The following is a 72,089-nucleotide window of genomic DNA, read 5'->3' on the forward strand; positions in this document are numbered from 1 at the left end:
TTTAGGTTTGGGAAGAAGACTCATGTCACATTCTTTTACTTCTTTTCCTTTTTGTGGCCCACTTATATGTCGCATCAGAATTACTAGAATTCCCTTCTTGTCCAAAGACCATAATCCCAGCCACATGTTTGTTCCGCATAAAATTCTTAATATTGACCTGCCTTCCATCCAACTGTTGGCACTTTTTACTATCCAAAACAACTTATGGTAATAGTTGTTAAACCAGTTACTGTCGAGACCACATGTGCACAATAGTAGGCCAAGGCATGGAATTAGAACACCAATATGGCTTAAAAAGTAATGTGATCATGGTTGATTGTGTCATAAAATGAGCACAAACACCTGGTGGGTTGAGGGATAGAATTAGTCAATTGTAGAGAAATCTCAATACAAATGATTGGTGGCAATAGAGACCGACCAGGGACCGGGTGGTGCATGGGACATTATGGTGATTGCGGACCATTCTTGAGTTTTTTGGTGTTCCTTCAAATTATTTTAGTATTTTCAGAAGAGTTTGATCTTGACCGAAACTCTTGATCTTGCTTTAAAGACCAATATTTAGAAATATTTTAATATATTATTTGGTGTGAAGACCTAGTGGTAGCTGGACCATTTGTTTTGTAAACCATATGGTCCACAAATCAAGATTTGATAAGATATGGAAAATCAAGGAGTTTGCTTTAAAGACGAAATCCTTGATAAAGGAAGGAATAACAAAATAATTAAAAAAAAGGTAGGGACCGGCCACAACGGCATGGACTGCCGGCCGGTGGGCCCGGTCATGCACGTCCTCTTTTTATTTGTTATTGTTATTATTTTTTTGTTTTCTCTCTCCTATTTTGATTAGTATTTCATATCCTCTTTAATCCATATCTTGGAATGCTCTTTGAAGTATTATTGTTAAGTACACTCACGCCATTTTCTCATGGCTAATCAATGGTGGCCCGTATACCCGAAAGACGAATATCCATTACTAATACATAGAATTCAGCTGACAAAAATCTATAAATTAAAGTAATAAAATATTTTTGGGAAAGTGAAATATTTCTAGGAATTCAGTGGATGAATATAACACTAAAATTTATGTATAAGTCGCTTTACATTATTAGACAATCCATCTAGGATCATTGTGTTGGTACGAGATGGCACAAGCGTCATACTCATTTTGAATATGGATTATGTAAGGTCGGGGAACATCTGGAGAGAGGTTACCATCCGCACCAGCTACATCTTGAAGACATTATTGCTCTATCATAGTGGTCAATCCATCTAGGAGTTATCCAATCGTGTTAGATTCAATACAAAAGTGAATGCTGAGTCATACAATATGAATGATGAAATATGTAGAATATTGAATGCTCATCCAGAGGCTATGATATCGTTGTTACACATTTATGCTTTGAAGAGGTTACATGATCAGTAGGAGACCATTGCAGCAAGAGTTTTGTTTCTAAAATATAAAATATGAATTTCATATACTGCAGTTATCGGTTCAGAGATATACAAAACTATAATGTTATAATGTTATTCTTCGTCAAAAATACACCACCAATATTAAGTCCCTTGCTTAGTGTGGGGCAATAATGTTCCGCAGTAAGCATTGGATGGTGATTTTATTAGCATAAGCAAAATAAATAATCTTAACATAGTCGTTAGATTTTTTACTAGAGATTACGATTCGCGCTCATGCCGAGTAGTCTTATGAGGAGCAGTAATTGGAGTGGTAGTCTTGGAAAGATGATGGAGCATCATCTAGAGAGCATGGATTAGTGCACGGCTGACCAGCATGGTAGAATGACCAATTTTGTATGGTTAGGGAAATTCCAATTCCTCTTAGGACCAAAAATCAATCAGTAAGAAACAAAGTTTCCTTTTTTTTTTTGCGTATGTGTTGATTTGAGAAAAAATTTCTCTTGCAATCATTGTCTTCTTAGGTATTTCAGGCATCCTTCTTCTAGCAATAGGTAGTTATTCGGAGGAATTATTTGACGATGTAAATATCATGATTGCTTGTGATGATCTTAGAAAAAATACCCATATTTGTTGTTGTTGATGTTTCTAGGAAGAACTTTCACATAATAAGAAAGGTAATGACGACACTCAATCATCTTCGGAATATGAAGGAGGAAGTCATATGATTTCGAACAGAATGCAAAGAATGATGATTCTAATGGGAATGGTGGAAATTCTAACTCTCTAAATGGTTTGGATACCACCCAAGTAAGTTATCATCTTTCATCATTTTCATAGTGGTATGAATTTGTCACTTGATGGTTGAATGAACAAAAACCCATATGGATGAATGCGGATTTTGATGTAACTTCATCGTCAAAAAATTCAGAAATAAGGCCTTTACCGAAAATGATGTAGGATCTTTATCCAATACTCATTTTCGATGATCCACCCTAACTTTTTGATGCCAAGGAGAATAATTATCTTCTATCAGGAATAATGTAAGTTTTGATATCGTTTAGGACACCAAATCAACAAAAACAGAAAAGTTCTAGGAGAATTCTAGAAGCTTTGGTCCACATCTCTTAGCTCGTTTGTCCAATTGATGTGAATTTTTGATATGTTATAGAGCGCATCCATACAAATAGATTGGTATATGACCATTCCTAATATATTCACCAATTGATCTCAGCTTGCAGTTTTTATAGGGATGTGTAAAATCCCTCCTGACGAGCTTTTTGCAAAAACGCCTTTTTTGATCTTTGCACCATTTGTTTGATGAAGGACTTTAGTTATATTAGTGAACTTATAATTTATAATTGGTGCTTCAATTTCATGCTTTGAGCATAATCTTTGTTTCTGAGAGAGTCGTAGAAGCATTACTTTTGAAACCTATCCTGGTCTTCGAATCATCGTAATGGGGTATCCTAGTAGTAGCATGTCCTTGGTAATGAATGATCAGCACCGTTGAGATGATGAAAAGGTCACGTGCTTCTGGGCCATGACATAAATTTTCATGGTCAGCGAGCTAGTCCCCAGTATGGTCGATTCTTCTCGTCATGCTTGTGCCGACCTCGATTCCGTTGAAATTTAGGGTTTCGGTAGGATGGCCTAGGTAGAGGACTTAATTGAATGAATAATATATAACTAGGTAGAGATACCAAGGTAAAGAGCTTGGTAGAAATACCTAGGTGGACGTCCATCAAAATATGAAATCTTTGAAACCCGTGTAAGCTTTTCACGTTATTCTCTCTGAAAGCTGTGAAACTTTCATAAGATGTCGGAATTTGGTGCTTGAACCAAACTTTTGAAGCTAGGAAAATAAGCTATCATATGCAACAATAATCAATCAAGTTAGAGTCATCTAGATCAGTCAACCATGCATGCAGATTTATAATTTGTAGTCTCGTGCAGATTTTCAAACTTCATAAACTTGAGTATATGAGCCGTATCTCTTAGGTTGCATGTCCAATCGATGCACCCTTTTGGTATGTTTAGAGATGTACAGGAATCAGACAGGAGCCGTGAAACTGGATCGGAACAGGGATCAACGGTCCTAATAACGGGATCAAGAATAGGAACCGATTGCTTAGAGGGTACAAGTTCTTCTCATATTCCCGACCGGACCGATCCAAAGAGAACCAGTTCATTCCAACCATTGATTAATATGATATATCTAATCCTAGTCGTCTATGCTAGGTTTAGATTAACTCTCTATTTATTTCTCAGTCTCACAGTGAGACTTTCACTTCCCTTGTTCTTCTTCCACGTCGTTGCAGTCAGGAACGATACCACCACCACTCTCTAATTATCCATCACATCCACCACCACCAGCATCTCTAAAGCTTGACACCACCATCAATGAAATAGGAATCAAACAATCTCCGATCTCAATCATCTAATTATCTCTCTATGTTTAAGGTTTATTTTAAACTTTTTTTCCCTCTCTTCTTGTCGCTATCATCAAGCAAAGAGAAACAATCATGGGGTACGTATCAATATATAGGGAGATTAAATTCATTTATGCTTACAAATTCTGTTGGAACTGATCAAGTCAGCCTTGAAGAAATTCGGCATGCTTCTGTTTTTGGTTATCCCCATCGATTCATGTTTCTTTGCTTACTAATCCTAATTATGTTGGGTTTGTTTCTCATATTATTTTTTTTGTTTTCAAATTGGATACCCAGTTTATTGAATTTACGTATTTTTTTTTGCTACAATATATCCACGATGGTCAACTTTAAAAATAGGATATTAATAGCGGAGAGCCCACTAATCAAGTCTTCATCAAAACACGTTTGTTAGATCTATTGGATCAACTAACTCGTTCACTCAATGATTCATTTGATTGAATTGATTTGAAATCGAAGAAAAATAATTTAATGCATGAAATTAATTATTGAGTTTAGGGAAAAAATCAGAACCCCCGGAACCGGGCTGGTCATACAAGTACAGGTAAAGGTACAAGCACAAGTACAATTACAGGTACAATTATTCAAAACCAGAACCGGCCAATAGGAGGTACATATACTCGATTTTGAAGAAAACCGGACCGTGCCGACCTTTGTGCATCCCTAGGTATGTTGCAGTACAGACATAGACGAACGTCTTTCGAGGAAGCGTTGTCTCATTCCTCACCCATTTGTACATTTTTTTGAAAATAGCCTGAAGTATGTTGCATCCCATCTGTAGAGGTCGTAAGAACATCTTATAAAAGACTTTGACTTGTGCTCGTCTGTCGTGGAAGCTTTGGGATGAGTTCATATTAATATATTTTGGTTTTATACGTCTTGATATGAATTTTTTATATTTTGAGCAGTCTGATCCATCGAGTAACATTTCCAGGTTGAGGCTGTAGAGAATGGACAATTGATAAATCCAGTCATGAGGGTATTTCTCCTAAGATCGTTGTTGATGCTGAGACAACGACCAGAGTTTCTCCAGAGACCAAAAGAGCTGAAACTATGATGTCTACGCAGACTTTGATCCTCCATCCAATGATCCCTTTCCATAACGAACTATTTGGTGGGTTTATCATCCATGTTGGATATGTTTGATGTAGTTTTTACATTGGCAAGAAAGGGGTTCGATTCTCGGACTTGTTGAGATTGATTTTAGACTTCATACTAGAAAATATATACAAAATATTGTCACAATATCGAGAGGTACTGAGATTCAGGATTTCACCAATTCTCGTATTCATGTGGTTCAACTAATAATTCTAGACACTTATAGCTCAAATAATAACAATTTATTGACTTTAATTCATTGCTGAAAGTAGATTTTGAAAGTGATGACTGTAAATCTGAAGCATGGGACATCAAAACATTTAAGAAAGCATGACCCATCAATTGAAATAACAATCACTCAATAAAAATCATATATCAATTAAAAATCAATGCAATAAGTCATAAAAGAAATAATATAATTACCACACGAGTGAAGAATAGCTTCCTCCATCGTCAAAGTGTTGGGGTTTAGCTCATGATGTCAAACAATCGCTCAAAATAATAACTCATGGCTCAATAGGTGTTTTTATTGAGTAAATAATATAAACAGAGATTTGTAACGCTGTTTAGGCATCACAGAAGTCATTGTTACTAAAATTGGTGCAAACAGAAGATAATAGTTACTAGCGGACTGTTACAGGATTTTGAAATTTAAGACGCTAGGAAACGACTGTCCTGCACAACTTTATGTTCTTCAGATTTGTCTTCTTCCTGCTGCTGCTGCTGCAACTCCTCTTGCAGCTTGAATTTTAGCTCTGCAGCTGTGAATACCATTTATCTAGTATCACAACCAATTAATTGAATTGAAATAGCAGTAGATAAATTAGATGTAAACTAAATTATGAGCAAAAGATATAGTGCAGAAATGTAAAGAAACATGAACACAAATGGTTCAACGTGGTTCGGCTAGTGCCTACGTCCACGAGAGGAAGATCTGTAAATTCATTATATGTTTTCGTATGTACATTTGGTAAGAAGAACTCTCTTACAGAGTTCATGAAGCTCAGGAGAATAGAGAGAAAGAGAGGAAAAAGAGGTGTCCCAAAATTGTCGGTGGGGGAAGAGAAAAAAGAAAGGTCCCCTCTCCCAAACCTAATCATCTCCTATTTATGGGGGAAATATCTTCTTGGCATATTACACTTCTGTCCTTAGCTTAGTATTGAAGCTGTGTTCGGTCTGATACGATGCGCGCTGTTGTATCATTATGTCATGCTTTGGCTCGTAATCTGCCTCCACGTGTCAAGTTCTTTTATTGTGTATACAATTTGCCCCTTTTTTGAGGGTTGTGGGTAAACGATCCTTGAGAAAAATCTCTTTCTCCTTGTTCTTCCATGCCTTGATCAGTGCTTCTTTCATGTAGCTTTTGGTTCGTAGTGGAGGAATTTCGATGGAGAATATAATACTAAAAGTATTAATACTTGCTCCTATTCTTCATCCAAATGCTGAAACTTCCCTGCAAATCAAGAGTTCAGATGTTTTTAACCTTTTCTACTTGGTTCAAAAGTTCTTTGTCGTTTGCGCCAATGACAGCGGCAGGTATGTCGGATGCAGTTATTCGAAATAATTGTCTCTTGCCCCATTCTCGTAGAAGCTTCACCGCTAATAAGAAGTACCGGAAATAAGAAGTATCATTTTTTGAAGTATAAAAAGTATGAGGCATGACCAATTAGAAGTACGAAGCAATGAGAAATACCACTCTTCACCGCTAATAAGAATTACCGCCCCTTGTTGAATGGCTTGGGCTCTTTGTAGAAGAATTTCGGTAAATAATATGCTCAAGCCTTCGATTTGTGCGTATAATAGAAGTTGTATGAGATCATTGAGCCCATTTGTGGATCATCGATGGTAGTTGGAACTTCGAAAACGTGGTCGTCTTTTCTTGGTCCATCGATATGCACTAGCTTTAGTGGATCCGTTTTCTATTGGGAGCTTTAACTTCTGGTTGCTGGATGTATTCCTTGTCCGCAGGTACATGGCAGGCAGGAACCTTTGGCATTAGTGGTGCTCGGAGCGGCAAGATCATCGGTTTTACTTTGTTAAGTGCGCCTTAAACCCATCGTGCAACAACATATGCGAGCAGCTTTCCGGCTTTAACGTATGTATCTGCATGGAAAGCGAATGGGGAATCTACTTTGAGATAGCAACATGTAGCATACTGAAGACGAGCTCCTTATTGTAGCATCAGATGAGCAGCTACGACAGTAAGTATGCGATGACCGGTGGGATTAGTGGTGTGCGGAGCAGCGGAAAATTCAACTGACCGAAGCAGCTTTAAGCGTGCAGCAACTCCTCAGCTTCATGTATGTACTCGCAGGGCTTCAGTTAGTTGTTCCATTATCAACTCAGCTGCAAGTTTCACATCCTTCTGTATCAGCGTCTCCGGTTTTGCGAAATGGTTGCTCGAAATTGCCTCAGTTGTAGTTTTGAACATTCATGTGTTGGCTTGCACTCCGCAGCCGCTTTGTATCTTGTCTTCCTTGGACCGAATTTTCGATTGATACGTGAAATGGTAGCCTTTCTCGTCGTGATATGGTTTCTTGTGCTTGGTTGTGTGCTTGCTGTCGTGTCTGCTCCGAGTTGGAAAAACTTCATATCGTCAGTTGAGCAGCAGCAAGGTACAACATTTGGGTTTTAATAGTGGCGTCATCAGCGTTTGAAACTCCTCGAACGCGATCGTCATTTCATGGTCCATTGATCTACCTGCATTCGTTATGGTTGTCGGGTGTATTCCAACATCATGATGGCAGCATCGTCTCTACTACATGTCTCCATCATCAGGTTGTCGAGTGTATTCCAAGGATGCCAGCGTTGGTAAGTATGTTATCTCTGTGAGCTTCGAAATGCAGCTGTCGAATGTACTCCAAGTCTCCAGCATCAAAAGGATTTCAAGCCTTGAGCTGCTATAGGTCTCTTGTCCTTGTCGTGGTTGGTTGTCAGCTTGCCCCAGCGTCATATGCATTGCAGCGGAAACACCAACCTCACAGCATCTTGTGTTCCATAGCCTTGGCTCTTTTGATTCTTAGCATATTCTGCCCCAGCAGCTCTTTTGTATTTCGCCCAATCATGGCATTCCGCTCTGCTAACCGTAGGCTGGTTGCAATAGCGTCATAAGTGCATTGCAAGACTGCGAATTCTTCTGCTCCATTGATGCTTATCTGTCCATTGACATTACTGATTCCATTAATAGTATTGATCTCGTCCCATTGCTTAGATTTTGCACCTTCCTGTGTAATCTCAATAAAAATATAAATGATCATTATCTGTATGAAGAGTAAGGAAGTATTTCGCGTGTGTAATGTTTATTCTTTATTAAAATATGAGGTACTTATAAGTTAAATTCAACTTATTAGGTGTTCCTATGGGTGCAATTGCCCCTGCATTGTGCAGATTTATTAATTTATTATCGCCGAGCACGGTGAGTGTTTGAGACCATAGTGTCACGAAGGGGTTATCTTGTGCTATGTTTGGGACCTGTCATCCTGTTGGCCAATCCCGGACCAGAGGGATTACCGAACGGTGGGGTCTAAAGTTTAGACATGATGGATGTCTCTTTTTTCTGAATGCCTTCTCCCGGTCATACACTCATAGACACTTATGAGGAGTCCGGAGAAATTGCACGCAAGTGCTTTCCCCAGTATGATGATATGAGGTCGGTGGTGCTTGCCCCGGTTCTCCATTATATGCATTAGTATCCCAAAAAATGTATGTTTTGAATTTGCAAAATGTATGAAATGTTTTATAAAAATGTATGAAATGGTCTCATAGAACTGTATGCATACACATTTTAAAATGTATGAGTGTTGTTGGAATGTAAGGAGTGAGTATTTTCAAACTCTTTAGATGTGTGTATGCCCTCTTTTGGTTTCAAAAGATGATTGCCGAAGCTTGTGGAAGCAAAAGCAGTTGTTCTTGTAAAATTTGCCGGGACATTGAGTGATCTTTGCCGTATGCCGTTTGTAGTAGCATAAAATCGCACACTACATCCAAGGGTGAAACTACTAAACTAAACCAAAGTGAAGATGCATGAACAAACAAGAACACAAAGATATATGTGGTTCGGCATGATTACCTACGTCCACAGGGTGAAAAGAGTGATTAATATTACTTCAAGTTTGGTTACAAATGATGATCTCTCACAATAATGACTTCTTTTCTCTCTAAGTGTGAACTTTCTCTCCTTTACAACCTGCCTCTCACTCTCTAGATGCCCTTATATTTATAGGCCAAGGCAGGGATACGACGAAGTTACAATGTAAATCATGGTGCATCTATCTCGTTGTTCCTCCTCGAGCCTACCTTGATGTTCCTCCGATCTATCGACTGGGCCGATACAGTAGGGACTCCCGACAGTTTTGCATCCGAGGCCGATCCTTTAATGTTATTTAGTCCGAGGTTGCCTTCTCCCTTCTCGCCGCTTCGTCTTGACTTTCTTTCTTAGTTTGACCGAGTGTCTTCTGGTCTTCTGTCAGCTTTGTCAGGTGATGGGAGACTTGTCACATCCTACAGCTAAATGGTTGTCACGCTCGGCCCTCGTGATTTCTCTTTGTTTGTGCCCACTTGAGTTATTCAGTGCTTCTCTTCCTTCGTTTCTTGGTGCAACTTAGCCTGGGATCTCGCCACCTAGCCCTGTGGATTATTTATACCTACATTTATGCCCCTTCTTTCACTCGTGTGCTTGACACGAGGGGAAGAAAATTGCTCGACTTCCCACGTCCCTAGTCATGCCGCGAATTCCGCTATGCAGTTCCCCACTACTACTGCCTTTATGACCTGTAACTGCTGCTGCCGGTTACGATGCTTTTTGAGTATAAATTGTGCGGCTTCTGCTTCTAACCGTCATTTTTGTTTTCCTACAAAATCAAAAGTTTCTCTCTCCGTGCGATTCTACTCCTTCCTTGCTACCATTAATTCCGGTGGCCCTTCTCCATTTTCGCTTTCTTCTTTGGTTTTCTTCTTTGGCTGCCTTGGTTGGTTTTCTTCCTTCATTGCTCTTTCTTCTGTTTGTCTTCAGGTTTCGAGCTCTCCCTTTTGTTCTATAATGGCAACTTCTTCTCCACCCATGACTGAAAATAGGTGCGTGAGTGATACTTTTTCTGATAGTGATGACGTTTCCCTTAATTATTTGTTTTTGCTTGAAAGTCCTTCCCATCATGATTATCGTGCTATGAAATCCCTTTTCCCTGACAGCTCTTGTTCGTTTCCATGTAAGGCAGATAAGATAATTTCTAAGGAACTGTTTGATGATGAGTTAATTAATCAGTTGAAGGAAGAATTCGGCCTTCAGAATTATGAGGTGACTCTTATCTCGGGCCAAACGGGTGTGTTGAGGAAAGCCGATGTCGACAAGTTCGAACAGTCGTCCTAGGCGGTTATTATTACTAGGGGGAAGCTCGAGCTTGGTCTTCGTCTCCCGCTGTATGATCCTAAAATTCCCTTCTACTATGAAGTGTTGTCACAGCTTCGTCCTTCCCGAGGTTTGGCTCAGTGGAACGGAAACACTTATCGCCTGATGAACGAGTGGAAAAGGCGAGGCGATGGTCACTGCACTGAGGCACAGTGGTCGACCTATAAACCATCTGATGCCTCATCATACACTTATGCCAGTTTTGTTGCTAATTATCGGAGCGAGACTACTACCAACGGTGATCTTGCTGGATTCTCCGCTATCCCTCATCGTCAGAAGGTTCTCCCCAATGGTGTTGCTAGGCTAATGTTGGATGCCGATCCTATTGGTAAAGGTTCTAACAAGCGTGCTCGTCATACGAATGACTCTTACTGGGATCGGGTTCAACTCCTCATCCGTGGTCAAATTTTGCATGGTAGCTTTCCTCCTCCAGAGCTTCCCCTCGAGCCTTACCCTTTCTGGCTTATTAATGATGATAAGGTATGTTGCTTTTTCTTTTTTTCTTCGGCCCTTGCTGTACTGGTTTGGGTTATTGATTATCTTTTGGTTGCCGTAGGTTAAGTCTCAGAGCGAGCCTGTTAAGGAAGCTCTAATTTTTAAGAAGAGAAGTGCTAGCACAAGGGTCGAGGAGGATCAGGGGAAGGTAACAAACATACAGCCTTAGTCCTAAGTACATGTACTTGCCCCTGTTTTTTTCCTTCACATGGTCTGACGTAGGGCCTTGTGCACAAAATGCCTAGGTGCGAGGATGAGAGTGCTGAGGGGTATGAGGTTCAAGAGGGTGAGGATTTTGATGATCGACGTCCCATATCTCATTTTTTGAAGAGGTCGCTAAAAAATTGCTCTGTCGTCTCGTCTGCAGCTGTAGGTGGTGAGGTTCAGGTTGAGGAGCAGATCCCAAGGCACAATCCTCCTCCGGGTAGATCAGCAACGAAGGGTGAAACGCCGAAAGACTCGGATATTGTGATCAAGATTCCCGATCAGGATGATGAGGACGACATCTTCGGCGATGATGATGAGGATGAAGCTAAGAAAGATGATGATGTTGTTGTTGTGGTTTCTGGCTTGCAGCCTAGCGATTCCGGGTCGGCTGAGACTCATGTGTTGGATAAGGTGTCTACTGCTGAGACGGAGGCATTGCAGAGGTTTCTCCAGAATATCTCTGGGTCGTCATCAAGCGTCCAAACTTCGTTTACTATATCGGTCCCTGTGTGCAATTCTCTCGGTGCCTTAACTTCTGTGAACTTTGGTTCCTACACCGATGAGCAGATGGGGCACGGCGACATCTCGTATAACTTTGACACCATGGTGAGTATCTTACTTGCGCCCATCTCACTTTTGTTGGACCTTGCTGACACAATTTGTCTTGGACGGTGAATCCTTAGGATATGAATCGTGCGAGGTTGGAGGCTGCTCTTCGGCGAAGGGAGCATCAGCAATTTGAGGCTGTGAAACTTCAGCTGCAGCAGGAGAAGGAGCGATCACGCAATCTAGAGCTCGAGCTTGTTGCCGCCGAGGTATGTTGTCGAGATATCTGCAGTTTTTGATTGAGTTTCTTCGTGTCAATATCTTAAGTCTAGTGTTATCCTTTTAGCCAAGATAGATAGTATAGATCTAGACGCTGCTTCGGAATATCGCCTTATGAAGAGAAAATGGGATATTGAAAAGAATCATGTGAAAAATCTGCTGCAACGAATATCTAACAAAGATGGAAGAATAGATCGCCAGGAAGACGAGATTAGGCGGCTTCGAGAAGAACTGGAGCAATGTCGGAGATTCGAGTATGTGCCTGAAGAGATGGACAATCTTCGGGTTCATCTGGGTGAATTTTAAAGGCTCGCCGCCGATAAAACATTATTAGCCGATAACTTGGAAAGTAAGAATCACTCCCTAAGGCTTCAGAACCGAGATTTGCATGTGGATCGGCAGCGGCTCTTGAAGGAGAAGGTTGTAGCCAAACGGTTAAGTCGGGAACCATGTGAGAAGATTAAGGGTTTCGAAAAATTATCCCAAGACTTGGAATGGGCGCAGGCTCAGTTGCCGGCCCTTAAATTAGCCCATAACCTCCAAAGGACCGAGTGGGATGATCATAAGAACTATTGCGCCACCAATGAATTCAACGACCAGTCTTATAACGAACTAACCTCAAGACTTTCAAAGGCCGAAGATGAGCTGGCTAAATCTGTGGAGTCGCTAGAAATTGTGATACCAACCCTTTCAGGTCTCTTGAGAGCATGTCGGATTGATTCTGGGATTAGGACGATTTGTTGCCCTTTTGTTGTTCTATGATGTCTTAGTGCCCCGGGCTAACCGTGTTGTTTGTGGTGGTATCGCAGCTGAACAGGGACGATCCCGAGATCTGGAGCAGAAAGTCCTTGGCCTCGAGCGAGAGGTTGGGAAACTGCAGAAGAGTGAGGTCGATATGAAGGCGAAGGTTGTTACTACCGAGGCGGCTTCTCAACAGCTGAGCCAACAGATTGATAGCGAAAGGATCTCCCACAAGGCCGAGCTCTCCGAGAAGATTACTGCTGGTGTCAATCATTATATCGAGAAGAAACGTCACGAGGTCGCTCTGAAGAAAAGAGGATCCAAAGCTGCTCCAACACAAGAATGATTCTGTCTTTTGTGGTGCTGCGTCACTAATTTTCCCATGATCTCGGGTTGTAATTCGCTTGAACCTTTGACCCCCTTTTCTTTGATTGCATGTTTGATGGGGCGTTGCGTCGCCGTATTCATGGTTGTTTCCTTTCTTGACACATTTGTCCTTTTATTTCGAACTCCTTAAGTTGTTATTCAGTCACTCTGCGTTTCATATATGATATAAGTTAGTACTAAAAATCATTTCTGTCGAACACACTCGATAAGGAGGGTCATCAGGCTCGATGCCATGTCCCGACCGAGGTATCTCATCACTATCTCTTAGATTCAGTGGGAGGGAAATAGTCGTTCTAGATGCTAGGTTCGACGACCCCGAGTGGTTATCGACCAACCAACTCGAGCAAGTGGTCACGGCCATTTGCGATGGGGGTAACCTTTCAGATGTAAGTAGGTTACCTAGTTGAGAAGAATTTGTATCTTAACAACCTTTGGCATATGGTTTCCAACCACCAGTACCCTTAGGCTACCTCGGCACTTGCACCCTGCCACTGCCCCGAGTATCGAATAGCCAGTCGACTGTAAGTCACCTCGGCACTTGCGCACTGCCACTGCCCCGAGTACGAGTGACCATTCGAATGTAAGTCACCTTGGAACTTGCGCACTGTCATTGCCCCGAGTTCGAATAACCATGCGAGTGTAAGTCACGTCGTCACTTGCTCACTGCCATTGCCCCGAGTTCGAATGACCATTAGTCGCTCATGTCATGTTTCCTACCCCTCGTGGTTTTAAGGAAATAAATGACAAGATGTCGTACCTTTTTTGCGTGTACCCCTTCATGGGTGATAGAGTTTCAAGTGCTGGGCGTTCTAGGGCCTCGGTTCGGGTGTTCCGTCCGTATTCAGTATCTTATATGCACCTTCGCCTACTTTCGACACGACTGTGAAAGGTCCGCCCCATCTCGCCGCCAGTTTCCCACCCTTTTTGTCGCGTTCATAGATCGGTAATTCCTTTAGCACCAATTGCCCGGGTTGGAACTCTCTCGGTCGGACTCGTTTGTTATATTCTCTTTGTAACCTTCTTTGGTAGTTCTCCATATTTTGCAGCGCCATTTCTCGTGTTTCCTCCAGGTCATCAAGCTTGGCCAGGATTAGGTCCGCTGAGATGTTTCGTCTCCATGCCTCGGTTCTTGTAGTGGGTATCATCGCATCGGTTGGTAATATGGCTTCCGTTCCATAAGTGAGCATGAAAGGCGACAGTCCAGTTTCCTCCCTTCGAGTGGTCCTATAAGACCATATGACATTGTAAAGCTCTTCACACCACTCCCCATACTCTCCGTCCAACTTTTTCTTTAAGTTGTCGGCGATGATTTTGTTTGTATTCTCAGCCTATCCATTACTATGAGGATAAATGGTGGTAGCTTTGCTCTTCCGAATGTTATAAGTGTTAAATAGAAAGTCAATATTTTTCCCCTGTAGTTGCTTTCCGTTGTCCGAGACGATTGTTGCTGGTACACCAATATGGCATATGATATACTCCCAAATGAACCTGAAGACGTCCTTGTCCCGGATGTGCTTTAAAGGTGCAGCTTCTACCCACTTGGTAAAATAGTCTGTGGCCACAATTAAGTACTTTCTTTGCCCCGACGCGACATGAAATGGTCCTACAATATCGATCCCCCACTTGGCGAAGGTCCAGGGACTTATCACCGAGTTTAGGGACAATGCCGGCGAGCGTATTTTCTTTCCAAACCTTTGGCATTCCTCTCAAATTAGGGCCATCTGCTTCGCGTCATCATTCATATAAGGCCAAAAGTAACCCATTGTTTTTGCCCTAACCGGAAAACTCCGACCAGAGTTTTGATTCCCTACCGCACCATAGTGTAGTTCATTCAAGATCGACTGCCTCTCTTCTTTACTCAAGCACCTCAGAAGCTGCCCTAAATAGGATTTTCTGTATAGAATGTCATCCCTCAATTCATAGGTGGCCGATTTACTCTTGATTTTATTTATCTCGGGCCGGCCTTTGGGTAGCTCGCCTGTTTCTAAGTACAAATGAATCGTTTTATGACAGTCGCCTTCCTTGTATCTATCGGTTTTGTTGACTGCCACATAAGGTTGCCCTCTGTCACTTCTGAAATAGAGGGCGTAAGGATCCTCACTACATGAACGCCATCAACACTTGGATCTGTTAACATAGATGTATGACAAGGGGTCGACATGTCGATTATATTTTATGTATATATGTCGAAACTTGATGTTGGGTATTTGGGCGATGTAGAATTGGGCGAGTTCCCAATACCTTTGTAAAACCGGATCGTGAGTAGCATACAAGCCAGTTATTTGGCGAATCACCATTTCGAGTCGCTAGTTAGTCTGACATCTTGTATCCCCTTTTCTACGAGTAACTTAGGGAATGGATTACACCCTCGTATTCGGTAACATTATTCGTCTCCTTGAACTCCAATCTGGATGAGTGGACGATCTTCTTCCCCTTTGGTGTTGTAAAGAATAACCCCAGGCCCAATCCATCTTTATTAGATGCCCCATCGACAAATACCTCCCATCGTGTCGGGCTACTTGTGTCCAGAAGATCGACCGGATCTTCTCGGTTCTCCTCCATGCCCGGTATCTCCTCCACTTCGTCCTCATCGCTTAGTGGAAAGTCGGCCAAAAAATCTGCTAACACTTGAGCCTTTACGGCCATTCTCATTTCATAGATGATGTTAAACTGCTTGATTTGAGCTCCACATTTGGATATCCTTCCAGATCGCCCCGCATTGTCCAGCACTGCTTCAATGGGCGACTTCGTTAATACCCGAATCCGGTGGGCCTGAAAATAAGTTCTTAGCTTCTAAGTTGCGAACGTTAATGCTAAAATAATTTGCTCGATTCGGGTATAGTTATTTTCGGCCGGGCTTAGTGTCTTGCTGATGAAGTAAACAAGCTTTTCTTCCTTTCCCTCGTTCTTAACCAAAACTGCACTGATGGCATATGATGTTGCCCTTAGATATAGGGTAAGGACTTCGTTGGGCTCGGGCCTCTACAACACAGGGAGGCTTGCGAGGTGTAGTTTGATGTTTTGAAAGGGCTCCTCATACTCGTCAGTCCATCTGAATTTCTCGCCCTTCTTAAGTGTACCAAAGAAGTTTTTACATCTGTCCGACGACCGGGATACGAATCACCCCAACGCTGCCAAGCTTCCGTTTAATTTTTGCACGTCTTTTACTATCGCCGGTGAGGGCATTTGGATAATGGCCCTTACCTTGTCGGGATCGGCCTCTATCCCCTTGGGGGTGATGATATATCCTAGTAATTTACCCGATGTGACCCAGAAGTCGCACTTTGCTGGATTCACTTTCATCTTAAACTTATTCATTGTTCGAAAGGTCTCACGGAGGTGGTTTTTTTCCAGTTGGCTCTTTACCAACATGTCGTCGACATACACCTCGATGGTGTCATGGATCTTGTCTTCGAACATATCCCCTACTAGTCTTTGGTAAGTGGCACCTGCGTTTTTCAAACCGAACTGCATCTTTGTGTAACAGTATAAACCCCTGGGTGTAAATAAAGAGGTGTGTTCATAGTCCTCGAGGGCCAGAGGGATCTGGTTATACCCTGAGTATCCGTCATTAGTGTTATCGCTTCGTGCCCTACTATAGATGCCACCAGTTGATCGATGCATGGTAGGGGGAAACTGTTCTTCGGGCAAGCCTTATTTAGATCACTGAAGTCGATGCAGACCCTGACTCCTCCTTTCTTCTAGGGAACTATCACCATGTTAGATATCCATTGGGGGTATTGATATTTTCGGATGATTCCTGAAGCTTGTAGTTTCTTTAACTCTTCCTCAACTGCCGCCTGTAATTCTGGTGCGATTCACCTCATCTTTTGTCGGACCGGTCTGAAGCTTGGATCTATTTTTAAATGATGACATCATATCTCCGGATCAACGCCTTCCATTTCGTACGAGTTCCATGCGAAAGCATCCATGTTATCTCGCAGAACTGTTATGAGCTGGGTCGCTTGCTCCTCCGATAATAAGGATCCGATTCTTAATATCTTCGGCTCCTCGATGGTACCTAAGTTATTTCTCGGGTGGGTTCTATGGCCGAGAAGTTTGGCTTCGGTTCGTTCATCGGCGTCGTTCCCTGTGATTGCTATAACAGTTCATTTTCGTTGGTTTCATACGCCATGACCATCTGGGAGATTACCTTTTCCATCTCTTGAGCAGCCTCGGCTTCCTTGGCTTTGTTCTTTTCCCTCCTTTTCCGTGCTCGCCTTTCCTCGTTTTGTTGAATATCGACTTGCATACATTGTCTGGCCGCTTGGGAATCGCCAATAACTTCCACTACTCCTTTGTACGTTGGGAATCTTAGTCTTTGATGATAGGCCGACGCTACCCCCTTGATTCCGGCGATCCAAGGTCTCCCGATGATTTCTTCGTAGGGCGAGACGATATCGACCATGCAGAATGTGGTGAGCGTATCGAGGTAGCCGCCCCCATCCGACACTCTTAAAGTTACCTCGCCCTTTGGGATAGTCACGGTCCCATTGAAACCGTAAATTCGATATGTTGATGGAATGAGGATGTCATCCGATAGCTCCATTATTTTGAAGGTATCATAGAAAAGTACTTCAACCGAGCTCCCACTGTCTACCAAAATTCTCATCACCACCCATTCTTCGATAATCAAAGTGATAACCAATGGGTCCCCATGGGCTTGGACATTTAGTGGGACATCCTTGGCAGAGAACGAGATAGGTTACATCATCCATGGCTCCATTGGCAAGGTCTTGGCCATACTGAAAATCTCTTTGCCGTTACGGTCTCTCTTATGAATTATGGATGTGATCCCCGAGCTCAGGTCGTACCCCTGGGTAGCCGAGTGCGAAATGGTGTTGCATACAAACTTAGTGGATCTGTCGATTCTGAGTTGGTGGACTGGTACCTCGGGTATGGTAGCTGGTGGTGCTGCCAGTCGGACGAACTGCCTCAGGTATCCATCGCGGATTAAGTGTTGTACGATGTCTTTTACTTCTCGGCAATTGTTGGTAGAATGGCCCCGATACTGGTGATAGTGACAATACTCGGGGTGATCCTTTGTCTCTCAGAATTGTACTCCCCTTGAGCTTGGGTAGATGATGTCGTTTATCTTTTCGACCTCTTTGAATATTTCTTTAGTGTAGAATTTAAAGGAGTGTAGGCCCTTGCCTCGTGTCGGGGCCTTTTTCCTTTCTCGACCCATTCTTTCTTTCCAGCTCCTCTCAGTGGTGGTCCTGGCCGTTTATCGGGTCGCCTGGGGGTCTCACTTGTGGTCGTCTGAGCTGCTGCACTCACCTCCTGCACTCCTCGATCATTTGATTCCTCCTGTATTTCCTCCAAGGATATGTAATGTTCCTGCATTCTCCTCATTTCTTTCAAGGTTTGAGGCTTCTCAGTGAACATGGCTATCCATATCGGGTCTGATTTCCCTAATGCGTTTTCGAATCCGAATATCTGTTGGTCGACTGGTACTTTGTCTATTTCCGTGCATAATTTTCTCCATCGGTCTGTCAAATTTCTCAGAGGCTCCTGGAATCTTCGGGCTAGAATGAAAAATCTATTGACTCTGGGTCGAGCTTTGTTGTTGTGCATGTAATTCTCAAGGAAGGTTTCAACTAAGACATCATAAGTATTAATTGACCCTGCTGGGAGTGCATAGAACCAGTTCCTCGCCTCGCCGGAAAAAAATTGCACATGACCACGTCACTGCCTTTCCACTAAAGTAGCGACATAGTGTACATTTTGACGTGTTCGACCGCGTCTCTTGTTCCGTCGAATCTTGATGGGAACGCAGTGAGCGTGCACTTTGGTGGAAATGCCGCTTGCTCTAATTCTTGAGTGAAAGGAGTCTTCTCGGCTTCGCTTATTACTTCAGCGAGCTTGTCGTCCTCATTGCTTCCTGTTAGCTTCTTGATCTTTTCTTATAATTCTTTGAGCTTATTCTCCGTTGCTTTCCTCGGCCTTCCTTTATCCTCGGGCTCTTCCTCTTCTGTAGACGAACTCTCGGGCGGACCATATCCTCCTCCTGTCGGCCCTGCTGCGGGATGTATTGAGGGTTGACCCGATCGTCCCTGGTTGCTCGATGCGCCCCGACTGGACGATCCTCTGGATCTAGACCTTTGATTACGTAACTGGTAATTTTCATACTATAGCGCCATATTTCTCTGCTGCAGTTCCCTTAAGTTCGCTTCCTGCCTCCTCTGATTTTCTAAAATGGCTAACAATGTTGGATCGGTGCTCTCGTGACTAGAGTGCCCGTTTTGATAGTTCAGATGAGCTGGGGGCGCTACTGCTGTTAGCGGTGGAGGTGGGAGTGGCAACACAGGGGGAACGCCTCTAGTGTCATTTCATCTGCCCAAATGTACATGCCTGAGTCGCTCCTGCTCACGATCTAGGGCCTCTTGATATTCGGCTCGTCGTCTAGCTCTTCACCTCTGGGCCTGCATGATCAACGCCTCCTCATCGTCCTTAGTGTCTGATGCAGTCAGCCCGTCTGTCTGCTCGGGTCCCCCTTGTGTTGGGTTGATTTTCTCTAACGGAGGGGGGTCGTCATCTCGTCACAAGTCGACTTCCTCGTCCACGGTTGGCATCCCTCCTGCTGGTGCTCGAGATTCCTCGGGGGGAGGTTGTCGGCCATTTCCCTGTCTTGGTCCGTTATCCCTCCTTGCATGCCACTGCTGGTAACCGTGCGGTTCCTTAAGGTTCTTCCCGTCCCTGAAGTGCTAGCCAATGGCTCGGACACACCCTTTTCCCGAGTATCGTCCCTACCTACGTCAGCAAAAACAAATAACTCCTTACTTTGACCTGTTTTCGAAAAGTTTTATGGGATGTACAAACTCATAAGAAAGGACCTGACACTAAACTGGGCTTGCGTACGACAGCCGCTATTTTCTCCGGCTGACCTCATCAATTCAACACTTTTCGACTCTAAGTACAGATTTTGACGAGTACCGTGCTATGTCACTTTCGGTACTTCGGTTGTGCATTAATCACTATTTGTCCTACATTCCCTACATTCTAAATCATTAAAGACTGGTACTTTCCGAGTGAAAAGCCTTGAATTTGTACTATTGTGATGTCACACTTCAGCCTCTAATTTTCAACAACGAGTATTATTCCCTCAGAACAATTCAGGGATGGCTTTCCCTGACTTCCTTGGGTTTATTCTGGCGGATAGTGATGACTACATACAATCTTTGTTTTCCCACTCTCCGATCCAACCCATCGATCTAGAGTCGACCTGTCGATGTGGGTTTTGTCAGGTGATGGGAGACTTGTCACATCCTACAGCTAAATGGTTGTCACGTTCGGCCCTCGTGATTTCTCTTTGTATGTGCCAATTTGAGTTATTCAGTGCTTCTCTTCCTTCGTTTCTTGGTGCAACTTAGCTTGGGATCTCGCCACCTAACCCCGTGGATTATTTACACCTACAGCGTTGTTGCTGCTTCTGCTACGGGTATGACCCTTATACTGAACTGCTGCGTCTTCCCCTAAATTACGCTGGGGTAAGTGAACTGCTTTGTTGATTATGCTCCGTATTAACGATTGCACTCCGCTGGTTTTTTATTGATGCTTTAGAATCAGAATTGCCCTGGTATGCTTCTTTAATGGTACTTTGGCTTTTTCGTTGGGAGCCGGCATGTCTGTGGAGGTCGATACCAGGTTGTCTGTCGTAACCACAACGAGTCTGCAGAATCATAGTGCGGGTGGGAATTAATGTCAGCAACTTGTCCTTGCTGCTCCATACATCGCTCTTTGAATCTTTGGTTCACATGTCCTCTTTTTAATGGGGCCTGAATGTCCAGTTTTGACTGGTGTGAATCTCCTTTGAATGCCGCAAATCTGCAGAACAAAATAAAAGAGAATGCTCCATTGTGTACTGAACTGGAACAATAACTCGTGTTGTGATCTTCTGCCTTAGGATTTTGACTTGAACTTCGTCTTTCTTGGCTTGGTTTGGACTTAAGTTGCGGCAGCTGCTTAGAAGCATCCTCCGCATATAATTTGTAGTGTTGGCAGCAATTTTTCTGTAGCAACAGTAATAAGTCTGTGGTAGCAGCGCGTCTTTCGGCATCTGGAAAGCTTTGGGTAGGCAGCGTGGTCGGTGTCATCATGTAGTCAATAAGTAGATCGGAATTGGCCCTTTCACTGAGCTGTTGGTAGCTTTTCTTGCATAGACCACTTATTTTGTTGAGGTGTGACAATACAACTCCAAATTTACAGCAGCGGCAACACTATCCTCTTCATTACACCGCAGCTGTACATCTCCTTAGTAACGGGCTCTGTACCGGCTATGCATCTCCTTTCGTGACTTCGTACTTCGGGTAACCTGCATCGTTCTAATTTTGGGGACTTGAGCTATCATTGTCACCGGTAGGGCCACATTGGTCTTTTGGTTTTCGTAGTGCACTGGTCGATCGTCCTTCTTGTCGTTCCAGTGAGATTGCGACTCTACTAGAGCTTGAGCTGAGCTTGTTGTATTCATAGAGACAAAGACTTCGAGCCCTCCACAAACTGAACTCTCCACCCAAGGACTGTTGGGTCGGAAACCTTGGACCATAGCAACGTCATCGTGCTGTGGGAACGCAGATCTATCATCGAAGTTGTACTGGAGCTGCATCATCGGGATGGAGGGGGAAACGTCGGTTTTCGTCATCATCGTCGGATTTTCTTTGGCGTAACATAACTGAGCGTCTTCATTTGTTTTTGCATCGAGTGGATGGTCAAAATTGCATCTTCGGGTTGCGTTATCAGTCTAGGACTGCATCTTTGGACCGAAACTGGGCTTTGAATAGTTGTCGCAAGGCTCTACACCATCGTAATCTTCGGCTTTGCATCCCCAGACTTTGGACGTCGTAGCAAGACTCTGACTCTTCGTTTTCAAAGATCATCATCGTCGGACTTTGGATCTTCGTCTGGTGTTGCATCCGTTTTGATGCCATCGTACCAAAACCTTGCATCACCGTCATTGGATTTGTTCTTCGGGTTGTTGTAAATTAAATAAGTATAAAAGCTATACTCTAGGAGTGATTAAAGAGGTACAGGATGTAAAATTTCCGAAGTATTCTTCCATAAGAAGCATGTTTGGGTTGAGGAGCGGAATCTGGAATTCGACTGTAAGACCTTTTAGTTGCATTATAACTGTTCTTTTAGCCTTCGTAGGAGCTTTGGAGAACCTGCCTTGCGTGTCAGGTGGTAGTAGCTTGCAAGTTAGGTAACACGCTGAGTCACACGGCATCTTTTCGGTATTATCGAATTATATTTCCACTACTTTCAGCATTTTGGGAAGCTTTGTGCTTTCATTCTTGTGATTAAACTTTGTCACATCGTCGTTGTTGGACTTTGTAACTTGAAAATCGAATTTTGGTTCACCCGCCTCGGATCTTGCGTCATCTTATGGCTTTATATCATCGGCATTGAACTTTGGGTCATCGTCTTCGGATTTAGAGTTATCGGAATTTATAATATCATGCTCTTTGAGTTTTGCTTCATCGTAATTGGATGAAGCATCATCGTCTCCATATTTGGCATCAAATTGTTTTGCTTGTATGTTGTCATTTGTTTATTGCCATCAGATTTCAAATCATCGGTGTTGGGGAGTGGAATAATTCTTTATTTGTTGTTGGTGCAATTTTACACTTGAATTGGGTTCTTGTGCAGTTGGTACCATCGTCATTTTGTCCTTCGTATTTTTGGTGTCATTGTGCTGAGGGGTCGGAGCTGCATCGTTATTATCAAATTTGAGCTACCTGCCGGATAGACTGAGCTTTGGGATATTGGTATGATCGTCATTAACAATCATCGTTGTCGGAATTTGAATCGTCATCGTCAAGAAGTACACGAAGTAAACGACGGTTAAAAAAGAACAGAAGTAAATAAAAATCCCAAGTGTTCTTCGAATAAGAAGTATCAGTTCTCAAGTGAATCATTTCGTAAGAAGTATGAAGTATTGTTCTAGAATTATACATGGCATAAAAAGTATGCAGTACAACCACTGAGAAGTATGAACTATATACCCAATTAGAAGTATGTATATAATCATAAAAAGTACTGCCCATCATCGCCCGTCGATCCTTGGGTCGTTTTCATCAAAGATCATCGTTGTTGATCATCGTAGCAAGACTTGGGCTCTTTGTGGTGGACTCTGGATCGTCGTCGGCCTTGTACCATCGTCAAAGGACTTTGAATCATCGTTACAAGGCTTAACATCGTCGGCTATAAATCAGCTGGAACCTCGGACTGGACTTGATCCGTCGTAGGAATGAAGATTGGTGCTGCATTGTTGAACTGTGGACCCGAAGCTATATCATCGTTACAAGACTTTGTATCAACGTGTGTATGTCTTCGGTTCACCTCTACCATATTTTGAATTATCGTGGCAAGGTTTTGGCTCCTCGCCATCATCAGGGGTGAACCATCGTCAGCAGGTTTGTACTCCGGACTTTGGGCTTTGCACCGGCAGAATTTACAGCATCACTGTATGAACTACATTTCCAGATGCCATCAGCATTGTTTCTTGAGTTTCATCCTTGTGCAAGACACCCTCATCGTGTTTCGCTTCGCACCATCGTCATCGGTCTTGCACCATCGTCCCAGGACTTGGCATCGTAGTCGTCAGACTTGAATTCTGGTTACGCTGCTGTTGCATAGTGGCTGTACTGCGACTTTGGGTTGGTCCGAAGTGATCGTTGGAATTAAGCTGGTCTTCGTTATTGGAGTGTCGAGCAGAAATGTGAACGTTAAAAAGAACGGCGCTGGTTTATCTTCGAGTACTTGGTCAGCTGGATCATAAGCATCAGACTTTGTATCGTCGTTTGACTTCACACCCTTGGCTCGTCGCTGCATGGCTTTGCATTATCGGCATCAAAATTTGAACCATCGGGGGCTTTGGTCTTCAGACTTTGGCTCGTTTTCGGAAGACTGCAGTTATTAATCAGCTTACCCTGCAGCAACCTTGCGTCATTGGACAGAGGCTTCGGGCTTAAAGTGCATCATTAGATCTGAACTTGGGGTGTCTTCGTCATTGACGTCGAACTTGCCGTCGCCATCTATCTTTGGGTCTTCGTGTAGTTCGCACATTCACATGCATCTTTGAATTTGAGCTGCGGCTGGTCCCATTTGGTGCTGGTAATTGGAACGTCATCAATTGAGCACTTCAACAATTAAAGTATTCTCTGGGTCTTTGATCTCTTGCTCCTCGAGCTCCATCGTTCATCATCGGGATTGAGTTGATTCGCATTAGAACTATCATCGGGATGGAGCTCAACTGCATCATTCTTTTGATTCTTCTGACGCATCAAAGTAACGAGACTCATGCACTGCAGCTGCCACATAGTTCCAAACTAGAGCCAAGGTTAATTGAAGGTCTACTTTTAACTTTATTAGTCTAACATCAGTAGGATAAGGTAATATTTTATGACAAGATAAAATAGAAAGGATAAAGTAGTTTCACTAGTAAAATGATATCCGACAAAATTTTCATCCCATGAATAAAAATAGTAAACTTCTTTATTTGAAATTGTATGTATTTTGAAAAGCACTTTTTCTTATGAATTATTGGGATTAAACAGTGTTAAGTTGAAATGAATCATTACTTAAAAAATGACTTTTACCCCTTAATATTAGATCATAAAAAAGGAAACAGAGGACAATCATCACAAAATCACTGAGAAAAATAACCTTTTTACCAAAATAAAAGCGTGTTTCTAGTTCATAAGGTTGTATATCTAAACAGAAAATTCCTAGTTAAATCATGAAGAACACAATGATTCCCAGAAATGATTATGGGATTGAAAACACACAAACTTGCCATTATTTATTTTCTTTGTTTTGATGTAAACTTGTGTTGTGCTATTATATAAACATCGATGTTCATAATTTTTCAGAATACACTGTTGTAACTGTGACCGTTAATGCTTAACAAAAGATGGTCATCCTTAAAAAAACTTCCATTACAAAAATTGACAATGTGTCAAAAATGAAAAGGACAATGGTTCTATCCCACTTTAATGGTGCTATATATGAGATGGGAATGTTGGGAGTGAGGTGGCTGTGAGTGCAGATAGTTGTATATTTATAATAAAATAAGTAGGGTAAATTTGAACTGGTGTTTGACCACAACCCTCAGATTCACCCATTGCACTAGTTCTATCCTAGACATGGATATCACCAGACCGTTTGCAGTAAATTCTTGTCATGCCTGCAATCATACATACATTGATGATACATACATGAGTTTATAGCAATCGCATAGCATTAAAAACTATGGAAGATCTCTTACTGTGCCACTTTCAATACTAGTTGAACGAGTTTCAGTACCATCTACAGTAAATGAAGTTTCTCCAATTACTCCACACTCTTCATCTTGTTCCCTCCTTCCACCAGAAGAAGCAACACAATTAGTTCTTTCCTCTTCTGCTCTATCAGCAGTTTCAGGTTCTCCACGACGAAGTCGTCCAATTTCTGAACCACTGTCTGGGGATGCTTCAGTAGCTGGGGCATCCAATTGATTTTCGGTTAGGTCAGATTCCGTTTTGTTCACTGGGGCTAGGGATAGTCGGCAGAGAGGACAAGTAGTGTGTGTTGAAAGCCAGTGATCGATGCATTCCATGTGAAATGTGTGAGCGCATGATGGCATCTGTTGAAGTTTGTCATCAGCCTGATAGTCTGCTAGGCATACTGAACATCTGCGAATGTAAATTCTGTTTTAGTAGCAGATAAATTAAGCAAAAAGTGTAATAGAGACACACTGGGCTGGTTGTTTACTAGATTAAGGATATGTGTGCAGATGATCAAACTTGCTCATAAGATTCTTGCCATTTTGCAGTTTTACGTAACAAATCACAAGTGGAAGTTGTTTTCACATTTCAAGATGATTCCCCTCGACAGAGAGTTCAACATTAAACTACGCTAATCGAATTATTATAGTTTCCCAACCTTACAAAGCCAGAAAGCTACTATTACCCGTTATATTCACATACTTGGAGTAAGGTTTTTTGAGGAGAGCAGAAATTCTATATCTTCATGATAAAATGAGATTTGACTCCATGCGTGGACAGTAACAAGCCAAAACTACAGTACGTGGTCGCAATTAGGTCAAGGTGGGGCAAACTCAATATGTTTCTTCTAAGATACGAGAATATCTCACCGATTTGGATTTGTATGGACTATGGAACAAGAAAGGATTCCGAATTTATCCAAATAAATTCTAAGGAGCATAACAACTATCTGCTGAGACACTGTATTAGATATAGAGGCAATAAGCACAAAGTCCACTCTAATTTACATTTTTACCTCCACTACTTCTCTGATATGTTTTCGTACCAAAGTATGCTTATTGTTGGGAAAAGTAAACTAACAGAGCTTTAACCAAGAAAGGATAAACAGACACAGAAGAGAAGGAGCAATTCAATGCCAGCAGAGGGAGGTAATAAGTAATAACTGATCAAACAGATGAAATGCTCCAATAAAATGATCATCTTTGCTAAACATTGTGGACTTTGTATGACTTTTAACTCATTGGCGACCTGACAAATAATAAGAAGAAAAAAAAGTAATCATAGGCGTCCAAATGTTAAACCAAAACAGTCAGATAATTTATCATTTTCGCGGGAACTTCTATAATAAACATATCAGCTTGGTGATTAACCTTCCCATCAACAAAAAAAAAACAAACGATCAGCTTGGGAAAGCATTACTGTATTGTAACTCATCATATGCAGATTTACAAAACTGGATGAGAACCTACGTATAAGCTAACTGACTTGTTATATACTGAACTAAGTACTAGCTGCAATCCAAAAAAAATACACTAACTTTTCTTTTTTTTTACAAGAATCCTACCTTTTGCAACGATCTAAGAAGAACAAAATTTACCAACTCCGCATCGTTTATAAAAAGAACGTTTTGATTCAAGAGTTAGCTCAAGCAGAGAGTATCAAATGATTAACCAATGTGATAAACCACCACAAAATCTTGATAATAGATCGAGCAGCATATGATGATCTAAGACTTACTCCTGAATGTATAACATTACCATGGGTGCATATTGCAATATCTAACCACTAAATTAAGCAACATTGAAATAGAGTACTTACTGTGTATCCCTGACCGAGAAGCTCTCATTGAATATAATAATCGGAAGCATTTCTCGAAATTCCTTGTTTAAACCAGATTCAGAGACCTAAAACCCACATTCAAGTAAAACCTTAGAAAATACATGAAAAAAAATTTCCAAGAATATCAATCATTTTACTTACTCTTGGGACTGAATCTGAACCATTGAGATTATAGGTTATGGCTCTCATTCGAAGCGAAGACCAATCAACTCTTCTCCGGCGAAGATAAAACAAATAAAACAAAAGTAAAAGAAGAAATGTAAAGAAAATTGGTATTGAAAATATAAAAGTTTGGTATAGTTTAAGTTCAGATGAAGCTGTTGAACAACAACTAGGTGCTTGTGATAATGAAGCTGTACTATGAGACATTACAATTACACACTAAATCCCATAAAAATGAATCGAAATGGAACTCAACCAAATTGGGAGTATAATACACAAACACAATACAATGAATTTTGAATTAAAAGATAAGAAATCTTAGATAATATTAATTCCTTCCCCTAATGGCACCTGAAATGCATCAGAGATTATAAAAACTAGATGAGAGTATATATTATCAGATGATAATAATGCCAAAAAGAGGAGGAAAAAGATATGCAAGTGTAACTTGTAAGGAAGATATTCTAATCTAACCTAATTTTTTTTTGAAACTGTTATCATTTTCTTTTACTACTAGATCTGGGGATGCCATAATGACAGATTGTAGGTTTTTAGTTTTTACCACAAATATGCAAAAGGTTAAAAGTTACAGATTATATTATATTAGTACTGTATGCTTTTAGTTTTTACCACAAAAATGGAAAAAGTTAAAATTTTGATGAACTTCTGATGAAATGTGAGAATACAATAAGACTTTAGTCAATCCAGTAGAGTGACTGTTGTTGGTCATATTCAAATGGAAACACACGCCAGTGGGGTTTACGAAGATAGACGTGTTAAAATATAAGCTAACTTGTAAGCGAGTTGCCAACCACCTTGGTGATAGAAAAAGAAACCGGTAGCCCAACGCACCAAAGGAGGACATGATAATACGTATGTCATGGTCCACAATTGGTTCGCCCTTACAGCGCGTTTGGATACGTCTCCATAAGTAATTTTTTGACTTCTAAAATCTGTTTGGGTGTACAATTAATGACTTCCAGAAATAGAAAAGTCGATTTTTTTTGTGAAGCAGAAAATCTAGATTTCTGATTTCTGCTTCTTCTGGAGAAGCACTTCTAACTTTAACTTTAACTTCTACTTCTACTTCTACTTCTACTTCTACGTCCAAACAGGCTATTAGCTTTTCTGCCTATTAGCTTTTCTGCCTTTTAATCCTCTTTCTGTAACTCTGCTCATTTGTGCAGGCATGCACGCACTGAAGGTGTCGTACCCATTTCCATTAGATGTGGAGCCCGTTACGGTAAAAGTGGATTCGTCACGCAAGTCATTCCTAAATCTTCAGTGGAAATGGAAACCACGTATAAAGTGGCAAGTCGCATGAATCCTAACGTTTACGATGTATAAATTGACTAAACATAAGTTTCCCTTCAGAGTTCAAACAGGATTCGCAGAATTTATAAGATCAACGGGCCGGAGCTGGAGGATAAACCCACTTCTACGGCAAATGTAAAGTAAAGGAGTCTAGTTGCTCAAGGTACCAATTTTCTCAGCAGCTCTCCAAAGCAAACCCTTCAGGCCAAGGAAATTCAGCAGTTACTGGTTACAATAGAAGGGACCTGAAGTGGCAGTTACTGGTTACAGCTAGAAGGGACTTGAAGTGGAATTTGAAAATAGTACTTGGACTCGAGAAATGCCGTGGAGCTTTAGAATACTCAGCCGCATGGTCAAGATCTGCACATGCCAGTGTTTGATTCCGAAAGTCGAAAATGCTAGTCTTCCCCCAACCATGTCCACCATGAGGTGTCATGCAGATAGTGGTGTGATGCCACACAAGAAGGCCCCCATGTTAACTCCAATCCATGGGATCAAGGGCTAAGATTACTGCCACCTAATGGGAAGTGTAGCAGCTTCGAACAAAAGTTCCCGAGTTTTCTTTTCCTGAGTTTCTGAATGCTAGTAGTACTTTTCTGAGAGGACCTATATATATTTCTTTACATTTTGAGATTCACAATCATCCAGCCAGCACCCGTCTTCTGGTAAAAAAAAATTCAAACTGTAAATAATTATATTCTCAATCTTATGTTACTTTTCCTCTACAGTAAAGACCAAGTGGATGCTTAATCCCTGAAAATCATGGTATTATTTCTGGCCAGATTTGGGAAAAGATACATTTTAGCCCCAGAGTGGTGAACAGAAGATAAAGCAGCCAAAGTTTGATAGCATAATTTCTATCCCAGGTTACAAAATGGGAATGTATCAGGTGCTCTCATCGGCTATAAAATTAAAACCCAATGAAACCTTTGCAGTTAAGGTAACAAGAAGTGAAAAACTAACATCCTTTTCAGGATGGAAAGAGGTTACAACAGACAAGCAACGCTCTGAACTTAAAATACTTGGATGTTATTATACATACTCTCAAATAGTGTGAGACGAGATGAATTTTGTACAGTGGGTTGATATAGAATCTGAGGGAGAAACTTTCCACACTTATGCAAAAGGACAATGTAATATTTGATTTAAAGTGGGATGATTACTAGACATCCCTTACCTTGAGCCTGACATCTGTGAAGGGGCTTAATGGCTTTTTTGGGCTTGAAGGAAGTGGAGCGAACTTGTGAACTAGGAACTTAGAACATGGCAGAAGTATCACATAGAGTACAGCCAAGATGAAAGGGGACGCCACAACCCACCCTAGTAACTGCCATATGATAATGGTACTCTTCAGTATGAGATATTAGAAAATAGAGAAAAAGAGAGCGAGCGAGAGATATACCGCATGGAGAATACTAAGTAGGACTTCGTGAGAGGCTTTGCCAGTCAACACCTTCTTTAGCGCATTAGTGGTTAAGGGGAAATGAGAACCTCCAGTTATGACTTCACCTAGACGAAGAAAGGGAACCACCAAACTAGAAAGAAATAAAACAAAACGATAATCGTAAGATAAAAGATAAACTGATACGCATTAAAATGCAACAATAAACAACTGGTTAGCTGGCCGAAATTTTTCAAAGATTTCTTGTCACAAACTCATGTAGTGAAACCAGTGGACCTGCTAATAACCTCGACATCAAAGCCAGCATAGTTTTAAGAATGCAAGATATGTTGTGAATATATTGAAATAAAAAATCCCCACTTACAAAATTGGTAAGCAGTTTCTGCCTAAAGTCAGCCGGAAAAAAATAGCTTGGAACACTTTAATTACAACTATAATTTCACTGTGACATTAGCTATTTTCAATCATAATTTTGATCAGCACCGTGATGTATAGATACATCAAGTTTGTTCTTGCAATAACATAGTAGTGTTCGAGTGGTTAAGGAACTCGTCAAGCTTAATGACTACAGAAAAAAGTCGATCCTAGAGAAGAGCAAGCATAAATTTACCTCAATTCTATCGGGGCAGAAATGAAATTAGCAAGCATAACACTAGGCGCATGGCAACGAGATCCAAGTAATGCAATAGCCAACCCACGGAGGAATACAGTTACCCCTGTTAATACCAAACATCAGACTCAAACTATTAACAAATATTGAGGTTCTGAAGCACCAAATTATGGCCAGCTAAATAGAGCTCATAAACCACACACATAACTGTAGAACATCAAAAAGTTCCCTGCTTCAAAAAAAAATCAAAAAGTTCCCCTAAATCAATCATATCAAACCCTAGGAAAATTGACATTCACATCAAATTGATCTTCATGGACAGTTCAATTAAACCCATATTAGAATTAGAATCATTACTACAATTTAAGGGGGTAAAAAAGGAAAAACAGAGATAAGAAGTGTTGTAAAGCTACAAATCAAAGATTGGGAATACTCCTAGGGTAAGTCCAAGTGCCACAGATAATGCCAGTTGGTTTGGTTCAGCTCCTCTATACCATAACAAAGAATCAAAAACAATCTGTAAGTTACAATATAAACAGAAATGGAAAAATAAAATAAGAACCAACAGAAATGAATCAAAGTTTCTAAAATTAAACTGATTCATTCATAAAAATTAAATCAATACCTTCGGAGTATTAGAAGAAGAGGATCTGTGATCTTTTTATTAAACCAGGGCATAAATCTAGGAATCTCCATTTGGATTTGAATTTCAGTTGATGATCAAATTAGGTTTCTGATAAAATAAAAGCTTTTCTTTGTCTTGAGAATTGAGAGATCGTTAAGCATCTAATCTTTTCTTTGGAGTACATTTTCTTCTTTCGTTTGTAATGACAGTTACTAAATACAGCCTTTCCATTCATTAAACCCACCTATCATTTTTGGTATTTTTTTTTGAAGCATGTTATAAGGCTCCAAATATTTGGTCTTGAGTACTCACAAGATAACAAAATTGGATCATCAAAAACCAATCAACAAAACCCCTTATCCTGCTACTTTTGCAAACGTCTACAACACCATCGGTTTTAGTTTTTGGTTTTCATTAAATTTAGTTTTAATTTTTGATTTTAATAACGTTAAGGTTAGGTAATTAAGTTAGTTGTCGAAGGGTATTTTTGTTGTAAATTAGGTCCCCTCATTAACAATTTAGGACATTTGAAACCATAGGAGCCTATAAAACTAAGTGTTTGGATCCCTTATAATAGGCTTCTTTTCTTTAGTAACCTCACTAATGTAAGTAAGAGGCGCTAATAATATCATCTCCAACCGTTGGAGAAAGTCTTATTCTAATTGTCAAATCAAAATCCAAGTCAATTTTCGTACCTCCCTAATTTGAGGCCTCGACATTTTATTCGAGGCCTGCCACTCCGAGACAAAAAAAGATTCTGAAATAAAATGGAAAACCTCTTATCCTATTTTACTTAATTGCTAATTTGTTCCTGATTAATTAGTTATAATTCGGGTGATTAATTGATGTTTAATCATGTTAACCTAGAAATCAACCAACCTTAAATCATCATCAAAACGTGTAAAAAAAATTGATGGGTTAGTACAATGGTTAATTAGTAGCCCCTAAATACTAGCAACAATTATAAGGTCTAGGAATCGAACCCTACCAGAGCATGAGAATTATCAGGTACTTGATGGTTCTCCATCTCCAAATTGAGTTTGGTCTAGCGATGCTCTTACAAAAGTGTAATACTCAACTCAATCAATGCCAACATTTGGGATCACCTATTTACAAAGAAGCATTAATACTTATTGCTTATATGAACTTCTCAAATGTTTTATCTGAGAGCTAAGTAAATATTTTATCTAGTTTATTAGTCTCACTAACTTTATTAGATTTATCAGTCATGTCTAGCCAAATATGGTGAGTCACAAGTCAATTGAATGACTAAGTAATCCACATTTGACTTAGCAATAGTAATATTTAACTCTACTAATATTATACGAGACACCAAACATGTCACACACGAGGGATACTCACTAGGGTATTGCAGGCACGAACAATTGAAATAGTAAAGGAGTAGTGGGTTTGTAACTGTCAAGTCTCCGTTGATAGCGTAGGAACGATTATATAACATTTTCCACAATCTCCACTGCACCACTACTACATAACTTCCACTTCATACGAGGCCAGTGTGTACAGTTATTACTGCAAATAGATTATTCAACCTATTCACAAATCAGATATAACTTACGAACAAGTCTAAAAACCTGATTTGACGTAAGCTTTCTCTATGTCTTACACAGAGAGTTTTTCACATACGGTAATACATATATACCTATCACATTATAGAGAGCCTTCCCCTCTGATTTCAATACTTTTTTCTTCCCTCCCTAAGGCCAACCATTTCCATCCTTTGTGATCAAAGTAATATAATATCGATAGTCGAATCAAATCGTAAATTGTTAAATATGTTTTTACATACTTAAGAAAGAAAAAAAAATATTTTCACGCAGGCTTAAAAAATCTTGGGATCAACGTTGAATGTAATGCAGTTGATATGTGTTTTTATATACTCATCATCATTTAAGCTAATCAATTGGTTTACTAATTAGTTTTAGGGTTTGTATTTGTTGCATGAATCAAAATCCAAATGGAAAATTTAACCATCTCATACGAAGTGTATGTTGAGCCAACATGATTTCGAGCTTGGATTCTTCGTTAGTGGTTTACTTTCAAGTTGGAATATACAATTCAAGATAAGTTTGTCTTTTTTTTAAGTCATAAAAAACCCTTATTTCCTTAGTATTCAAATTTATTCAGTAAGACTCATTTCTCGATGGAAAGGTAATAATCCTTATAATGCTTGTCCTGGGTTGAGTTGCAAGAATCACAAAGTTATGATGATTTATCTGCACTATTAGAATATCAATGACCCTCTTGTCCCTATCATTGGAAGGTTAGAGTCTGTTGAGTGAATTCAGTTAAAGAATAATAAAATTTCAGATCGAATTCCTTCACATTTGGAAGATTTGAAAGCTTTAACATTAGTGGATTTTAAAGATTCAACTTTTAACTCTTGTTTGCATTGTATGCGTTAGTACCAGTTGCGTAGAAAGATAATTTGGGGATGTTGTTGATGCAAAGATATTTTCACTTAGAGAATTTGATGTTGTGACTAGAGAAGGCACTGCAGAAGAATGATCCATAAAAGTAGCAGAAGTAATTGCAACAGTAAAAGCAGCAGTGTTATCAGAAGTACATTGTTTAGAAGTAACTACTGGAAAGCATTTACAATCTAAAGGAGATTATTGTGAATCAATCTTAGAGACTACAAATAATATGCATGCTAGAGCTGGAAAATGACCCTCATCAGATGCCTAGAAAAATACAAATGATATACCCTCTTAGAATATAACTCATAGCACCTATATCCATTATGTGAAGATGTTTAACTAAGAAAAATACACATCTTGCTTCTTGGCTCAAATTTAGAATGAGTATAAGGCTTCAACCAAGGATAACATGCACATCCAAATACTCTTAAGTCTTTATAATTTGGTTCAACACCATATAGATTCTCAGACAAAATGACAATGAGGTTGTATGTACTCTATTAATAAGATAATTTAAAATTTTGATGACATCAACCCAGAATGAGTCATTAAGATTGGATAGAAGCAAAATTGTTAGCTTGTATTTAGATTCTTCTACTTCATTTTTTTCTCGTGTATCTGCACAAGTATACTGATGAACAATACCACTATCATATAATATAAAACTAAATTCATTACTTATGAATTCTCCCCCTCCATCTGTTCTAATAAACTTAATCTAAAGATCAAAGTAATTCTCAACTTGCAGTTTAAAAGCTTGCAAATTTGAAGTAAAATCTGATTTTACTGTTAGTAGAAAGATCCAACAGTATTTGTTGTAATCATTAATGATATTATAATAGTAACAATAACCATTATTTGATGTTACAGGATGTGCAAGAGTTGCAATGGTCTATTTGCCACAAAACAAGACAAAGAAAAAAGAAGTTTATGAAATCTTCCTAAATGACAAACATTACAAAAAAATGGTTTCCTAAACAAGTCAATAGGCAAATAGTGATTCACAAACATCTTCGTCTCATCGTTTGTAATTCCCCAATATCTTGTTTCGCTATTCGATTAAGATTATTAAGAGGTGATTGATAATACTAGGATATTCTTGGGGAATATAAGACCGGTTTATCAATTGGTTCATGTTCACCTTGATTTATAAAAAGACGTAACAAAAACTCTTGGGTATTTCTGTGGGAGATAGATTTATTCAATCTATAGACTTTTCTGTGTGAGACAGATTTGTTTATCAAGTCTTCGAATTTGGGTCGTAGCAACTCTTGGTTGTGGGTGAGATCAACTAAGGGAATCAAGTGCGTAGTATCCTACTGGGATCAGAGACGTAAGGAACGCAACTGTACCTTGAATCAGTGTGAGATGGATTAGGGTTCAACTACAGTCCAGTCCGAAGTTAATTGGTAATAGGCTAGAGTCTGTAGCGGCTTAATACAGTGTGGTGTTCAAACTGGACTAGGTCCCGGGGTTTTTCTGCATTTGCGGTTTTCCTCGTTAACAAAATTCTGGTGTCTGTGTTATTTCTTTTTCGCATTATATTTTTTTATATAATTGAAATATCACAGGTTGTGCGTTAAGTTTAATCAATTATAATATCCGAATTTGGATTGTTGATTTAAATTGATTGACACTTGAACATTGGTCTTTGTTATCGTTCAAGTTACTCCTCTTCTATTCAATCGGGCTCGCAGATTTCTATTTGCTGATTGCGGATTGAATTAAGAGTTGGAGATATTAAACTCTTTGATATACTTTACTCTAGATTGAGTCTGACTGTCTAGTTGATTCTCTAGATAGTATATTGGAGTAAGTCCTCTCAGATTGCCAAACGAATTGCTGGGTGTGGTTGTTAAACCCTCGCATTTTCAGTTGGTATCATAGCAGGCAAACACATTAAAGACCTCATAAGTCTGTGTTTGTAGCGATCTGATATGGATACAGGTGCTATCTCTATAAACGTACCACCAGTCTTCGATGTCTCAAATTACTTGTAGTGGAAAATTGTTATGCATGTGTAGATGGTGGTTTTTATCTTAGGTTTAAAATCGTAAAACCTTGCATCTGACGTCACTCTGCAAGGAAACTGTGCCGTGAGTGCTAACCTCTCCACCAGCATATTTATTGAGACATTCAATATATTTACATGAAATTTATCCAGACCGACGAATGTAGCAATCATCCCAAACACTCTGTAAATTTCGGCACCTCGCCAATACAAGACTCACTGAGTACTTTCTTGTGCTATGTTCCCCGGCAGAACCCTTAATATCGGTATGGCATGACGGATTTGTGTTCACTCGCAGCGGAGTAGCATGAACCTCCAAGTACCAAAGTTAAGACCATCGCACGAAATGCTCAGACGGAAAGCATACTGCATTCTGTAGATAAGGATTTTTGTGCCAGTATACAAAATCCAGCCAATTATTGTGATAACTCACAAAAAACTCATAAACCTGACTAATTTACAAAATTAGGATTTCGCGCCCCGCGCAGTACACTAGACCCCGTTGGTCGAAAAACTATGTTTATCCAAACTAGGCGATTAAATCCGCCACAACGCGCTGGAAGTGTGGCCACTCCCTAGCTTGCCGTCCCCACTTCCCATCGACCATTCAGGTCGCTTTAAATCCGCCACTCTCACACAGAAGTGTATCCGCGCCCATGCCTGGCTGGCCCTCTTACATTAACCAATCATGTTACTTTAAACTCGCCACAGTGTTGAAAAGAAGGAAATCGCGCCATATGGCCGCAAAGCCAATTGGCCTCCCAAAAACGCATCAGCATGCCAAGCAGCATGCCCAACATTCCAAACGCACATACCAGGCACACATGCCAAGCCCCCACTCACCCCACGCGACGTACCATATAGGCCAATTAGGGTTTCAACAAGCCAAACCCTAATTTAGGCAAGATTTCCACACCAACGTGCCAAAATTTCAGTGGCTATGGCTACGCGCGCAACCGTGATAAAGGCATGCACGATCCATGCCAGCCATGCCGCAATACTGCTAGCGCAAGTTAAAGGCGTCACTGCCAATTAAAGGTATCCATGATCGACGGCTACCTTTCCTCCTGAGATGCAATCTCAGCCATCCAAGTTTGACACCAAATTAACAGGCTTGTGGCAACTTTTGAGCGACCATGCTGCCAAACCCTAACTTTGGCCACGGCATGAAATCCCAGTTTTTCCACGACACCTAATTTCGTCCATAGTGCCAAACCCTAACCTTGGCCATGCCGCCAAGGCCTAGCCTTGGCCAAGGCTCCAAACCATAGACTTAGACACGGCGCCAATCCCTAACTTTATTCACGGAGCCAAATCTTAACCTTGGACATGATACAACTCTACAGACGTGGCCATGCCACTGACATGCTGTTAAGCCACAGCCACTGGCATGCCACCATGCCACAGCTACTAGCATGTCGTTATGCCTCGGACATTGGCATTGCCACCATGCCACAGTTACTAGCATGGCACCATTCCACGGCTACTAGCATGTCTCTATGCCACGGCTATTGGCATGCCACCACACTACAGCCACTGGCATGCCGCCATGCCACGACCACTAGCATGTCGCTATGCCACGACCACTGGCATGCCGCCATGCCACGGCTACTAGCATGTTGTTATGCCACGTCAATTGGCATTCCACCATGCCACGGCTACTAGCATGTCGATATGCCACGTCCCCTGGCATGCCACCATGCCGCAGATACTAGCATGCCTCTATGCCACAGCTATGACATTGACATACCACTATGCCATGGCTATGCCACTAGCATGCCGTTATGCCATGGCTCTACCAGGCGCTACTATGCCAATGGCGCCACTTAGCTATACAACAAGATGCGGCCATAATCAACGATTACCCTTCCTCATGAGATGTAATCTCAGCCATTCAAGTTCGACGCCAAGCTGATGGACCTGTGGAAAGTTTTAGGCGGCCTACCAAGGAAATCCTAATAGCATCATATGTTATTCTCCTGTGGAAAAGTATCTTGACTTTGACTTGCCACACATAGCAACCTGCTGCATGTTTTCCACGAAAACACTCGAGACATCAAACATGTCACAAACTGGGGGATACTCATCAGGGTATTGGTCTGGCGGTTTACAGCATGCGGCGTGCAATGCGTCCGTTACAAGAGAGTGTCATGAAGTAGGACAGTTAGTGGTGGTAAAAGTAACAGTGTAAACAATTTATTTCCTTCATCATGGAACCGTAATGACTGAGGTTACACGAATTCACTTCCCTCATCATGGAAGCATAACGTTTGACGGTCACACGTTACTCCATTCTTCCACCACTCAATCGTTTCCACTTCCTACGAGACCAGGGTACGTTTTGTTGCGACTCGTATAAATAGGTCTCACTTATTTCCACCAAACAACAAGTTTTGGTCAAGAGAAAAATACAACATCCAGAAATCATCCGATAGCTTTTCATTCATCTATCCAGTTCAACTTTCTGATACAAGTCACGAAACACCCACACTTCCGGAATCAACTATTCTGGTCTCAACACTTTCTTCGCTTCCCTCCCTAAGACCAACCCTTCTCCTCCACTTTATGACCGAAGCAAGCCTGGAACGGCCATTTCTTAGTTTTGGCCAGGATTGTACAGATTGATCTCTCAAATCAAAAGTACTCTCGTGCAGTATATTTTTTTGGGTTTAGATTTGTTTCTCATCCACACACCCAAAATTACCAAAATCAGCAGAAACAGTTTTTATCCACAAATAGCGTGCCTTTCTTCAAGCGCGTGATTTTCAATCATGGGTTTATGTAGTTAATGGCTATGATGCTCCCGTTGTGGAAATAAAAAATGCAACCGTTCCAAAGAACATTGGTGCATATGACGCTGCTGAGATACTTGTTTCAAAGCAAAGCTCCGACGGTTTGAATGCCATCATACATGCCATTACCCCAGATCTTCAGCACCATGTGACTACGTGCACTAGGACTAAATATGCTTGGGATATCTTAGAAACTGTATTTGAATGGAATACTAGTGAAAAGGAAGCTAGGATTCAAAACCTTAATTCCAATTGGGGAAACCTTCGTATGGAAAATGAAGATTCATTTAATGAGTTTAATCACAAAGTGTATGAAATTGTTAATGCATCCTTTGCACTGAGTAAGACCATTCCTGAAAAGGACATTGTGATGAAAATTCTCAGACCACTGCCATCTAGATACGATTCTAAAAAGCATGCCATCGTTTAAGGAAATAACCTTGATGCTCTCTCCAGAACTACGTTGGTTGGAAAGCTAAAGATCTTTGATCATGAGCATACATCCAAAATCGGAAAGGATGTTTCTTTCAAATCATAAAAGAACACTAAATTACTTGACAAAAGTAAAAGTGTTTATGTCTCTGAGGATGATCTTTCTGAGGCTTATTCATAAATTGAAGATCTTGACAAGTCAGTCTTTTTTATCACAAGACAGTTCAGAGATCTCTTATTGAAGAGAAGTAAACAGTTTTCCAGAGACAAACCTAAGTCATCAGTTAAACCTCACAATCGCATTCCTCCTAAAAACAGGGATGCTGACGAGGCTGATGACGAGGATATGCCACAGTGCTTTAAATGTAAAGGTTTTGGTCATTTTTCAAATGAGTGTCCAAACCATAGAAAATACACTGGGAACAAAGTTCTTGCTGCAACTCTTGATGAAATGTCTGATCACTATGATTCCAATGAAGAAGAAAAATCAAGTGTTCTTTGTGAAAATATTGATTTTGATAATTGTAGCAATACATACATCAATCTTGATATTCTTTCAGAAGGATACACAAGCAATCTGGAAGAGAAAATTAACCTTTCTATTGGAAACTCTCTGTCTGATTTTTTAGGTTCCACTCTGTGCCTAGCAGCTTGCACATTTCAGGTGTCTGAATCGTCGTATATATTGACATGCTCTTATTGTTCACTCAAAGGTCATGAACTTTCGAAGTGTTTCAAGTACAAACACAAGATGAGATATGTCAATAAACTTCAACGAAGAGCAAATCTCCTAGCAAACAAGCTTAAACTTGTTCAAAAAACCGCTGAGGTATGTAAGATTTTATCCTCTTCAAAGAAGTTAGTTTCCAAAGACAATACAAGACCACTAGAAAACAGAGTATGGTCTAAACATTTTGATAGACAAGGTTATATGAATTCCTTTCAAAAGGGTTATGGTGGAAAAATTGTTGTTCACCGCAGCACAACTTAATTGTGTTGTTTTTGTGCATCTTGTCTCATGTGCCTGATTAAAATAGACAAGACTGTGCACACCTCAGGCTTTAAAAAAAATGTTTTTGTTTTCTTAGATTTGCCATGCGTTTTGTGAAATTGGAATTCTTTCATATTGGAAGGGACTTCCTTGTTTAATCAATAAAAGAGGATTATTCACGATAATTCTACTCTCTTAGGGTTGTGATTATGCGTGCCTGAACCTGTGTGCTTAAAGGTTCTTTAACCCTACATTCCTTTTTCTTCTCTGAAATCTTTTCATCTTAAGACTGTTGGTTGAGTTTAAATTGTGATTTCCTCTCACAAACCCATACATGTATGGATACTCCAAGCATCATGTGTTCTGATGGAAAAGATGTTAGTATGATCTTTAAGCCATCAATCATGAAGGAAAAATAGAAATCTCCGTTATCTCCAACTTTGAAAAGAAAAAGAAGGAATGTGAGGAAGCCAAGAGTTGTTCCTTCAAATTTTCAGAAGTTTTCTAGTGTTCTTGAAGAGTTGAAGGAAACAAGGAAGGAGAATCATCAAATGAAGTCTTTTGATATGAGAACTCTCGAAATTCAGAAGGCCCTGGTTTGACATCATCAACCTAGAAGGTTTGTTGGAATTGACTCCTTTCTTCACGAACCTTATGTACCTATGGCTGTTGACGACAAGGAATTCAGGGACGATAAAGAATTCTTCAAAGGTCTCAATATTTAGTAAATCTTCTTATGAAAATTTATTTCTTGTGTTTTTAGAAGAATAACTAGGGTTTGGAATAGCCATTATTGTGAGTACACGTAGCTATGTCCAACGTTTTCATCTTCATGTTTTTAGATTTATTTAAATTCTAAGTTTCTTGGAAGATGATGTTTGCAATTTTAATCTTTATGATTTTATATATTGCAAATTGTTATGGGATATGTTGTTTACATCCGTGAACCTGTGACTGTCCCATACTTGTTCAAAAGTTATCTCAATTATGTCGGTATGAAAGTATTGATAAAAGATAGAATGAACTTTTGACAAACAAAAGTTAAAGTCTTTTATGTAATTATGCAAGTTTTGATGGAAGAAAGGATGAACTTTTCTTTACAAGTATTATGTCTATTATAAGTCATTGTGCAAATAGTGATGAAAAATAGAATGAATTCTTGTATATTCTGCAGTATTGGTCAATCTCCGATCCACATTTTTGTGCACATACTTTGTTGCTCCGTAAGTTCCCTTATGTCGAGCATGACCAATTGAGTTGATCATTTTTGTGGTTGATTCAATTGAGAGTTTTTGGATTCAAATTCATGTGTTTCATGTGATTTGGTTATATCCAAAGAAATTCTTCTTTCCTTGTAAAAGCAAGGTCTCCTTTGTTGTTCTTTCGGGAATGACATATTATGGGGGAGAGTTCTTAATTGAACTTGTGCTTAATTTCCAAATCTTTGTGGGGAGTGCGGCTGTGGAATATTATAGGGGTTATCTTGTATCTTTATAAACTCCTTGATGAATGCATTTAGCTTCGGCTTTATGATTGCATCAAAATAAGTTGGTATGTTCTTCTCTTTTGGTCATGAAGTATCTGTATGAAAATTTCATGAGGATCCCACTAGTTTTCGTACCTTTGCCAATTTATATTGACAAAAAGGGCAGAATTAATGTGTAGTTTCATACTACAAATACATATGGTTTACGGATCATTATGTAAGGGGGAGTGGTTTTCATGTTGATATGAAGTATTGACTAAGGAGGAGTGATACATATTACCATATTATTGTTGTCAAAGTTGTGATACAATTGAACTTTGATGTTGTGTAATAATACTATGATACTATATAACAATGATCCAGAGCATTTTTTTTTCTCATTGTTGTCGCAACGGATCTTCAACAACTATGATGCTGAGTTGAACACGTTTAGAATCATGGAGTACTTGGAAGTGACGAAGTTTTCGAGTCGTGTTGAAAATGCCAAGGAGATCAAGCATTTGGATGAGAAGTTATTATTTTTAATTATTTTGTAATCCATATGTATTGATAGTTTAGTCACTAAAATAGATAAAGGGGGAGATTGTTAGAGCACTGCTCGGTCGAACTCGCATGCGTTGCTATCTCAAGCTGTTTGTCAGTGTTAGTGATCAAAACTATAAGTCTTGATTTCTAGCCTATTTATAGATGTCTCGGACTAGGACATAAATTGTGTAGTTGATCTTAGACTTCACGGCATTCATCATTTGAAGATGAAGAACTACTAAGGGGAGTTTGTGAAACTTCATCGACAAAAGGTATATGGAGACTTAAACTCATCTATCACTTGGAAAGTCTATTCCTACTATATCCCCTATATTGATACATAAGTCGTATTACGATATAGTTTTGTATATACACATTTGAGATTTCAAGCTGAGTTTATCTCGCTTACATATTTCTCAAAATCTGTGTTGGCAAGCTTTCACTTCGACCAAGTTCATCTTATATCATGTGAAAATTTCCGAGTAACATCTTACATGGTTTGTGTGATACAATCATTTGTTGTTGTCTTGGAATGTTTCGTTATGATTATTTCAATAACTTGAAAATATCTTTGATGCTAATAGTATGTGAAAACAACTATTGTCATCCTCTAAGAAAGTTTCAATGATTGAAATATGAGTTTACAACACGTAACCATTATTGGATATTTCACGGTGTGCACTCTTGCACATATGTAATCCATGTCCGGGAACCATAGTATGCGCACCCGTTTGGGTACCTGTTGGCTTGAGAAACCCGGTAAACTAAGTATGCGTACCCGTTTGCGTATTGGCATACAGGTTCATGCCCAAGAATTTCTGTTGGGATTGAAAGTTCGCGTACCCGTTTGCATACTGGCGCAACCCAATCTTAGTCCGGGTATTTCAAGTATGCGTACACTTTTGCATACTTGAACGTTAAAGTTCTAAAATCGGTTATGAACATGAACATAAACATTTATATAATATGGAATGAAATCTTTGCAAACCGTGGGTATAATGTTCATGATTGATTCGAATGAATCAAACCGATTTTGCTTCAGTTTTGTTCTTGTATAATTCTATGAGAATATAACAATTGAGCAACTCTTTAACTAGTTTCATTTGAGTCATTTGAACTAGTTATGGTTAAGATGAATAAGGTTGATATGAGAGTAATCATATGGATAACCTCGGTTAACTATTAGTGAACCAACATGGTGTACACGTTTGGTTACGGTAACATAAACCTAAATAAGGGTACATTTCATTTGTGTGTAACAAGCTAGGTTCGATCTAACAGTTGAAACATATTAGCTTGGTTGAATCAGGTTTTTCATCTAACGGTGAATATTGAATGCTTTGTTACCAAGGTAACTTGCATTGCAAACCTTAATTTGAAAACTATATAAAGGAGAACTCTAGCAACTGGGAAAACTAATCCCCACACCTCCTGTGTGATACTAGTTGCATAAACTATAGTCGATTATCCTTTAACATTAGGTTTCTATCGAGACCCTGTAGGTTAACGACTTCAAAGACTTCATTGGGATTGCGAAGCCAGACCCAACTATTTTCTTTGTAGTTGTGTGTTCTGATGCTGCCCGATTCTATCGTATTGAGTTCAATTGAAATAATTAACTCGAGATTAATTTCTCCGATTAGCAAGATAAAAGTAATTACAAACATCTTCGTTTCATCATTTGTGATTCCATAATATCTTGTTTCGCTAATCGATTAAGATTATAATGAGGTGATTGATAATACTAGGATGTTCTTAGGGAATATAAGTCTGGTTTATCAATTGGTTCTTGTTCACCTTAATTTATCAAAAGACGGAACAAAAACTCTTGGGTATCTCCGTGGGAGACAGATTTATTCAATCTATAGACTTTTCTGTGTGAGACATATTTGTTTATCAAGTCTTCGACTTTGGGTCGTAGCAACTCTTGGTTGTGGGTGAGATCAACTAAGGGAATCAAGTGTGTAATATCCTGCTGGGATTAGAGACATAAGGAATGCAACTGTACCTTGAATCAGTGTGAGATTGATTAGTGTTCAACTACAGTATAGTACGAAGTTAATTGGTAGTAGGCTAGAGTCTGTAGCGGCTTAATACAGTGTGGTGTTCAAACTGGACTAGGTCCCGAGGTTTTTCTGCATTTGCGATTTCCTCGTTAATAAAATTTCAGTGTCTGTGTTATTTATTTTCCGCATTACATTTTGTTATATAATTGAAATATCATTGGTTGTGCGTTAAGTTCAATCAATTAGAATATCCGACCTTAGGTTGTTTATTTAAACTGATTGACACTTGAACATTGATCTTTAGTACCGTTCAAGTTACTCCTCTTACATTCAATCGGGCTCGCATATTTCTATTTGCTGATTGCGTATTGAATTTAGAGTTAGAGATATTAAATTCTTTAGTATACTTTACTCTAGATTGAATCTGACTGTCTAGTTGATTCTCTAGAAAGTATATTGGAGTAAGTCCTCTCAGATTGCCAAACGAATTGTTGGGTGTGATTGTTAGACCCCCGCATTTTCAATTCTTATTTAAGAATAATATAAGGTTAGAAAGCCTTATATAGCAGGCAATAACAATTAAGAATAATAGGAGGCTACATAGCCGATTGTTGAGAATAACACAAAACATAAATAGAAAGTCATACCTCATGTTACACATAACGGTTATAACATGTAATACTATAAACATGCGTATGAAAGATAAAGATAGCTACATGACTCTCGGATTCTTATAGCAGATTTTCTTACTATACTCGTGCTAAACTTAAAGATTTGAACATGGAATTGTTTGCAAATTTTATGCAACCTGTTAAGAAACGTTTAGCAGATGCTAAAATGGAAAAGAGCGACGTTCACGAAGTTGTCCTCGTTGGTGGGTCCATCTGAATTCCAAATTAAGGTTCAATATCTTTTGCAAGATTTCTTTAATGAGAAGGAATTATGCAAGAGCATAACCCTGATAAGGTTGTGGCTTATAGTGCCACTGTGCAAGATGCTATTTTGAGTGGCGAAAGAAATGAGAAGGTATTGAACTTAGGAGTGGTGGATGTAATCCCTCTTTCTCTTGGTGGTGAGACAACTGGAGGTATATGAGTATTATCATCCCGAGGAACACCCCATTTCCACCAAAAAGGAAAAGGGGTACACTTCTCAAAAGGACAACCAAAGCAGTGCCACGATTATGGTGCTTGAGGTGAGAGAACTCAAACTAGTTTCAACAACTTGTTGGGTCAGTTTTTGTTGAATGAAATTCCTCCATCACCTTACTATGTTACTAAAATCACATAATGCTTTGATATTGATGTAGATGATATATTGAATTTGTTGGTTTGGTTTGGTTTGGGCATATCATACGAAGACCTCCAGATACACCTGTTCGTACATGACTCACCAAGCGTGCTAAAGGGACGAAGAGAAACAGAGGTCGACTGAAATTAACTTTGGAAGAAGTCGTGAAATGGGATCTGAATCAGCAGAACTTATCGTAAGGATTGGCACTGGACAGGCACACGTGCACAGCAGCGATCAACGTCAAAGAAATATGGCGGTTCACCCTCCAGCCCGTGAGCATGTAAACCCATCCTACCAGGAATGCAAGTGGTGATTTGCCCCTTTCCTCGCTGTCCTGACAGGGATAAAGTGAGGTAAACCCATTTTAATGGTTGTGAATATGTAATCCCATTAGAATGGCAACCCCACTCTCCTGCCACCAATACAAAACCGGCGCGAAAAGCGCCAAGGAATGTCGCTTCGCCTGTGTATCCCTATGTATCCTGTACCTTAGCCAGGATTAAAAAAAAAAGCGGGTTGTGTCGAGGCTGGAAAGCCTGCGTAAAGTCTGTCATACCTTTTGTAGATGGTGAAATTTGGATAAGGGGTAAAAGTGTCATTTCAATACCATAGACAAAATTCAACTCTCTCGGGAGAAATTAATCCCTTGGTCCTCAAGGCATTCATAGCCACGATTTCTAGTATACGTCCCCGCGAGACACTGCTGGTCGTGATGCCGTGACTCCTAGAGCACATCCTCGACGAGATACTGCAGGTCACGTAGGTTCTGTATAGCGTAAAACGTCCCCAGTAGACTTATGAACCAGAACAACCACAATTCCAGCAAGTCTTCGTGAGACGCAGCTGATTGTGATGCCATGATTCCTTGTATACATCCCCGACGATATATTGCTAGTCATATAGGATCTGTAGATGCGTAAAAACGTCCCCGAAGGACTTATTACCCAGAGCGGAGACATACATGTCTCATGTAAGCATGACTCACCCTATTTGAGATCAAGGACTGATTCCTAGTACATCATCACGAGATACACTGGTCATGTCTACTCTAGGATATGACTCGACTTACCGAGGCTTCCGAATAATTCCTAGTACATCCCCGCGGGATACGCTGGTTATTCTACCTCCGGGTCCTTTCGACAGATTCCTAAAACATCCTTTCCAGATACACTGGTCTTGTCGGCCTCATAAATACGGATACAATTGATTCCTAGCACATCTTTGCAATATACGCTGGTCAAAGACAAGTGATCCAAAGTCACGCGGTGACATTAATCGGGCGTACAAAGCCTTTTCTCTCTCTTCAGGACGAGTCCCAGCTGACCACAAAGAGATTTAGATCTGTTAATAAAATCTTCGTAGAGATTTTGATCCGTTTGCAAAATCTTGGAGAGATTCAAATCTCTCTACAAAATCCATCTCGGAGAGATTCAAATCTCTGCAAAATCTCAGAGAGATTCACATCTCTCTGCAAAATCCCGGAGAGATTCACATCTCTCTGCAACATCTCAAATAGATTCACACCTCTTCTCAAAATCTCGGAGAGATTCACATCTCTCCACAAAATCTCAAAGAGATTCACATCTCTTTTCACAATCCAGGAGATATTTACATCTCTCCGCAAAATTTCAGTGAGATTCAAATATCTAGGAAAATCTCATACAAGGCCGAATGTTCGTCATAATAGGCGCACGCCTTACCTAGGGCTCAATACTATTTCTCAGCCTCTTAAACACCCTCACGACTAGTAAATTGAGCTTCAACTATACATGTTTATCCAAAAACGTAGATAAGATCTCTTGAGCTCCCCATGCTCAACAAAGGGACCCAAAAGCAATAGTACGGTGTCTACATGACATATGGGATCATCCATGGAGAGACGGAGCTCAACCTCAGCTCCTATTAACTCTCCACACGATTCCGGAGGTGTTCCATGCCTTTTCACGTGACTCATCCTAGTCATTCTCACAAATGAGCGAATATCTCTCTATCTTGGCCAACTTGTCTAAAGAGAATATTTCTATCTCTCAACACATCATCATAAAGGCTGACTCATCTTCACACAAATGGGGGGGATAACAATTAGGTTTTTGGTCTGGCGGTCTACGGCATGTGCCTGGCTTATTTCTCACTGCAAAAGAGATTAACGGCGCTGGAATAATGAGATAAAATCAACCTAGTTTATCTCTATATATTCCTGAAGAGACGGGAGAATTGCTTCGCACGACATGGAAAGCAATCCCTATCTTCACCGACATAAGATTAGAAAATTCAACTATAAATAGGTCCTCTATTTCTCCAAGCTACGACGATATTTCTCATAACCTCTCAGAGTAATTCTTCTTCAAACCCTAGAATTCTCTGATCTCTCTCTTTGTGTGCTTCCTCCCTAAGACCAGCCCTAAACCTCTCCCATGACTGAGGAAACCTTTAAACGGCCACTGTGAGTGGTTTAGGCGAAAAATGTTCGTGCTCAAACTACCGTAACTCACTTTCAGAAACCCTAGAATCCCACTTTAGCTTCTCACCGATTTTAGGTAACTATGTTTTGGCGACCACGGTGGGAGGTTGTTCATTCAGTTACAGGTCTCAATCATGGTCACTATCAGGAAGGAAGCCGATTCCACCAATCCAAACACAAAAATGTTTATTGATTCAGTCTCTGTAAATCCATTACATACTTTGTCGACAAAGTTATCCCTACCAGCACTTTCTCTCTTTCGAGTTTGAACTTAGTGAATAGATTAGTGCGTCCCAGATCACCTGGATATCTTCCTGCATAATGAAATCTCCCATTAATCTACTTCCACAAAAACCTACTACCAACCCAAAAAATGTTGGCTAAATACCTGAGAACTAATGGAGACCCAACAAAATCTTGAAAAATCTCAGATCGATATATAGACTTATCTGAAAAAGCCTTTAAAGTTACCAGTAGGGATAGATCCAATGAATCTACATCGAGTACATCTTCCCTATAGAAGGAATACTAAAACTATTGGGAATAGCACGGACGGGATCTAGTCTGTCCGCAATCGGCTTCACCGGAGAAGATGTAACTCATTAAGAACGCGACAGAGCAAAGGAGAAACCATCCAGCTGACCCCATCTCTCTCCAAGAACAGATGATGATCTAAACTTGGATATTCTGACGAATATTTTCTCCAAATTTCTTTTAGGTCAATGGCCCTCAACCTGATCACAGGGGACTCGGGAAGTTTACTCCACTTTACTATTTTACTTATAACTCTTTCATTCTGTATCAGATTGACCTAGTTCTTTTTCTGTCGGATTTGTCTTTTCGTCGTTTACAGGATAAACTTAGCGAAAACTTGGAAAGCTTCCAAAAAGATTCGTGACCTAGTCAAAAGCGTTGCAGAGCCGCATCATGTCATAAATCGCCAGCCGAGATGCATCTTGTCGTTTTCCTGTTTCAGAGGATCATGACCAGAACGCGACAAAGTATAAGATGAGACTAGCTTCCAAGACATTGATCAGCCAAAGCTCATCCTTATCCGAAGATTCAAATACGCCGGTCGATACGCTATCTCTACCCCCGTCTCGTCAGAAAGAAGGGAAGTCCTAGCAATTGTACGACTAAGTCTCGATGTGCCTCCATCTCGGATACACCAATGATTATACAGTATCATTTTCCGATGAGACCTCAGTTCACCCAATAAGGATAAAGAGAATATCTTCGCACCTTAACCTACCAAGGGAAAAGAAATCTGAAGTAAGGCCAAAAATTCAGATAAAACTCTGTTACTCGACATACATCTACAACTGTCACTGAAGTAAAACAAGATAAGGATCCGAGACCATAGATTCGGGATACACATTACTCATTCAGACGCACACTAGCAGTTCCCTCGGTCAAAGTATCTTCTATAGAGAAAATCCAGTTGACAGGTTAATCCATGATTCAAGCTCAGACATGATAAGCGAAGGACAATATATGACGATCACATATAATTTCCTCATGTCAAAACAAGACTCCTCCACGTGAAGAATTACCTAGAAGATTCCCAGAGAACTCTTCCATTACTAAAACAAACAAAATTCGACTGCGCAGTTGGACCTGAATGTATCTATTACTCTACTGGTACCAGAAGGCATATACTACTCTCAAGTTCGGTTGAGCATCCTCCCAGAAGAAGAATAAATCTCAACAGATAATTTTTCTACAGAAGTTCACATGAATCCCTGTCAAGACTCCTTGTAGACAGGGCCGACCATGAGGCAAAGTCAACAAAGTTTGACTTTGGGGCAGCAGTTGGGGGGTAACAAAAAACTTTCTTCTTAGGAGAAGTTTTATGTCAAAGAAAAACTATGATGGTCTAAATCGTGACTAAATAAAAATATAAGGACATAAAAGAAGGGCGTAACATAAATTATAGTTATTATAAGGGTTCGATATAAGGGGCATAGATATAAGGGGATTTACCAGAGGGGTTAGTGCTAAATACCTAACAAGCACAAATGTGTTTGAGAAACAAAACTTTTTCTTAAACATCTCTCTTTGTCGAAAATTCCGTCGGTCCATCTCCTACCTGTTTTCCTACCCAACAACAGTTATTGAGTGGTAGGAAATGGGCTAATTTGTTGTGTTCTTTATTCAGCAAGTCTAATTAGCAAGTTGTAGTAAATGCCCTGTCAATTTGGTTTAGCTCTTTAACTTTGTTCACTTGTCTTGTTACATTTCTTTCATTAACTTTCCAATCTGTAATTTGTTTGACTGCTAAAACAGGTAATATTTAACTTGGATGCAGCTTAAGTATTTGTGGAAGGGAGTCCATGATTGCACTTAGGTTCTTCGCAGCATCCGGATTTGATCACGCTAGTGGTGTGATAATCTCTTCATTCCCTGGTTGTTTTCTTGCATTTTGAATTGATTGAAATTTTAACTGCTAATATGGCAATCAATTAGGTGTTAATGATGAACTTGGGTTGATTATCTTTTCATGTCTCTATTCCCCCTGTTGTTTTTGCTTTTGGGAAAGCTTGTGTTACACCTGAAACTTTTGTTAGAAGTTTTTGAAGTATGCAGTTTTACTGAACTCAAAGGGAGGTGTAAGGAAGTTGGGAGAAGATATATGATGCTATTATCTGGCATTTGTGGAAGGAAAGGAATGGTCGCGCATTTGGTTCTATACACAAAACTGAGAGGAATGGATGGTTTTGATCAAACATACCATTATTTTTTGTTATCGTTTTATCATTAACGTAAACTTCCTTGTAAAAAATGATGGATCAAACATACCATTATTTTTTGGTCATGATTTAAGAGCTGCAAAATTGGGCAATAATTTTATTGCCGCTTCGGGGCAGCAAAATCTCATGGCCGTCCCTGCTTGTAGAGGCAGAACAACAACTTCATCTTGCCCACAAAGATACATGAGGCAGTATCTCGACATGACTCTCCACGGACGTCTCCAAACCCAAAAAACAATATGTTATTTACTTGGGATTAGGTGACTAGAGATCGATCGGCCTTCAAAATCGTGAAGGGGACTTATCTGTAACTCGAGAAATCTCGAATCTCACTCTGGTCTCGTCGAATTATCCTCAATCAGTATTTTCTCTGTACTCAGCAATTGCAACTATGTCCCGGATCCTGACTGAGGATAAGATGTTTTAGGGTTTTATACGTGTGTAACATGACTATATCAAGTAGAAGAAGCATTCAAATTATCCCTCGACAAGAAACGTACGTAGGAGACAAACTAGGGTTCACAATTGGTTTGAGGAGGAGTCTATAATTTCCACTCTACTCAGACGCAACTCATACTTTAGTCACATAACTCGACGAACTGAGATAAATGGGTAGAGAATTCAATAACACGCCCTTGATGAAAAATATCCGTTTATGTCTCTTCTACCACGTGTTAAAAGGGAATGATGTTGCGAAATATGGTCCAAGAGATATCATCAAAACACTTGAAGGAATATATAGTTGCTGTAAAACCATGTATTTCCGAGTTCAACTTCATGTGGACTTATCACCTAAAAATATTCTCCATATCTTAATTTTTTTCCCTATAATATATGAAAGGCATGTCTTTTGTGTTCGATAGTTGAGGTCAACCACTGAAATCGGACGTCAAACGAAGTTTCTACAACCTCTGGAGTGAAGATCGCACAAGCAAGGACTTCCTATTACGAATTTTACTTAGGGTTTTCACCTACTCGCATATGCAACAGAGCCATCTAGGGTTTGCACAAACTAAGAACTCATGAAGGTCTTCTTCCTTTACCAGATGCATATGGAAAAGGCCCGGAAAACGAAAATATCAACCCTAAAGAACAGAGGCCTCTAAATAAAATCTCTTGCTTCATGTTCAGTTGCTTCACTTTGGCCTCTGCATCTCGAGCCGCCTGCTTAGCATGTTCCATCTCTTTGATAGGTGTCTAAAACACCTAATTTCGATAACGATTTCTCATGCTTTTCTTATTATTTTTCTTGTATTTTTGTATATTACGTTTGTTTTTATTTCTTTTTAGGTCAAATGGCTTGAATTTACGAAAATAAAGAGAAAGTGTCTAAATGGTCATGTGGTACACAAGCTCAAAGCTCGTTTCAATGGATTTGTTGATCGCCAGTGGATGATGGATGAAATACTGAAGGTAAAAGAGAATTTTCATTCTATTGGGATTTGATTACGGCAAGCTGTGTGGAGTCCTATGATAAATAAAGGAAAAAGCAAGCTCTTTGTTGATGGAACAATTAAAGCAAGAAAAATGCAAATAAAGGAATTGATCCAAATGAAAGTAAGTACACTACCTGATAAGTAATTGGGAGTTATCTTGCATGTTGGAAGGGTTAAAATTTCTACAGTATGGCCAATGGTGGAATTAATGCAAAAGAAACTGGCTACTTGGAAAGGAAAAATATTGTCATTCCATGATAGATTAGTGCTCATAAAGTCAGTACTTTGCAGTGTGCCAATTTACAACATGTCAGTATATAAATTGGCTAGCATCTGTAATCAAGATTTGTGAAAAATAATTAGGAATTTCTTGTGGTCTGGTGATGGTGATACTAGAAAATACAAAATCTTATCATGGAAGAAAGTATGTACCGCTTATAGTGAAGGTGGCCTGGGAATTCAAAGATTGGAGATCCTTAATAAAGCTCTACTTATGAAAATTCTATGGAGAATCATTAATTCCGAGGCTGAATGGGCATTATTCGTAAAGGCTAAAATTTCAAGATAGGCATAAAAAATGGAAGAATAACTGGCAACTGTCATCTATTTGGCCAGGCTTAAAATGGGCATGGAATCACTTGAAGCAAAATATAAGATGATGCTTAGGAGATGGTCATAATGTCTCTCTTTGGTTTGATCCTTAGATTAGTAATAATCCTCTAATTGAAGATGTTGGATACAATGATTATGTTAAAGCTCATACTAATATGAAGGTGGCAGATATAATTCTTGATGGAAAATGGAATATACCTCAAGAAATAAATCAAATCCTTTCAGCTTACACATTGCCAGATATTGGAATGGGGGATGATAGCTTACTCTGGAAGGGAGACATAAAAGGTAAATTCACAACTTCTTCAGCAATTAATTTACTGAGAAATAAAGAACCTCCTCTGCAGTGCTATAAATATATACGGAATTCATATTTACATCTTACTATAGAAAGTAACGTGTGGAAAATAGTTCAAGGAATATATGTTGATGACTCAGTGATGATTAAAAGAGGGTATGAGCTAGCTTCAAGGTGTTGCATTTGTGAAGAAGATCAGGATAATATGTACCATCTTTTGTGGGAGTGCAAATTCAGCACAGAAATTTGGAGATGGATATGTAGTATTTTCAACTTCAAGAGCCCATTGATTAAAGAATGTTGGATTACTGCAGCCAGTGCAATCATAAGGGAGCTATGATTTCAAAAAAAAAAAAAAGTTGTTTGAGCAAGTAAGTTCCTATATTCAGAATTTTAAATGTAGAATAAAAAAATTAGTGTTTGAAGGAGACAAAAAAATCAAGAGTAACAAGTGGAACATGACTATGATAACCAGGTAATTCTCTTTTTCAATTTGGGACCAAGAAGAATTAAATTTCAATGCATTAAACCTTGTTTCTGGGTACCACCAAGCACTGGATTTGTTATGTTTTGCTGTGATGGAGCTTCCATTTGTTAATCTTGGAGCTACAGGATTTGGTGTAGTGATTAGAGATCACCTGTGTCAAGTGATGTGAGCCATCTCTGGTGGTATTGGTATTGCTACAAACTACATTGCAAAAGTGTATGCAGTGGTCAATGCAATTTAGTTGGCAGTAGAGTTACAAAACGTAATCCTCAACTCAGACTCTAAAACATTTATCTCTGAATTTGCTGATAATAAAATGCCTTAGTTCATAAGAATGAGATGGATGAAAGCTGTGTGCAAAATCCAAACAATAAGGTTCTGTCGTTGTTTCAGGGAGATTAACTTTTCTGCAGATACAGCTGCTAAAAGTGGAGCCAAATTGGCAGCAGGTCAGAGACAGATCTTCTATGGAAGACCAAATTTCCTAGCAAGAGTAGAAATGCTCCAGTGGAGTATTATAGATTTTGTTAGGATTCTTTTATGAAGCAAATGTAATTGGTTTTCTTATTTCAGTTGAGGTCTTGTAATTTGTTAACAATTTCTATTGTTAAGAAAAAGTATGTGATTCAAAAAAAAAATTATGGTGTATTTGGGTACCCTCGTCTTTTCAGTATATAATTTGTAGAGTTTGATGCCTTTAGTCAACAAAATAAAATAAAATAAATAAACTCTGAAATCTAGAAACTTGTGCCTTTAAGATGGCACTACCAATTTTAGTGGATGGAACATCTTGGTTGTAGGAGTTGAGGAACCCAAAAATAGAGTCAAAAGGACAAAGCTTAGAGCATTTCCTATGGGTAGTCTCCATTTGGAGACTAACTCGCCCATATGAAGGACTACTAGTTCATATGAAAGAGTGATGTTGTTGTGGGCAAAATGAAAGGGAAACACTATACGGGTAATCATCCCCCGTTTGTATTTTTTTTTCAAAATTTAATGATATAATACTAAATGGAGGGAAAACTTGTTGTTTAAAAAATGGAATTTAATCATACACGGGGGACATGCCCCCGTGAGATAGTAAGAATCAATGTAGAAAATACTTAGATGGGGGACTGTCCCCCTTCTACTTCAATAAGTTGCAAAAAAATTTGACGGGGGATAATCCCCCGTCTAGTGTTACACTCCAAACCACTCGTCCATCTGAACGAGTTTGAGGGGAAAGTGGGTCAAACACTACCCATAGCAGCCTCTAATCTGCTCAAATTGGTAGTGCACGCCTTCATTTGAAAGAGTGACACTACCCATAGGATTTGCTCTCAGGTGTTAGAAATAACATGATAGTTGTCACCATATTTCGGAATCATCACCATATCACCTTCTACTTTTTATTTTTGCAAACTTTTTGTTTATCTAGGTGATTTGGTGGGTCACTTGCATCAAATTGTTATCACTGCTAGGATGAAATAGAGTGATTGAGTACTAAAAAAACAGACCAATTTGACCAATCAGAGTAAATTTTCCTTTTATTATTCACGAATATGAGTAATTTTAGATACAAAAGAAAAATAATCATACAAAGCTCTTGGTTGGTAACCTAGCAACAAGCTGGGCTCCAACTCTTTTTTGAATAGCAATGCCTAATCTATGAAAAATAAAACTACCCAAACCACTACTAGCGTCGTTGCTAACCAAACAATTTTGTAGACGCTTGAAAAAACACAAAGTGTATTCACCGAGTGCTCCTAAAGTAGATAAAACTAAGACACCCAGCCCATAGCCGTACGAAACACACTTGTCAAGGTATTTAGTACGTTTTCGTGAAACAACACTAGAAATAGCCTTTCCTGGGACGAAAGAGCGGACACCTTCACCAGTGAAAGGCGAGACACTTGTAACATCCATACAAACATCTTGACCATTCTCCCAGTTGAGAACAAGGATATCAGCCGGCCTCAAGTCTCTGTCATCGACTCATCATCTATCAGAAAAACAAGATAAACTTCCTTGCGCAGGCACACCAGCTTTGTAACAAATTTCAGCAATAACATCATGAACAACATCATGTCGAAACTTAATTCCAACATCTTTAGCATAGTGAAGCGCGTGATCCCCAAGGATGTCCATATATCTGTTACAACTTGAGCGTAAACTATTCTCAACAAATAATCGGAGTATATGTATGGAAAAAAAAAGATTGACACTTGGATAGCAATATATGTGTGGTCTTCCTGTCTCCGTCGCCTAAACAAGCGTGGAATGCAGGATCCATGGGAATTACCATGTAATCTGCTGACAAGAAGCATGCGCTTGGATCCAAAAGATCTAATCATGTTGCCATTAAAAAATTGAAAAACAAAATCTATATTATTTATTTTTTTTGTTAATAAGTCGACCACTGGTTCCCTTGTATATTCCAGTTGAGTTGATCTAGAATTAAGATTGTCGACCACTGGTTCCCGTGTATATGCCGGCTGAGTTGATATTGGAATTCATACCAATATATCAATCCATTAGGATTGATAGGTTCATCTTGGCAGTGACCTTTAGACAGATATGGGAAACACCGTTCACTTCAGTCAACATTCGCAAACATCCATCTCTATATCCATCTTCTTAATCTATTCATGTATGATTGTGGTTAGTTAGATTCCGAGTATTATGGTTTGTTCGACTTTCTGAGTATAGATTTGTTTAGTTATATATGAATTGGATTTGCATCAGGGTACTTCCTCCTATAATAATTTTGGATTCGTTCATAGATTTTTCACAGGTAATTAGAACTTGGAGTAAATGGTTTTGTAGGTACACCTCTTGTAAACCTTCATGAGACTATAAATCGTCCACTAGGGACACCTAGGGGTTTAAAGGCTTGTTACATTCGCTAAAATTAACCGTAACCTCGACGAAATGGAGTTTTTGTATTTTATCTTTTGTTTTGTTTGCTCGAGGACTAGCAAAGATTAAGTGTGGGGAATTTGATAGGTGTCTAAAACACCTAATTTCGATGACGATTTCTCATGCTTTTCTTATTAGTTTTCTTGTAATTTTGTATATTACGTTTGTTTTTATTTCTTTTTAGGTACAATGGCTTGAATTACGAAAAGAAAGGGAAAGCATCGAAATGGTCGTGTGGTACACAATCTCGAAGCTCGTGTCGATGGATTTGCTGATCGCCAGTGGATGATGGATGCAATAATGAAGGTAAAATATAATTTTCATTCTCTTGGCATTTGATTACGGCAAGTTGTGTGAAGTCCACTAATTCTTGTTGGCTTAGTGTAGCTACTGAGTTAGAATGCAATGGGCTTAGCATGTTACAAAGTTTGAATACGCTGAAAAGAATGAAATTGGTGACTGATTACACAATGGAAAAGCACATGTGATGTAGTCTACATTTCTCCTTGCCGTTTACCGGAGATCGAGATGGTGGTTTGTTCATCATCAGATACAAACATTTAGTGGTTGTTCACCATGGGTCAACAGCCCTATCTGAAGCTGAGAAGAAGAAGGAGTTCAATCTGAAAAACTCCTGAAATATTTATACGAGATTTCTGAAGTCGAAAGTGTACACAGATTTGATTGACCAAAAAAACTTGGAATCAAGTGATTCTTTTTGCATTATAAAGATTATCCTCTTACCTTTCCAAGTTGGGGTCCGTGACTCAAATCGGAGTCTCTATGAAGATTTTAAATCCATTCTCCCTAAGTGTCACAAATCTGAAGTTTTATGACAAACACCTAAACGAAGAGAATCCTTGACAAATACGACTACTTCTGTTTATTCAATGGTCGAAGAAGTATGTATCAGAGATGATTAAGGATATATAAATATCAAGACTTATCTAGGATACCTCAATGAAGAACGAAGGATGGGTATCTACATCAACAAACTCAAGATCATCAGTACTTCTGCTAACTTTTATATCATCAATTTTAAGATTAATATAAATCGTTTTCAAAGACGAGTAGAGCTATCACCTAAGGAAATAAAGATGTTTTCATTCAACAACATTCATTCCATGATTAAAACCCAGGGATCAAGAATTAATTTCAATCATCAAGTATAATCAACGGGTTTCCAGCAGCATTCATACAGAAAGAGGAATTCTGCTCAAATATAGAATTCGAATACAAGCGAAACTCGTGGAAGAAGGGTAGACGGGATTCTGTGCCTAGTGCATGCAAAATATAGGTGAAAAAATAGTTCTCTTTTCGATTCTATATCAAAATGGAAGCCTTGAAGCAAAAGGAAAAAGAATTAGAGCTAAAAGAGGAAATTAGAGGATTTTGGATCAAATAAGGAAACTAAGGGTTTTCTTTCTTCTAAGCCGTGAACAAGCCCTTTCCATGCGTAAGAATTCTCTCCTAAGACAGTGGGACGTCACTTATTCTCTCGGGATTTTTTCAGGGGGATCAAAGTCGAAGGAAATTAGGGTTTTGACGAAAATAGCACTAACTTCAAGAATTTTACGGAAAATGGATTTATTCTAAAAGAGAAAGAACCGAGCGAGCCTCTCCCTATTCTCTTGGAAGGTTCTCTACACATCTCTCAATACCTTTCAGCTCATTACTCTTCAACAAAAACGAGTTCATAAGGGTTTTTGACCAAAATACCCTTATTTCACAATTCTGAGTATTTTCAAAGAAGAAAGCCCTAATACAGCCAGAGTGTTGTAGTTTTTCAAGTGGTAAGTAGAGTATTGTTCGCTCGTAATTTTTAAAGATTTTTATTTTAGACTTAATGAAAGAAAATACTAAGACTAGCATAAATATGCAAAAGAAGGTAACAAGAGTAAGAGTTACTGGGACTCAGGATTTCACTGTTTCTCATATTCATGTGGTTCATAAATTAACCCTAGGATATTTATGGCTCAAAGAACTCTTAATATTTTCCAAGATAGATTTTTTAAAAGCAATGACTGTAAATCTATAGCATGGGACATAAAATCATCTAAGCTAAGCATGACCCATCAATTGAAATAACAATCATTCAATAAAAATCATAAAACAATTAATAAACAGTACAAAAAGTAAATAAGAATTAATTCAATTTACTACATAGATGAAATCAGCTTCCTCCGTTATCCCAGTGTTGGGATTTAGCTCATGATGTCGTACAAACTCTCAAAAGATAGAAACATGGCTTAAAGAGTGTTTAAAGATGAAAGTACAAGAAAAATCACCAAAACAGATCAACCGCAACGTTTATATGCGTTGCAGATCGACTGTTGCTAACGATACAGAAGATATAAGACTGCTGGGAACGATACTATGTGTGTCATGGATAAACCACACTTTTCTGCGACTGACTTGGGTCGTCTAATGTTCTTCAGCTTCGTCTTCTTCCTCCTGCTGCTGAAACTTTCTCTGCAGCGTGATTTCTTCGTACCAGAGCTTCCCCTAAACTACGTAAAGGCCCCAAAATACTCTACATACCTCCCTGGAACTCGAACCTCTATATTTATACACCAAAGGGCTCTAAAAACTCGAGAAAATCCTTCTTTCCTTCTACCAAAAGTCTCGGACTTTTCTTCCAAAGTTACGGGATTCCTTGCATCTTTCTACGCGTCTCTTTCCCTTTTTCAACCCAAACTCCTCTATATTTGCTGAATGACATCTCAGGGAATATTTTCTCCATGTAACTGCCTTTAATAATACCAATAAAGTACCCGAGAGTACACCATACTCTGTTTTGCTTCTCTCTTAAGTTCCGAGCATAATTCTTTTTCTTTCTCTCTATTACCGCATATGAGTTGTTCCAAACACTTCCAAAGATAGAACCGAATATTCCCAAAGAAAATATATTTCTTTTCTCTGCACGTAACTTCCATAAACAATCCCACACAAACTCGATAATATTTCTCTTACTGTTTTGTAGGAAACCCGATAATTCATTCCAATTTTCTCCGTTAAATAACTTATACCATCCCTGTTTACGCCTTTAGAATCCAGCCCATAAGAAACATGAAATTGAATCTCCTTAAATCTCTCCAACTCCGTTCCAGCAAAGTCGTGCAGATGTGAACAAAATTTCCCGCCAAACTGAAGTTTAAATGATGAAGATGGGTTGCCCCCTAACCAATTCTGGTGTGCCAATAGGAGTTGCACTGTGGGTGCCCCTTATCAACTGGGTACCCCTTATCCAAAGTAGGGGTTCCACGTAGTAATGTCCTCCGGGTGTGCAAATTCCACTTTTCGAGCCAATTTCGCCGCAAAAGCTTATTTATCCAAAAACACCTACAAAGACATAAATAACCAAATAAGTACAAAATCGAGCACTAAAAATACATAGAATTGAGATCATATCAGACACATAAATGTGTCTATCAAATACCCCAAACTTATTATTTTCTAGTCCTCGAGCAAATCAAATCTAAAAAATAAAATCCTAACTCACTGTCGCAGCCAAAGTCGATTGCATTTAGCGCATGCAATAAGCCTTTAAACCCCTAGGTGGCCCTAGTGGCCAAGTTGTAGTCTCGGGAGGGCTTACCAGAGATATACCCACAAAACCTTTACTTCAGACCCAAGCTATCTACGCAAAACCTTGGAAGGCACTAAAGAATCTCCTTGGTTGGTATACTTATTGACTACATGAGGAAGTACCCTGATGCGAAATTCCAATTGTTGTACGCGAGTTTGTACTCAAGCATACTAAAATTCATATATAAGTGACAGAGCTCTACTCAGATAGTTTCTGGACATCATAACCTGAGTCAACCAATCACATGGATAGATTAAGAAGATGGATGTAGAGAAAAACGTAGATGGTTTTGATGTTGACTAAGGTGAACGGTGTTTCTTATATCTGTCTGAAGGCCACTACCAAAATGAACCTATCCTAATGGACTGAGATACTAGTCTGACTAATATCAACACAACCGGCATATACAAGGGAACCATTAGTCGAATCCTAATTCTAGGTCAAAACAGCTGGCATATACAAGGGTACCAGTGGTCGACTTTATTGAATTTATTCCGGTTGGTCTAATTGTCTGGTCTCAATTTCTTTCTTTCTTCTTTTTCTTTTTCTCTTTTTTTTTTCTTTGCATAATAATTTTTTTTTTCATCATCTTTTTTTTTTGGTATCTCAATCACTCTAGCAGTGGTAACAACTTGAATCGTGTGCCCCACCTAATCACTTAGACAAACATATTTGAAAAAGCAAATAAAATAAAAACAGAAGTGAAAAAGACTTAACGAGATATGGCGAAACTACCATGTTATTTCTAACACCTGAGCTCTGTGCTTTTATGAATAAACTCTTTAGATGTTGCCATCTAATCAGATTGGTCCCGCGACTCCTACAACCAAGATGCTTCCATCCACTTAGATTGGTTAGTGTCATCCTTAATAGGCATAAATTTCTAGGCTTTGGAGTTTATTAATGCAACTATAAAGTTTCTCTCATACCCCCAAACTGAAATCTAACATTGTCCTCAATGTTCTAAAGATAAAATTAAAAGCATGAACAAGGAGAAACTGTTACTATTTGAAGTAAAAGAGTTAAGGAAAGATATTACCGTGTTGCATGAGATTGGGTTACCTCCCAAGAAGTGCTAAGTTTAACGCCTTCAGCCAGACTAAGAAAGAATTAATCACCTCGAATCATATAGCAATAATCGAAACAATTGTGGATCATCTGCATCAAAAAGTGTTATCACAGACAAAAGGAAATTGAAACCAATCAAGAATAAACATAGCACACCCTTCCCTAGTTTCATGTTGAAGACAACTACATGTAGTTGTGGTTCAGGTTCAGGTTCAATAAAGGGGTCTAAATAAAATATTTTCATGGGTTCCCCTTCCTCATAAGTAGGATCCGAAAAATCAGGTTCTAAGGTTTGGAAAAAATTAGAAGCACATAATAATAACCTGAATAATTGAGGATCCTCTAAGTCAATCATATTTGACTTACACAGTTTACCATAATGAGAGTGCTGGTCATTCTTAAGCAAATGTCTCGTTTCTAATATCCTAAAGTACTTAGGTTTAGTCTCAAAACTTAACAATTGACACATCTGAAACTTATACGTTCCCACATTTGGAAGAAAAATATTTGGTGGGAAAAAAAAAGTCAATCTGGGTATCATAGCCTGGGAAAACCACAGAGGATGGGTTTCTAACAACTGAACTTCTTCACATTATTAGGTTCTGGAGAACTAGTATGAAGGTAATCTGGCACTGGCACAATGGTTGAGGCACATATATCAAGTCCCAAGTGAGGGATATCTACAAGAGCTAAAGGTAAAGCACAGGGAGAATGATAATCACCCCAAACTTAGAGCTTTGGGTGTCTCTGGATATACTAGCTACAAATTCCCTAATTTCTAGATCATCAGAATCCTGAAAATGGTCAATTGCTTCTTGTAGGTTATGCTCAGGTGATGCATCCTCACACATATTTAAAAGCTCTACGAGTTCATCTTCTTCGTCTAAGACTGTTGTTTCTAAATCTGTAGACTCTAGAATGTTATTCTCAGAATAAACTCTTTCCTCTAGACCATTATCATCTTCGAAATCAAAAGGAAATACTACATCATCTAAAACGGGGATATCCCTAGCCAAATCTTCGTCCTTTTGAATAGGTGAATGATGTATTTTCAAATGTTGTTGTAGATAGTGGTAAAAACTGGGTTCTTTTCGAACTTGTGAAGGTAACTCTTTTTTTTTAAGATTTAAACAAATAAATGAATGAAGGAAATTAATTTATTTTTTTTGATAGTAATGCCAAGATTTTAGAAGGATTAAGGCTCAGGATTCACTACCACTTCAAGTTGATTGGTTATAAATAATATTTCAGAAATTATTATTAAGCTCTTTTTCTTATTAAATCACTTTTTAATTTAAAAGGTGTCCAAATATTAAGTTGTAATCCTTAAGCATGATTTATCAAAGAATTATTCTAAGCATAAAACATCAAACTGATTCACAATTAATTAAGAAAACCATTTTATCCTTTTTTTTTGATCCAAGTGAATTAAATAAAGTAAATAATTAAAGAAATTATAAAAATATTACCAATCAAATATGAGCGAATAGATCCTCCATTGCCTCAATCACCAAGAGTTTAGCCGCTCATCATGTTGGAAAACCTCTCAAAATATTTCATTGATGCTCACAAGTGTTTACAATGAAGAGAAAGATAAGTAAATGTTATAAAATAGGATTTTGCGACCCACAGAAGGCGTCCAGAAACAACTACACAGAAGAAATAAGACTGCTGTATATCGAAGTGGTGTAGAACAACGACAGTAGTCTGCGACTGTCGACCGTGGGTTGATGTTCTTCGTGTTCTTCAGCAGCACCAGCAGAACAACTTCTTCTTCCAGCGCCTGGTTCTTCGATTTTATGCCTCTATTCTCTTCCAAACTCTCCCTAAACTTGCCTAGCCCTTCTTCTCGACACTAGGGACATATTTATACACAACAGATCACTCCAATCCTTGTAATAACTCCAAGAATATCCGGCCATAAAAAGAATATTTTCCGAAATATTTTTTCTTTATTTCTCTGATTTGTTATGGATTGTTTCCTGGTTTATCTCTTTCACGCATCATCTCTGAGCTGTAGGAGAAGTTTCCAGCCAATAGAGTTAACCCATGCACGTCTCTTCCATCCAACAATTCCAAAAATAGAATATCTTCCCTATTTGAGAATATCTTCCCTGTTTTGATTCCCACCGATTATCTAACCAAATTTGACCGAATCCAACACCAATACCAGCTCTGTCTAGGCCCTAGGAACAAACCCATTTAATTTGGGCCGTTGAATCTCACTGGAACACCTTCAAATTCTCAACCTTAGTCACGGCAGTTCAAGAACACTTTTTCCCGCCAAAATTTGAATTTCAAAAGGTTGAAGATGATATGCCCCCTATCCTGGATGGGGTGCGAATAGCAGATGACTTGGGGGTGACCTGGGGGTGCCCCTTAGTAATTAGGTTACCCCTTATCCGAAAGAGAGAGTCCGAATAACACTTGTCCTCCGGGTGCCAAAATCAACTTTTCGAGCCGAATTTTCCAAAAAAATGTTTTATTCCCAAAAATGCCTACAAATACATAAAACACCAAAATTAATACAAATTCGAGAGACAACAATATATAATATTGAGATCAAATTAGACACAAAAATGTGTCTATCAAATACCCCCAAACTTATTATTTTCTAGTCCTCGAGCAAATTTATTCTAGAAAGGAAAATCATTTGGACCCCTAGGTGGCCCTAGTGGCGGAGTGTTGTGTCCGGAGGGTTTACCAGAGGTGTACCCAAAAAACCAATACTCCAGACCCTAGATATCTATGCAGAACCTTGGAAAGCACTAAAGAACCTCCTTGGTTGGCATACAATTATTGACTCTAAGAGGAAGAACCCTGATGCGAAATTCCAATTGTTGTACACGAGTTTGCACTCAAGCATACTAAAATTCATATAAGTGACAGAGCTCTACTAAGATAGTTTCACGATGGACATCATACTCGGAGTCAGACTAATCACATGAAAAGATTAAGAAGATGGAAAGAAAAATGTAGATGGTTGAAAAGCGAACGGTGTTTCCCATATCTGTCTGAAGGCCTCAGCCAAGATGAACCTAACCTAAATGACTGAGATACCGGTCTGACTAATATTAACACACTGGCATATACAAGGGAACCAGTGGTCAATAACTTAAATCTAGATCAACAAACTGGAAAATACAAGGGAACCAGCAGTTGACTACACATAACAATAACCATTTTTTTTTAACTTAACGGCATGAATAGATCTTTTTGATCCAAGCGCATGCTTCTTGTCAGCAGATTACACGATAGTTCCCACGGGTCCTGCATTCCACGCTTGCTTAGGCGACGGAAACAGGGAGAACACACGCATATTGCTATCCAAGTGTTAATACTTATTCCGATTGGTTTAACTGGTCCGGTCTTTTTTTTTTTTTTTGGGTAACTCAGTCACTCTATTTCACCCTAGAAAAGGTAACAACTTGAATCGTGTGCCCCACCAAATCACTTGAAATAAAAGAAAACTAAATATAGAAAGTGAAAAGGACTCGACGAGATATGGCGAAACTATCATGTTATTTCTAACACCTGAGCTCTGTGCTTTTATGAATAGACTCTATAGATGTTTCCATCTAGTCAGATTGGTTCCTCAACTCCTAAAATAAAAATGTTTCCATCCACTTAGATTGGTTAGTGCTATCCTTAATAGGCGTAAATTTCTAGGCTCTGGAGTTTATTTATTGCAACTTAAAACTAACAAAAAGTTTCTTCCCCACCCCCAAACTTAAATCTAACATTGTCCTCAATGTTTCTAATGAAAGAGCAGTACCAAAAGTAACATAACACGAGGAGAAGTTGGAAAGATAGTACCTGGGTGAAGAAAATCAAAAACTAATATACAACATACAATCCGCCTCGATGGTCAATCAAGGGTAAACAGGGTCCTCCAGAGGGACCTCCTCAACATCACCTGTAGGAAAGGGCTCTAAAAAAGGTTTCAATCTCTGACCGTTAACCTTCGAAGAACTACTACCATCCGGTGTCTCGATCTCAACAGCTCCATGAGGAAAAACAGTGCGAACAATAAAAGGACCCGTCCACCGAGAACGTAACTTCCTAGGGAAAAGATGCAAGCGGGTATCATACAGAAGAACTTTTTGACCTGGAGAAAATGACTTCCGTAAAATGTTTCTATCATGCACAAGTTTCATTTTGTTCTTATACTCCTTCGCACTATCGTAAGCATCTATATGAATCTCGTCCAACTCATTGAGCTGGAGTTTCCTATGGGCTCCTGCCTCGTCAAGTGAAAAATTTAGCTGCTTAACAACCCAATAAGCTCTATGTTCTAACTCAACAGGTAAGTGACATGCCTTGCCATAAACAAGCCGATAAGGCGACATTCCAATGGGGGTCTTAAACGCAGTATGGTAAGCCCATAAGGCATCAGTAAGCCTAGACGACCAGTCTTTCCGATTAGGATTAACTGTTTTCTCTAATATACGTTTTATCTCCCTATTGGAAACCTCTACCTGACCACTAGTCTGTGGATGATACGGGGTAGCTACCTTATGTGTAATACCATATTTCTTCATCAGAAGCCTAAAAGGCCCATTACAAAAGTGTGACCCTCCATCACTAATTATAGCTCGCGGTGTACCAAAACGTGTAAGTATATTATTTTTCAAGAACTCAATCACAACCCTATGGTCATTTGTTTTACACACAACCGCTTCAATCCACTTAGAGACATAGTCTACAGCGACAAGGATGTATAGGTTACCAAAAGAATTAGGGAACGGACCCATAAAGTCAATACCCCACACATCAAAGACCTCAACAATCAGAATCGGGTTCAAGGGCATCATGTTCCTACGGGAAATGGTTCCTAATTTCTGGCAACGTTCACAAGTAACACAGTAACTATGGGAGTCTTTAAACAACGAAGGCCAATAGAATCCACACTGAAATATCTTAGCAGCAGTCTTCTTAGCACTAAAGTGACCCCCACAAGCATGATCATGACAAAAGGAAATAATACTGGACTGGTCACTCTCAGGTATACATCTCCTAATAATCTGGTCTGGACAATACTTAAACAAATAAGGATCATCCCAAAAGAAGTGCTTAACCTCAGCTAAAAATCTAGAACGATCTTGTTTACCCCAATGTTGGGGCATTCGACCAGTAACAAGATAGTTCACTATATTCGCATACCAAGGTAATTGGGTAACAAAGAACAATTGTTCATCAGGAAAGCTATCCCTTATAGGAAGGGAATCATCTGGGGAACTAACAACTAGCCTAGACAAGTGATCTGCTACAACATTTTCGGCACCCTTTTTGTCTCTAATGTCTGGAGAAAACTCTTGCAACAACAGAATCCACCTAATCAATCTAGGTTTAGTATCCTTCTTAGACAAAAGATATTTTAAAGCAGCATGATCAGTATATATGATAATCTTAGAACCTAAGAGATAGGGTCTAAACTTGTCTAAGGCAAACACAATGGATAATAGCTCCTTCTCGGTAGTGGTATAGTTCAACTGGGCATCATTCAGAGTTTTGATAGCATAGTAAATCACATGAAGTAACTTATTTTCTCGCTGACCTAGCACAACACCAATAGCATAATCTGAAGCATCACACATGATCTCAAAGGGTAGGTTCCAGTTGGGTGCCTGGACTATGGGGGAGGTAGTGAGTAATGACTTAAGCTTCTCAAAAGCCTCTAAACAAGCATCATCAAAGACAAACTTAACATCTTTTGCAAGCAAATTGCAAAGAGGTCTAGACATCAAGCTAAAATCCTTAATGAAAGGACGATAAAAACCAGCATGCCCTAAGAATGACCTAATATCTCTTACGGTTTTTGGGATCGGGAAAGTTTTAATAAGGTCAACTTTGGATCTATCTACCTCTATACCCTTTGAAGATACAATATGCCCTAGAACAATTCCTGAACGAACCATAAAGTGACGTTTCTCCCAATTAAGCACTAAATTCTTTTCCTTACACCTAGTCAAAACTAATGACAAATGATGCAAGCACTCATCGAAAGATGAACCAAACACTGAAAAATCATCCATAAAGACCTCTAAGAACCGTTCTACCATGTCAGAAAATATGCTCATCATGCAACGCTGAAAAGTCGCAGGGGCATTACATAGCCCGAAAGGTATGCGTCTATACGCAAAGGTACCAAATGGACAGGTAAAAATGGTTTTCTCCTGGTCTTCTGGGGAAATAACGATCTGATTATATCCAGAGTAGCCATCTAAAAAGCAGTAGTGACTATGTCCAGCTAATCTCTCTAGCATCTGGTCGATGAAAGGAAGGGGAAAGTGGTCCTTCCTAGTGACCTTGTTCAATTTCCTATAGTCAATACAAACACGCCAACCCGTGGTCACTCGGGTCGGGATTAACTCATTGTTATCATTCTGGACTACAGTAATACCAGATTTCTTGGGAACAACCTGAACGGGGCTGACCCACTTACTGTCTGAAATAGGGTAGATAATGCCTGCATCTAATAGCTTAAGAACCTCAGTTCGAACTACTTCTTTCATATTGGGGTTTAGTCGACGTTGCATCTCCCTAGAAGGTTTGGTGTCTTCCTCTAAATAGATCTGATGCATACAAACAGTAGGACTTATACCCTTAATGTCTGCTATGGTCCACCCTAAAGCTTCCTTGTTGTTTTGAAGGACGGTTACTAGCCTACTTTCCTGATCTCTATCCAAGTCGGAAGAAACAATCACAGGTAAAGTCTCAGACGGGCCTAAAAACACATACTTCAGGGTATCTGGCAATGGTTTTAGGTCCAACTTAGGAGGCTCTTCTAAAGAAGGAACTAGGGTAGACTTAGAAACTGGTAGTGGTTCGAACTTAGGTTTCCATCCATTACTAGTATCTAACAAAGGGGTTGAATCTAACAAAGCATTCACCTCATTAATCACTTATCATCATCAAAATCAATCCCAAAGTGAGCTAGGCATTTCTCTAATGGATCTTCTAACAAAGTGTTTGGTAATGACTCCTCGACTAATGTTCCTATCATGTTCACCTCTTCTATATTCGAGTCATCTAGTTCAGAGAGGGTAGCTTACTAATATTAAAAATGTTCAGCTCAATAGTCATATTACCAAAAGACAAATTCATAATACCATTTCGACAGTTAATGATCGCATTGGATGTAGCTAAAAACGGGCGACCTAAAATCACTGGTATTTGGTTCTCTGGGTCAGGGACAGGTTGGGTATCTAGGATAACAAAATCCACCGGATATATAACTTGTCTACCTCTATGGGAACATCTCGATCACACCACGAGGAATTTTAATGGACCTATCAGCTAACTGAAGTGTCATCTGGGTAGGTTTCATCTCACCAAGTCCTAGCTTAAGGTACACATGGTATGGCAGTAAGTTCACACTGGCTCCTAAGTCAAGCAATGCTTTCTCAACACGGTACTTACCTATTGTACAAGCAATGGTAGGGGACCCTGGGTCTTTATACTTAGGAGTAGTGGTATTCTGAATAATAGAACTCACGTGACTAGCTATGAAGGCTTTCTTCTGGACACTGAGCTTACGCTTTCGCGTACACAAGTCCTTAAGGAACTTGGCATAAGAGGGAATCTGCCTAATTGCATCTAATAATGGAAGGTTGATATTAACCTGCTTAAAAACCTCCAATATATCATTAAAGTTGGACTCCCTCTTAGTCGGAACTAGCAGCTGGGGGAACGGGGCTCTGGGAACAAAGCCGGGCTCATCAGGACCCTCATTGGTCTCTTTGGAGACTCTATCAGTCTCCTCATTTTCTGGCTCATAAGGGTGAACTACAACATGTTCACTATCAGGTATGTCGACCTTATTATCAACTTTCCTTCCACTCCTAAGGGTCGTAACAGAGTTAACATGACTGTACGATTTCTCTCCTCTAGGGTTAGGATCAGTATTACTAGGGAACCTTCCTTCCTCTCTCTCATTAATATACTTAGCTATTTGGCCGACTTGAAGTTCTAATTTAGCAAAAGACTGGGCACTATTCTTAAAATTCTGTTTGGTTTCCTCTTGAAAATTACCCTGGCTTTTTACTAACATTTCCTGGCTTTGTGATAGCATCCTGGCTCTTCCTTAATATACTAAGGGTTTCCTCTAAGCTAGTTATTCTATTCTCAGATGGGTTCTGGGTCTGTCCTGAAGGTTCTTAGTATAACCAAAACCTGGGGGAGGCTGAGAATTACTAGACTGGCCTTGATTCTGGCCCTTAGACCAAGAGAAATTAGGATGGTTTCTCCAACCAGGGTTGTAGGTCTCTGAGTAGGGGTCAAACTTCTGACGGTTCTCAAACCTAGCATTGTTATAGACAGCATGAGCTTGCTCTTCACTAACCTGACCTTCCCAAAATGAGTTATCGGGCTCTATTCCACAACTAGAGATTTGAGAGGCTCTATTAGGTTCAACAAGGGACTTATTTTTAGACCCATTTCAACGCTTCTAACCTTCTAGACAAAGCAAACTTAGCATCAGACGCAAAACTCGTATCTACCACATTGGTGCTACTTCTATTGACCAAGAGTCTTTTAGGGGGTTCAACACAAGATTCCCACTGTTGGGATTTTTCAGCGATAACTTCTAAGAAGGTAAAAGCATCATCAGCACTTTTACTAGTGAACTCACCAGCGCACATAGACTCAACCATGGCTTTGGTCGAATAGTCTAAACCATCATAAATAATTTGTACGAGTTTCATCTTATCAAATCCATGGTGAGGACACTGAGATAGGAGATCATTGAATCTCTCTAAAAATCTATAAAGAGACTCTCCCTCTTGTTGCACACTAGCACTAATTGTCTGCCTAACAGCTGCAGTTTTATGCTTAGGGTAGAATTTCATATAGAAAGCGCAATAAGTTCCTGCCATGTTTCAATGGATTCAGATGGTAGGTTGTTCAGCCAGGTCTTGGCTTTATCTCTCAAGGAAAAGGGAAACATCTTAAGTTTCAAGACTTCATCAGTAAGGTCTTTTATTCTAATTGTCCCACAAATTTCCTCAAAGTCCCTAATATGGAAATAAGGGTTCTCATCATCTTTTCCTAAGAATATAGGGATCATTGGAGAATACTAGGTTTTATCTCGAAATTAGCCGTAGTGGCTGGCAATTTAATGCACGAAGCTCGGTTGGTCCTAGTTGGGAACATGTAATCTTTCAAAGTTGCCATCGCTGGCACAACAGAAGTACTAGGGGTATTTTTCACAGAGACAGATTCTCAAAACTGAAGTTTCCAAAAACAGGGCTCTCAAAAGAAAATCTTCGAGCTCCCTGCTTAAATCAGAAGAACTACTAGGTTTTTCGCTAATCAATCGACCTAGAGTATCTCTTTTCCAAGCCCTATTAACAAAATCGGGCATACACTAAAAAAAATCAAAAAGAAATAAAAATCCTAACAGGAAGGTTCTAGCAATCACACAGCAGGCTGACTCGACTTTACCACAGCAAACCTAGAGATTTCTAGCAAACAACAAGCATGATGGCTCACTTAGATTGTTTCTAGACCAGCTTCTATCTCTCGAAGGGGAATTCGTTACAATTTAAGCAAACCCCTCTGGAATCAATCCGAGTCAAAGTAAGTTGAATCGAGGCGAGGGAAGCTTAGTGGAGCTTTGATACCCAAGGCCTCACCGCAGTACAAGGCGGCGCAGTCACGCATTCAACTCACAGAAACCGTCATGAACTTCGAAGTATGCTAAAAGAATAACCAATATCCTTCGAAAATTTTCCTAACAAGCTCGATACCCTATAGGTCTCTTTCTAATCAGATTTTAAAGCTTGGGTTCGCGTTAGGTTTTGTTCTCCTAAAGCGGGCAAGAAGGGAGCGGTGATGAAATCCGAACCCTTATCTTGTTTAGGCCAGGCCTTGCCCTTTACTAGGAAAATAAAGACAGTCCAAATTCGTCCTCAATCAATGATCACCTTAAGGAATACAGTAACTCGCTTACAGGAGATTCGCGAGTGTTTCGATTGGACTTACCTCCCGTACCAGACGGGGGATGAACCGTTGTCGTCGACTCGGGCCACGACTCCTATGCCGTGTGCGAACCCGAGGGGCCGAGGTGATATTGTAATCACCGTCCTTCCCTGCACACAGTTTGTATTTAACTACCCTTCCGTAGGGTTTAAAAAAATAATAATAAAGTCCAAGAGTCCAGTCCAAAGTCCAAATAAAGTAAAGTGCAAAAGAAAAAGAAAAATAACCTAAAAAAAATAAAAATCTCTTTTTTTTCTCTCTTTCTATATATAAACAAAACAAAAAAAAAAATTCCTCTTTCGCTCCTTTCGCTTTAATTTTCCTTCCAAGGTCCTTAGTACTCCACTTCGAACCTGCAAATCAAAGACAAAAAGAAACGTAAAAAGGAAAAAAAATAATAAACCTAAAAAAAAAAAAAATTCTACCTAAGCACAGGTCCGCGTCGGCGGCGCCAAAAATTTGATGTATTTTCAAATGTTGTTGTAGATAGTGGTAAAAACTGGGTTCTTTTCGAACTTGTGAAGGTAACTCTTTTTTTAAGATTTAAACAAATAAATGAGTGAAGGAAATTAATTTTTTTTTTTATAGTAATGTCAAGATTTTAGAAGGATTAAGGCTCAGGATTCACTGCCACTTCAAGTTGATTGGTTATAAATAATATTTCAGAAATTATTATTAAGCTCTTTTTCTTATTAAATCACTTTTTAATTTAAAAGGTGTCCAAATATTAAGTTGTAATCCTTAAGCATGATTTATCAAAGAATTATTTTAAGCATAAAACATCAAACTGATTCACAACTAATTAAGAAAACCATTTTATCCTTTTTTTTTGATCCAAGTGAATTAAATAAAGTAAATAATTAAAGAAATTATAAAAATATTACCAATCAAACATGAGTGAATAGATCCTCCATTGCCTCAATCAACAAGAGTTTAGCCGCTCATCATGTTGGAAAACCTCTCAAAATATTTCATTGATGCTCAAAAGTGTTTACAATGAAGAGAAAGATAAGTAAATGTTATAAAACAGGATTCTGCGACCCACAGAAGGCGTCCAGAAACAACGACACAGAAGAAATAAGACTGTTGTATAGCGAAGTGCTGTAGAACAACGACAGTAGTCTGCAACTGTCGACCGTGGGTTGATGTTCTTCGTGTCCTTCAGCAGCACCAGCAGAACAACTTCTTCTTCCAGCGCCTGGTTCTTCGATTTTATGCCTCTATTCTCTTCCAAACTCTCCCTAAACTTGCCTAGCCCCTTCTGCTCGACACTAGGGACCTATTTATACACAACAGATCA

At 39.4% G+C, this 72,089-nt stretch overlaps 2 protein-coding genes across 4 annotated transcripts; both read right to left on the reverse strand.

Moving 5' to 3' along the window:
* Window positions 1-25,051: 25,051 nt before the first annotated feature.
* On the reverse strand, window positions 25,052-27,822 carry LOC113347305 (RING-H2 finger protein ATL7-like). The gene is made up of 3 exons (XM_026590931.1): window positions 27,264-27,822; window positions 27,102-27,187; window positions 25,052-25,691 (listed from the first exon to the last, which is right to left on the reverse strand). Exons 1-3 carry the CDS (start codon window positions 27,489-27,491, stop codon window positions 25,268-25,270), a joined length of 738 nt encoding a protein of 245 aa, XP_026446716.1. The 5' UTR covers window positions 27,492-27,822; the 3' UTR covers window positions 25,052-25,267.
* Window positions 27,823-28,228: 406 nt separating this feature from the next.
* LOC113347306 lies at window positions 28,229-31,630 on the reverse strand. Of its 3 annotated transcripts, none has more exons than XM_026590933.1 (6): window positions 31,236-31,630; window positions 31,028-31,098; window positions 30,611-30,716; window positions 30,001-30,133; window positions 29,776-29,925; window positions 28,232-29,257 (listed from the first exon to the last, which is right to left on the reverse strand). In XM_026590933.1, exons 1-6 carry the CDS (start codon window positions 31,304-31,306, stop codon window positions 29,219-29,221), a joined length of 570 nt encoding a protein of 189 aa, XP_026446718.1. In that variant the 5' UTR covers window positions 31,307-31,630; the 3' UTR covers window positions 28,232-29,218. The 3 variants fall into 3 exon arrangements, with proteins under 3 accessions (XP_026446719.1, XP_026446718.1, XP_026446717.1); XM_026590932.1 differs by having other exon boundaries at window positions 28,232-29,260; XM_026590934.1 differs by lacking the exon at window positions 31,028-31,098 and having other exon boundaries at window positions 28,229-29,260; window positions 31,480-31,630.
* Window positions 31,631-72,089: the final 40,459 nt, after the last annotated feature.

Source organism: Papaver somniferum, chromosome 2, assembly GCF_003573695.1.
Source record: "Papaver somniferum cultivar HN1 chromosome 2, ASM357369v1, whole genome shotgun sequence".
Classification (NCBI taxonomy): domain Eukaryota; kingdom Viridiplantae; phylum Streptophyta; class Magnoliopsida; order Ranunculales; family Papaveraceae; genus Papaver; species Papaver somniferum.

Coding starts and splice junctions, on each gene's coding strand:
- LOC113347305 (XM_026590931.1), bottom strand. CDS start 27,491: ATGTCTCATAGTACAGCTTCATTATCACAAGCACCTAGTTGTTGTTCA. Junction 27,188..27,263: donor GTTCAGATTCAGTCCCAAGA/GTAAGTAAAATG, acceptor TGTGGGTTTTAG/GTCTCTGAATCTGGTTTAAA. Junction 25,692..27,101: donor TTCTCGGTCAGGGATACACA/GTAAGTACTCTA, acceptor TTACATTCGCAG/ATGTTCAGTATGCCTAGCAG.
- LOC113347306 (XM_026590932.1), bottom strand. CDS start 31,306: ATGGAGATTCCTAGATTTATGCCCTGGTTTAATAAAAAGATCACAGAT. Junction 30,717..31,027: donor AGGAGTATTCCCAATCTTTG/ATTTGTAGCTTT, acceptor TGGTATTAACAG/GGGTAACTGTATTCCTCCGT. Junction 30,134..30,610: donor TCTGCCCCGATAGAATTGAG/GTAAATTTATGC, acceptor ATTTCTTTCTAG/TTTGGTGGTTCCCTTTCTTC.